Source organism: Balaenoptera musculus, chromosome 10, assembly GCF_009873245.2.
Source record: "Balaenoptera musculus isolate JJ_BM4_2016_0621 chromosome 10, mBalMus1.pri.v3, whole genome shotgun sequence".
Taxonomy (NCBI): domain Eukaryota; kingdom Metazoa; phylum Chordata; class Mammalia; order Artiodactyla; family Balaenopteridae; genus Balaenoptera; species Balaenoptera musculus.
This window is the reverse complement of record NC_045794.1, coordinates 94,556,453-94,625,554: the sequence shown is the minus strand read 5'-3', so window position 1 is coordinate 94,625,554 and position 69,102 is coordinate 94,556,453. Positions and strand designations below refer to the sequence as shown.

General features: G+C 55.1%; 2 protein-coding genes across 12 annotated transcripts in view; both read left to right on the top strand.

Moving 5' to 3' along the window:
* KCNJ4 (potassium inwardly rectifying channel subfamily J member 4) overlaps positions 1-11,612 on the top strand; it is a 23,891-nt gene extending 12,279 nt beyond the window's left edge. For 3 of the 5 annotated variants that reach the window (XM_036864686.1, XM_036864690.1, XM_036864689.1), the window contains exon 2: positions 9,863-11,612. In XM_036864686.1, the coding sequence (XP_036720581.1) occupies positions 9,902-11,239 (1,338 nt within the window). In that variant the 5' untranslated portion in view covers positions 9,863-9,901 and the 3' untranslated portion in view covers positions 11,240-11,612. Of the gene's footprint in view, positions 1-8,751; positions 8,773-9,332; positions 9,426-9,862 lie in introns of those variants that run through there. The other 2 variants (XM_036864688.1, XM_036864691.1) reach the window with 2 other exon arrangements.
* A 26,015-nt stretch (positions 11,613-37,627) lies between these two features.
* On the top strand, positions 37,628-68,302 carry LOC118901666 (casein kinase I). Of its 7 annotated transcripts, none has more exons than XM_036865041.1 (11): positions 44,294-44,565; positions 47,969-48,056; positions 56,404-56,514; positions 56,655-56,803; positions 58,119-58,347; positions 59,386-59,556; positions 60,856-61,004; positions 65,129-65,321; positions 65,421-65,560; positions 66,159-66,224; positions 67,282-68,302. In XM_036865041.1, the coding sequence occupies exons 2-10, from the start codon at positions 47,981-47,983 to the stop codon at positions 66,189-66,191; spliced, it is 1,251 nt and encodes a 416-aa protein (XP_036720936.1). In that variant the 5' UTR covers positions 44,294-44,565; positions 47,969-47,980; the 3' UTR covers positions 66,192-66,224; positions 67,282-68,302. The 7 variants fall into 7 exon arrangements, with proteins under 7 accessions (XP_036720938.1, XP_036720939.1, XP_036720937.1 ...); XM_036865040.1 differs by having other exon boundaries at positions 67,118-68,302; XM_036865043.1 differs by lacking the exons at positions 44,294-44,565; positions 56,404-56,514 and adding an exon at positions 37,628-37,646 and having other exon boundaries at positions 67,118-68,302.
* The last annotated feature ends 800 nt before the right edge of the window (positions 68,303-69,102 follow it).

The window sequence follows — 69,102 nt, the reverse complement described above, 5'->3', positions numbered from 1 at the left end:
ATACTGTGCTCAGTGTTCGTCACGGTTACCTTCTTTCACTTAAAAAACACATCTTGAAGACCTACACCGCTTCTTACCGGGCTCCCCCTCCTTTTTTCCTGGCTTCATGGTGTGCCATCGTGTTTGGGCTGCTTCCAGTCTGGGCTGGGCAAACCAGGCGCCTGGCTCCTCGAGTGCGTGAGTGTCTGCAGACCCAGGAGCCCACACAAGTGTCACGGGCAGTCCCATGGCTCTCCGAAGCTGCCCGGGGTGGCCTTGGCTGAATTAGCCCTGGCACTTGGCTCTGACCCCCCTGACCCACTCCCCCTCCTCCCCACACCTCTTCTTAGGTTCGGCCTGTGAGCCCAGCAGAGAATGCAGGGAATCCTGTGTGAGTGAGGGGGCATCAGCCCCCACTCCCCAGACTCTGGGAGACCCTCTTCCCAGGCCAGCAGCTCCAGCTCCTGGAGTCTTGTTTGCTGAGAAGCCAAGGATGAGGCAATGGGGGGAGGGGCTGGCAGTGATCACACCCACCCCTGGCTGGGGAGCTGGGATGGGGAGGGCAGCTGTGGGCTGTGCTGAAGTCGCCTCTGTTCCTGCCCCCTGCCCCCCCCAACCCCGCCCAGCACCTTGCCTTTTCCTCTGCCCATGAGGAGTCTTCACCCTTTTTGGCCAGGGAGAGAGAGCATCCTAATGGGGAAAAGGAGGTGGCGCCACTGGCCTAGGTGGTCTGGGCTGGTCAGGGCCAACTGGGCTACTCTGCTAAAACTCCCTCTTCTCCCGGCTTCAGGGGCCCCGCTGTCCTGCTGCTCCTCTCCCTCTGCCCCTTGGCCTCCATCTGCTGAGGGAGGTTCTCCTCCGCGTGCAGGAGATGCTCGGGGCTGGGTCTGAGGCCCTCTTCTCTTCTCATCCAGCATCCCTGCCTGGGCGATCTCATCCACTCTTACAACTTACAGCCTCATCCAGGTGTGCACGATCGAATGAGTCTAACTCTGTCCGGATCTCGGGGGCTGACATGCCGTGGACTTCCCGGTGTGGACATTCCAAGGCCACTGCACACTAGGAACTGGTCCTCTTTCAGCGTCCCACCATTACCTATTCCTGACACCCCTCTTCCCAACCCCCCACTCAGCCCATCGCCACACCTGGGGGCTCTTTGTCCAGAATGTGTCCCCAGCCTCTTCACTTCTCTTGAGCACCACTGCCACCACCCTGTCAGCTCCAAGCCACCGTCGTCAGCCGCCTGGGCAGCAGCGGTAGCCCTCTCACTGGCCTCCAGCTTCCACTGTGCCCCACAAAGCACCCTAACGTCTCATTCCAGTGTGTGCCCCATGATCAGACAGCAGAGGCCTCTGAGGCCAGACAAGGGCAGGGGTGCCACTGGGGCCATATTGAGGATGTTTTATTTCTGAAGCCTGGTGGTGAATACACAAGGGTTTATTATATTACAGCTTATTCCTATTTGTCTTAAAGATGTCACATGAAAGTTTAAAAGATCAAACCAGGCAAAACCTCACCACCTGCCCGTTTCCCATAGCAATGAGGATGAATTCTGAAACCCTGCCCACCCCTCACCTCTGGGGCCTCACCCTGGACGACTCTCCCTCTTGCTCACTTCAGTCCTGCTATCTGGCCTTGCTGCAGATTCTCTTTCTGGAATGTTCTACACCCCCCTTTCACACAGATACACAATTCTCCCGATTGTCTTGGCTCCCACCTACTACTCAGGTCTCAGTTTAAATGTCATTTTCTCAAAGAGGCCTTCGGAGACCCCCATCGAACTACGGCCCCATGTCTTCTCTCTCACATCACACCATAATTTTCCTTCAAGCAGCTCACCACAGCTTATGGCTGCCGCCTGTGCAAATGCTTGTTATGTGTATAGCATCTCTCCCCAACCGATGCATAAGTTGCGTGAGTCCACAGCCTGTGCCTGACCCGCAGCAAGTGTGCACTAGTAACTGAGTGAGTGCCTATAAGGAGTGAGCATGCAGCAGAGCAGGTCCCTAGAAGCCACAGCAAGGCAGTGGGGGATTGAATCGCACCACCAGCGAGGGAGCAGAGGTTGTTCTGGAAGAGAAGCCTTCGGGGATCCGCTCTTGCCTTCAAATTCCTGTAGGGAGAGGGCAAAGGTGTCTGGGGGGCCTCTTTGGTGGGACTGTCTGGCCAATAGAAGAGACTCCTTTCGGGGCAGGGAGCCCTCCATCTATCAGGGCAGGGGCCAGGCGTCAGCAATGCAGCACAGGGCATACCTGCAGGTTGGAGCAGTGGCCCTTCCGTCCTCCAGCCACCAGCTCCTGCCATTTGGCCATGACTGGAAGGTCCGTCTGGACATTGTGGGGAATTTGCTTTCTAAACCTGTTCACTGGCTGGCTGAGTGGTTGGGAGGTGCGGTGTAGAGCTGGAGGAACGAGCCAGTTCACCCCACACTGCTCAGAGCCCCTCTGGAGCCCAGAGTCACCTGTGTGTCTAGGCTCTGGCTGGACCTCAAATCAGGGACCCAGTTCCTGGCTCCAACTTGCCCTATGACCCAGTTTCTCCTTTCCCAGTAGGACCTGCTGGACAGAACCTGGCACAAAGGAGGGCAGGCGTGATAAATGTTTACTAAGTGGAAGAAACTTTTGATACGACAGTGTTTCTCTGAGGCAGGAGAGCAGAGTGTCTAATGAATGTGCTCTGGCAGCAAACTGCTTGGTTCCAAATCCTGGCTCTACTACTTACAAGCTGTGTGACCTTCGTCAAGTTGCCGAACCTCTCTGGGCCTTGGTTTTCTTACTTCTAAAGTAGGGATGGGGCATTCCCTGGCGGTCCAGTGGTTAGGACTCGCAATTCCACAGCAGGGGGCACAGGTTCAATCCCTGGTTAGGGAACTAAGATCCTGCAAGCCACATGGTGCAGCCAAAAAATTTTTTTAAATAAATAAAGTAGGGATGAAAACAGAAACTTCCTCTGAGGTCATGATGAGGATGGCAGGAAATGATCAGCGTAAAGCACTCAGAACAGTGCCCGCACAGGGCAAGTGCATACTGAATGCTCCGTGTGGATTTCGCAATGTCACACTGCTGGCCAGTGGGGGAGGGGCTACGCGTGCAGTGGGATTTCGGGGTACAAAAGAAGGTGAGGGGGAGGAAGAGAGTCTGTTGAGCCCCCACGGTTTGGCCTGCACTTTTATGATGGTTGACAATCTGCTTCTGGTCCTCACGACACCACCCTGCAAGGTAGGCGTTACTGTGTTCCTTTGTAAATGAAGGCACTGAAGCTTAGAGGTCAAGGATCCTGCTGGAGCCAGACGGGACTGAGCCCACTTCCGGCCCAGCTCTGTGAGAGTCTGAGGCCACTGCTCTTACTCACCTGCTCCCTAGTGCTGGTGTTGGAAGAAAAGTTGGACGGGGCCGCATGATGGGTGCAGGGTAGGCTCCCGGGCATGACATCTGAAATCCAGGGGAGGGGATCGAGGGAAGGACTGTTCAGCCTCTGAAGTGATTTGTACCACTGACCAACCACTTACTCTGTGCTGGGCACCTGTGCATTATCCCATTTACCTCTCAGAATAATCTTATGAGGTAAGGAATACTCTTAGCGCCACCTAAGGATGAGGCGTGCAGGGACCAGAGGGGTTAAGTAACTTGCCCAAGGTCACACAGTTGGAAAGTGGTACAGAGACTCCAGAGTCAGAGCCACTGCCCTGGGAGGGGGAAGATTTGGGCTCTGGAGATTCATCGAGAGAACGTAATCAGACCTCCCAGGGTCTGAGGAGCAGGACAGGGGCCTGCAGAGGACCGTGGGCAGGACGGGACACCCCCATGGCTAGATCCATCCTTAGCCGCCTCTTACTCTTTGAGGAGCACAGCTGCCTGCACTTAAGTCCTTTCCCTCCTCCAAATCCCCGTGTGTGTGAGATGAAAGGACGCTCCCCGCCAAAGCAGGTAGTCCAGGCCTGAGAGGCCTCAGTCAGAGCTGGGGTTGGGGGCAGGCCCTGTGCTCCTCACAAGGCTGGGAAATGGGGCAGTGGTGTTAACTCCTTCCACTTCCCCCAGGGAAATCTTCTCTTCCCCCCACCCCCCGGCCCTGCACCGCCCCCATTTCCCCGTGGGTGCGCCCTCTGGTAGAAGAGGCAGACTCCCCTCAGGCCCGAGAGGGACTCAGGGGTGAGTGGGGCTCATCAGACTCAAGAACACCCACCAGGGCTTCCCTGGTGGCGCAGTGGTTGAGAATCTGCCTGCCAATGCAGGGCACACGGGTTCGAGGCCTGGTCTGGGAAGATCCCACATGCCGTAGAGCAACTGGGCCCGTGAGCCACAATTACTGAGCCTGCGCGTCTGGAGCCTGTGCTCCGCAACAAGAGAGGCCGCGACAGTGAGAGGCCCGCGCACCGCGATGAAGAGTGGCCCCCGCTCGCCGCAACTAAAGAAAGCCCTCGAACAGAAACGAAGACCCAACACAGCCAAAAATAAATTAATTAATTAATAAAAAAAAACAAACCATGCAGCCAAAAATAAATAAATTAATTTAAAAAAAAAAGAACACCCACCAGATCACCCGCCTTATTTCAGACTCTGTCCTGGGCTCTTGCTTCATTACATCTTCCCAGCTCTCTGGCCAGAGAGCAATTACGGTCCCCCATTTTACAGATGGAAAGAAGGAGCCCCTGGCTGGAGCAGGTAGTGGTGGAGCCAGGACTTGAAGGCAGGTTTCCGGTCTCCCAGGCCAGTGTTCTTACATCGTCATCTTCATCATCATCATCACCTTCATCTCGTCTCATTCGTTGCGTCTTGCCTGCAATGCCCTGTTGAACCCTCCGCTGATGTTTCTGTTACGTAGGTGACGTAGGTACTGTTAGCGTCATCTCCATTTTGCAGGTGAGGAAACCGAGGTACACAGAGGACATGCTAGGAGGTTGACAGAGCTGAGCCTGAGAGCCTAATGTGTTGGTTAAAGCCACAAATGTGAGGCTTTAACCAGCACATTATTTTCATAAAGTTGAAAAGAAGCCGAGTGAGGGTCAAGGGGCTGCGAGGAAGCAGGGCTGGCGGCTGGCAGTGCAGCCACGGAAGGCTTCAGAGAAGAGAGGGGGCTCGGGCTGAGGCTGGAGAGCTGGGGAGAGGCATGAGGGGGTCCGGGTTGAACAGGGCATCGTGGGAGGTGAATGGAAGGCCAGAGGCAGGGGACCAGGGTGAGCCAGGACCTGGACCCACCCAGACCTGAGTCGGAATCCCAGTTTTGCCACATCTGCTGTGTGACCCCATCCCCGTCCCTACTCTCCCACCCCCACCCCCAGCCTGTGATTCTTCAGCTGGGAAGAGAAATAATAACCCTGCTTGTTGCTGTGGTAGGTGCTTAATAAATACTTGTTAAATTAACAAAGAGTTGTAGTGATGTTTCAGCAAGAGGGACCAGACAGCGCCTGGCATAGAGCTGGCACTTCCAGAGTGTTCCCTCTCTGAGGGCGGCCACGAGAGGGATGATGGGTTCAGCTGGGCCCCACTCTGAGCTGTGTGACCTCGGGCAAGTCCCTCCACCTCCCCTGCCGTCCCACCCAACATCAGTGGGGTGCTTGAAGGCCTGCAGGGGGCTAAGCACTCCCTACGTGTGGGCTTCTGCCCCCTCCCTCCCTCCCTCCCTCCAGGGGCTGAGTGCGGCCAGGCCAGCCCGCCTGGGCCTCAGGACACGCTGCTGCTGCTGTCTGGGGCCAGAGGGCCTGCGTGATGCACCTGCAGACGCCACCGTGACTCCCACCAGTGGCGGGGGGTGCTCGTGGGGAGATTCACCTGCACAGCCTTCCCAGGCTGCGGGAACCTCTGAGGCTGCCGCCACTTTATTGGCTTTTTTTCGGCAAAGGGAGCTGTGGGCAAGGAGGGGGCATTTGGTGTCATCATATCATAGGGAAAGCCTAAGAGGACACAGGTGTGGGTGGTCCTCCTGCCTCTCCGGACCCCTTGGCAGGCAGGGTCCAGCCCTCCCTAACTCCTCAGGAAGGAGCAGGATAGAGATGGTGCCAGCGAGCTGACAGCCCTGCTGGTCACCTTCACTCTCTCCCTGAGGCTCCGGTGTCCATCGCCAGCTGCTGACTCACATGCCACAGCCCTGCTCTCAGCCTCAGTTTCCCTAGTTGTCCAGGATCCAGATGTTCACAGCACAGCAAAATTAAAAACCAAAAAAAAAAGTTGGTGACTTGCACAGCATTGTCGATTCTTCACTTGGCTGAGAAAAGACATTACATTTCAAACAGCAGCCAGCATCTCCCATCCCCATTATTTCCCAAAAAGAAAGAACGTTCACCATGAAAGATGTTGCAGGCTGCACTCTTAGAATAAAGGAGGGAGAGCCTGGCTGGGAAGGGGAGGGACTTGTTCCAGGTCACCCAGCAAGGCAGCCAGAGCGCCCGGCCCCTCGGGCCCCCACCACAGAAACCCTGTTCCCCAGTGTGTGCTCACAGGGCACTTTCGGTGCAAGCGGGTTAGACCAGCTCCCTTTTTCCAGAAAAGTACGCTTAATTGTAGCCATGGTACAAGCACCTGAACAGCTAGGGCACCCTTGCTCTCTCTCTCTCTCTTTTAATAAAACATCTATATTCGGAGGAAGACGGTACCCAATTATCAATGCCTGTCGCCTCTCTCCCATGATCTGTGTCCCTTTCTCTTTCACGCTTTTCCCTTGGGTCCTTGTGCCTTCGCCAGGAAGCCCCGTGTGACAAACAAGGGACAGAAAAGCTGGCCGTCTCCTGGCGGTTGTGACCCGCGAGCGCGCGCCGAGCTCCGTACTCCTCACTTTGTGGTCATCCTCGTGTGGTGCCGGCAGCTGAGCCTCCCGCTCCTGCAGGGGCTGTGGTGATGGACGGAGTGGTGGTGTATCTGGGCAGGTCACTGAGGACGAGGGGCTGGGCCCTCACCAGCCCACGGTCTTCAGGGGGACGCCCCACACACGGGCTGCCCGTGCTGGAGGGTGTTGGACCTGGTGGCAGCACCTGTGCTGGCGGGCAGCTTTCCCAAAGGCCCAGGAGTGGATGTTTCTGAGCACCGCCCGAGCTAGCGGGCACAGAGGTGGTGGCCCCGGGCCTGGCCCAGGGCAGGGGCTCGGGGAACGGTTGCTGTGACCGGGAGAGGAGGCATGGGGCCAGGAGATGAGCTGTGCCCCCCCCCCCGGCCTACATGTGGGTGCTGGGGAGGGGGAACTGGGGTGACGGAAGGGCAGGGGCTGGGGGCAGTGTTGAAGTGGAAGGTGCGAGTGTAGGGGTTAGGGATGTACAGAGTCTCATCCTGGGGCTTGGCTGAGCCTCCTGTCACTTCCACTCAGGGATGGGAAACAGTGGGCAGTGCTGGTGAGGGGAGCCCCGTGAAGAACTCTCTCCTGCAGCACCAGATGAACCCCCAAGGTCAGGACCAGTTCCTTTGGGCAGAGATCGAGGGCCCTGCAGCACCCTGGGCTCCTGTTTGGCCTTGGACAGGGCCCTTACCCTCTCTGGGCCTCACCATCCTCATCCACCAAAGGCCCAGGTTGCTACACTCTGTCCCCTCTGCCTCTATCCTGCAAGCCTGAGGCTGGTGGGTCCAGGGCCTGCCAGGGCTGGGCTGGTGCCCTCTCTTCCCTAACCCGAAGTCCTACCCCAACCCCCTCCGGAGAGGAAGCTCCTTTTCCCAGGAGCACCTCCTTGACCTTCCAGGCGTGGAAGTGAGGTGATTGCTCAGGGCTGGCACACCTGCTCTGGGACCCTTAGCAAGTTCATTTCAGCTCTGAGCTTCGTTGGCCTCAGATGTAAAATGAGGGTCTTGAAATCAGTGATCCTGAAACCCTTCCTACGGGCTCTGGTTCTTTCTGTGGTGCTAATGGATGCATTCGAGATGGTGAGACAAAGCAGAGAGGGATGTATTTAGCGAAGGAAGACCTCCCTGAAAGCCATTTATAGCCTAGAAGGTGCCCCTGGCCCCCGGTGCCCTCAGGGCTACCCACCTGGAGCCCTGGCTGTTGGGACTCTAGGGGAGGTAGCAGAGAGGGTCTGGGATGCCCAGTTAAAATCATGACCTCTTAAGGGCCAGCCCTGCACACCCACATTACCTGTTAGGTCTTTAGACTGATGGGTCTCACTGGTCCCATTTTCCAGATGAGGAAACTGAGGTGCAGAGCAGTCACGTAACTTGCCCAAGTTACATGGTGGATCTGCGACTTGAATCCAGGACTGTGGGATCCAGGGAGCTCCTTTTAAGGGGGGAAGGGAGGAGAACCCAGAGTCAGGGTGGGGTGACCGCAGGGGAGGAGATGGGGGCAGGGCTCTCTCTCCCTGGGCTGAGAGAGGGGGTTTCTCCCGGGAAGAGGCAGGCTCTGAAGCTGTTGATCTCTAAATTACAGCGTTGGCGCGCACCGGTTGCTGCGGCAACCAAGTTGTCCTGAACCGGGGAAGTGTATAAACATTGCCACAGATGCACAATTAGATCAGGAAGAAGAATAGAACAGAAAATAGAAACTTCCAGCCTTATATAATTCTGGGCCAAAACGTTACTAGGAACCCGGGCCCGGGGCCCAGCCCCGGCCCTACCATCCGCCGGGGCCCTGGGCGGCACCATCTCTCTCCTGGGGCCCCAGTGGAGGGGAGGGTGAGGGGAAGGTCTGCCCTCCTTGGGCCCAACTGGCACGCCCGCCCCCCGGGAGGGTGAGAGGCCGCCTCCACCAAAACAGCTGGGGATGCTGACAGGCAAATCCTGCCTCTCACCAGCTTCCTCCTGCTCTAGGAAGCGGGAAAGAAGGCAAGAGGGCAACTGGCTTTAACTGAGCACCTACTGTCTCCTCGGGTCCTGTGAGGTAGGGTTTTGATCCCCGTTTTACAACTGAGGAAACTGAGGCTCAGAGAGGTGAAATGAGTTGCCTGAATTTACATAGCTAGGTAGTGGTGTGTCTGCCTCCGCCACCCCAGGTCTTCACACCGCGAACTCAGCAGTACTGACAGCACCTGGGGACTGAAGAGTTAGACACGCCTGGACTTGGACCCACTTACCAGCTGTGTGGCCTTAGACAGGCCGGTTTCCCTCTCTGAGCCCCCGTTTCCTCACCTATGATATGAAAATAGGGATGCCTACACGGGAGCCAAAAATCAGGGCTCCCCTTACCTCCGTCCTAATCACCACATTGGAGTCTTCACCCACCACTGCTCCCAACAAGTTTGGGGACAGGACAGGAACTGACGTTGGGCTGTGGGTCCCAGCGCTGCCCAGTAGAACTTTCTGCAATGATGGAAATGTCCTGTATCTGCTCTGTCCAGTATGGTGGCCATTAGCCACATGTGGCTACGGAGCCCTTGAAATGTGGCGAGTGCAGCCGGGGAACTGAAGCTAACGTTTTATTTAATTTTAATTAAATGTAAGAGCCACAGGTGGCCAGTGGCTGCCTAACTGGACCGCGCAGGAGAATGTCCGGCCCCCGAGAGACCCAGAAGGGCAGAGGCTGAACCCAGGGAGGTGAGCGGGGCCCAGAGCATTCACAACTCCCTCTGCTCAGGGCACGTGGGACAAACGGTGGGAGGGTGGTGCCGAGATGGGCATCAGGAAGCCCCCGGAAGAGCAGGCACAGGAGGTTTTGGTGGGGGAGGAGGGGCAGCGTGAGGGGCTGGGACTCGGACCTGGATCCCGGCAGCCTCAGCTTCTGGTCTGGCAGACCCCGATCCCGGAGCTGGGCCAGCCACGGAGGCACTCCCCCCCTGTCGTCAGAACCACCTTAACATTTTGCCCACGTGGTGGAGGAAGCCTTGGGTCCCAGTCCAGGCTCTGCCCTTTCTGAGCATCATTGGGTGGGTTCCCTGCAGCCCTGGAACCTGGGCTCCCGGGGCCCTTGGAGAGCCGCTCCCACGGCAGCCACTCGCTCCCCAGCGTCTCACGTGTCTGCTTCTCCCCCGCAGGCCCTGCGTCTTCCCAGGTGACCACGCCGGCTTCAGGACATGCACGGGCACAGCCGCAACGGGCAGGCCCACGTGCCCCGGCGGAAACGCCGCAACCGCTTCGTCAAGAAGAACGGCCAATGCAACGTCTACTTCGCCAACCTGAGCAACAAGTCGCAGCGCTACATGGCGGACATCTTCACCACCTGCGTGGACACACGCTGGCGCTACATGCTGATGATCTTTTCCGCGGCCTTCCTTGTCTCCTGGCTCTTTTTTGGCCTCCTCTTCTGGTGCATCGCCTTCTTCCACGGTGACCTGGAGGCCGGCCCGGCGGGGGCCGCGGCGGGGGCCCCGGTGGTGGGAGGCGGCGGGGCGGCCCCGGCGGCCCCCAAGCCCTGCATCATGCACGTGAACGGCTTCCTGGGTGCCTTCCTGTTCTCAGTGGAGACGCAGACGACCATCGGCTACGGGTTCCGCTGCGTGACGGAGGAGTGCCCGCTGGCGGTCATTGCCGTGGTGGTCCAGTCCATCGTGGGCTGCGTCATCGACTCCTTCATGATCGGCACCATCATGGCCAAGATGGCGCGGCCCAAGAAGCGGGCACAGACGCTGCTGTTCAGCCACCACGCGGTCATCTCGGTGCGCGATGGCAAGCTCTGCCTGATGTGGCGCGTGGGCAACCTGCGCAAGAGCCACATCGTGGAGGCCCACGTGCGGGCCCAGCTCATCAAGCCCTACATGACCCAGGAGGGCGAGTACCTGCCGCTGGACCAGCGGGACCTCAACGTGGGCTACGACATCGGCCTGGACCGCATCTTCCTGGTGTCGCCCATCATCATCGTCCACGAGATCGACGAGGACAGCCCGCTCTACGGCATGGGCAAGGAGGAGCTGGAGTCAGAGGACTTTGAGATCGTGGTCATCCTGGAGGGCATGGTGGAGGCCACTGCCATGACCACCCAGGCCCGCAGCTCCTACCTGGCCAGCGAGATCCTATGGGGCCACCGCTTCGAGCCCGTGGTCTTTGAGGAGAAGAGCCACTACAAGGTGGACTACTCGCGCTTCCACAAGACCTACGAGGTGGCCGGCACGCCCTGCTGCTCCGCCCGGGAGCTGCAGGAGAGCAAGATCACCGTGCTGCCCGCTCCGCCGCCCCCGCCCAGTGCCTTCTGCTACGAGAACGAGCTGGCCCTCATGAGCCAGGAGGAAGAGGAGATGGAGGAGGAGGCCGCGGCCGCTGCCGCCGTGGCCGCGGGCCTGGGCCTGGAGGCAGGCTCCAAGGAGGAGGCGGGCATCATCCGGATGCTGGAGTTTGGCAGCCACTTGGATCTGGAGCGCATGCAAGCCACCCTCCCGCTGGACAACATCTCCTACCGCAGGGAGTCCGCCATCTGACCTCCAGGCCCGCCCTCTCGCTTCCCACCAGAGCCTCTTCCGGGGGTGCGCTGCCAGGACACCTCCACATCACTCAGGACAGAGTGGCTCACCCTGGCTCCACGGACCTTCTGGAGAGAGCTGGGGGCTTCAGAGACTGGGAGACCCCTTCCTACTGACTCCAGAACCCAGGCCTGGGAAAGGGCCAGGATACCCTCAGTCTGGTCAGCCTGGGTTCTCCAGCACCTACCCACTGGCGGCTCAGGAACCCCAGACCCACCACCCTTTCCCCACCGACCCTTCAAGGACATTCCCCCTTTGCTCTCAGAACCTTGGGAAAGGCGGCTGGACTGTCGGGGGGTGGGCATCTTGGGGTTCCGGGGTGGGCCGGTGGTTAGTTTGAGGGGGTGGGAGGGGTGTGCGTTTCTTTTGCATGACTGTGGTCTGTTGCTCATGACTTTCTTTTGTAAATATCTATAAATGGAGAGATGGAGGCACCACATCCACCTTCTGCCATTTGTACCTGCAGGACGAGGAGGTGCAGCCCCTCTCTGTGCACCCCTCCCACTCCGCACCCATCAAGCCCAACCTTCCCCTGCCCAGCTGGCTGGTCCCTTGAGACCCTCGGAGCCAGCTCTCTTGGCCCCTGGATAGTGCTGGGTTTGGGTGCAGAAGTGGGACCTCAAGGAGCAGGATAAGGGCCATCCCTCCCTGTGGTCCCTCTGGGCCTGCAGGCCCAGCCCAGGTTGACAATGGAGTTTGTAACTATATATTTTTAATAAAGTATATGGTCCATTAGGGGTAGGCTGGTTGAAGATGGAGGGTTGGGAAGAAGAGACAGAGGGAAACGGAGAGAGAGAGAGAGAGACCAACATGATGCGTGTCTGTGTGTGGTACATATGTGTGTATGGTATGTGTTTGTGTGTGTGTGTGGTAGGTTTGTGTGTATTGTGTATGTGTCTGTGCTCCTGTCTGAGAGACTGACCCTTGGAGGGAACTTTATCACCTGCTGGTCTCCTTCCTGGGAGCCAGTGGGAAGGATCCTAAGTGGCCCTAAGAGGTTTGAGTGGGTTTGAGTCAGAGCTTTGCTGTTAACAAGCTGTGTGGCTGTCAGCAAGTTGCCCATCAGCTCTTGGTCTCAGTTTCACTGTCTTTAGAATGGGATGAACCATACCTTCTTCCTAAGTGATGCTGGGCAGGGGAAGCCTGTGTGGACGTCAGCCAACCCTTTATGACTCAGGGAGAAGTGGGAAGAGCCTGCTTGGTTTACACCCCACATACCCACCCCCACCAGGCTGGGCTGATTAACTTGGCTGCAGGACACCGCGGTGGGAAGGGCTCTAGGGGGCAGCCGGGAAACCTGGTCATAGTCGGACCTGGTCTCTGCCTCACTGTGGGACCGTGGGTGAGTCCCTTCCCTGCCCTGGGCTTCAGTTAGCCTGTGCTGTGTGACAGGCCACCCTCAACTTAGACAACAATGGTTTATTCTTTCTGCGGTGCTGTAGGAGGGCTGGGTGGCTCTTCATCTGGTTTCTCTGGGCTCACTCCAGCAGCCCTGCTCAGCAGGGAGATCAGCCAGGCTGTAAGATCCATGAGGGCCTCACTCACGTGTTGGGCAGTAGGTCTCACTGTTGGCCCGGGGGTGGGGGTGGGGGGCACGGGGGGCCCCGGTTCTCCTCCAGTGGCCTCTCTTCCTCCAGTTGGCTATACCAGATCCCTTCCTGGCGCCTAAGAGGGTGAAGGCAGAAGCTGCAAAGTCTCTGGAGCCTAGCCTTGAACTTGTATAACGTCACTTCCATTGCATTTTATTGGCTAATCCCGGTCACGATTCAAGGGGCGGGAAATCGACTCCACCCCTTGGGAGCATGGTCAAGTCCCATTGCAAAGGATGTACACACCAGGTGGAATTGTGGCCATAATTGCTCATCTATCACAGAAACTTCGAGTTTGAGGGTTCCTTCCATCTCTAAGTCTATTTTACAGGTCAACTGTGTACCCAACATTCAGAGTATGAGGAAGCAGAGGGCACCCTCCCTGCTCCCAGGAATCTTCTACGCAAAGGTGCCAGCTCTCTCAGGAAACACAGGGAACCAGGAGGCAGGCTCACCTGCTGTGAAGTGCTGTTGGCTGCTTGTGAATGACCACATTTCATCAGGCAACGTTTGGCCATTTGGGTAAATCATGGTGCATTCCACATGCCTTAACAGTTTAATAGGAGAACCTGAGGCCTCTTTCCTGGAGAAAGGGGTCCAAGTCCCCAACAACTCATTACAATGTCTCTTATTTGCATAACACCTTTCAAGGTAGGTGGGACAAGGGTTTGGTCTCAGAGAGGAAACTGAGGCCCAGAGAACAAAGGGGTTGGCCTGAACCAAGGTGTCAGAAGCCCAGGGGCTGGGTGCCCCTTCACTCCCGTGCTCCCTGAGGCAGGGGCTAAGAGAGGGGGGAGGGGCTGCCTCTTTTCCTCCTTTGCCCCCACCCAGATTTCCCAGAGTGCACCTGTGACCTTTGGGGGCCTCGAAGGGCCTACAGGGGCCACTCAGCAAGACAAAAGTGCAGCCGCTCACCTGCCCACGCTCTCAGAAGAGCCCCAGGTGGGAGCACCCCAGGGTCTCACCCCCCACCCCATCCAGCCCTGCAGACCCCTGGGAGGACCTCGTCTATCTCATCCTCTCCTGCCTGCTTCATCTCAGTGATGCCCTGGTGCCCTGGGCTGCCAGCGGTAGCTAAAGAAGATCTCAGACTCAGGCACCCTTGGATACAGCACCTTCGACCTGGAGCACATCTTAGAGGCTGCCCAGCCCTCCATCCATAAGGACAAGAGAGGAAGCGGGGTGGGCCCACCCTAAGAGGGCCTCCCGTCCAGAGTGATGTGGAGGCACTTCAAGGTCCCTCCCGGACACCTTCCTTGTCACCAATTTGCCCCTTTGCTCAGACACTTGTGACAGTGGCTCCTTAAGGAGGGCCCATCTCTCTGTTTACATGCGAGTAGGACACAGGATCGGCAAGTTTTGACAAGCACCCGAAGCAAGGACTTTCTGGGGTGTCAAAGCGGAGGGCACTGGGGGTGGGCACAGGGGGCGGGGGCCACAGGGGTGCGAGCCCAGAGCCCAGAGGCGAGCACGCAGCTGCAGGGAGGCTCCAAGGCTGCAAAGCTCTGCTGTTCCGCTCCGCGCTGACTCACCTTCCTTCTCCCACCTGCTCCCCTTCACAGCCCTCCCACCTGCCTTCCCCTCCCCTGCTCCCTGGCAGGCAGCTCCTCTGATCTCTCACTTCACTCCCCGCTCCTGGCGGCACTGAGATGGGGGGATCGCTGAATCTGGGGGTGTAAGAACCTTAGATATATATCACTAGCTTGGAGTCACGGAAGGGGCCTTGGAGGAGTCGCCGAGCCCTTCCTGGCTCCACCCCATCTCCCCTGAGGGGCCAGGAAGCGGAGGCCCTGCCCTGTCCCCTCTCTACCCTCCTTCAGTCACAGCCCCGGGACATCTGGTGAGAGAAAGGGAGAGAGCGGTGAGGGCTCACCCAGCTGACAGCCTGCCCTCATCCCGTCTAAAACCCCACCACTCGGGTCTAATTCTTCTAGGTTCATCTTTGCTTCCTCCTCCCCAGCTTCTGAAAAAACGCATTTTCCTTATGAAGGCAAATTGCGTAAGGAAAAATAGAAAAGAACCTAGAAGGCATTCAACTCAGCTGTTTCACCTCGTCGAATTCTCGCCTTATCTTTGTTAGGCTAATTTAGTTAGATCCCGTGGCTATGATCCCAGCCCCTTCTTCCTGGATCTGGTTTTTCTCACTGTAGCTTTTTCTGAGTACTGATTTTCTTTTGGTATTGACGGGTTCTACACATTTTCCATTTTTTATTTTTATTCTTATAGAGGGTCCTGTGGCCCAGCACTGCTGAGCAAACCCCTGGTGGGGGGGAGGGGGGTAGCTGAGGATATTGGCTGTTTTATTTATTTATTTGTTTGTTTGGGCCGTGCTGCGTGCTTGCAGGGTCTTAGTTCCTTGACCAGGGATTGAACCCACGCCCTCAGCAGTGAAAGTGCGGAGGCCTAACCTCATTTTCCATTTTTAATGACAATATAATGTTCATAATGTTCAATATAATGTTCATAAAATCATAGAGGTCAGCGGGCCAACCCCTCATTTACAGGTGGGGAAACTGAGGCCCAGAGGGGAATAACCTTGAACTCCACTCTCCTGGACCCCAGCCCCGTGCCCTTTTCACCGCACCAACGACACACTTTGTGGGGTCCACTGCAAAATGAACATGTGTGTCCCTTGTTCACAAGTCGGGAACACTGTGCCATTAAAGGCACTAAAAATAAAACTTCTTCCTTTCTTCAGATTACCTCCTCTGCTCATGTGCATGCCACTTCATCCCACTGGACTTCACTCATAAAACTTACAAGTTCAAAGAAAAAATTAAGAACTTCAAGACAGAGACCACGGAGCACTGAACCGAGCTTGGGTCCCGCCCATGAAGCCAGCGCTCTGATGAGCTCTGTTGGCTTAATCCTTCCCCTCCTGTATCCAGATGAATCTCAGCATTTCTCCAAGATACACAGTGCTGTGATCAACGTCTTCGTGCCTTTTTTTTTTTTTAACTTTTTTTCTTCTTGTGGCTATCTGCTCAGGCTAAGTACTAACAGAATTCTGGACTGTGTTTGTCAGACTCTCTAAAAATGCAACCCCCAGCATCTGAACCTTTGCACAAGGACGGTGTAGAGCTGGGTTCCCAGGATTAGAAAGGGGAGAAGTTTCAAAACCAAGCTCCCCCTCCACAGCTCCTCCAGGGGTCCCCTGTGGAGAGGGTGAGCGCAGACAAGGAAGACCGGCCGGCAATGGGCACAGCGCTGGTACCAGGGCACGGAGCCAAGAGCAATGGCATTTATGTCAATATTTGTAGAGGAAAGATCATGAGTATGAGAGCCAGGGGGTCCTAGGTGTGAATTCTGCCACTACCAGTTACTAGCTTAGTGACTTTGGGCAAGTTGATTTATGTCTAGGAACCTGTTTCCTCATCTGTTAGGAAGGGCCATTCATATCTGTGTCACATGCTTGTTGTTTGGGTTAAATGAGATCTCATACGTGACTGGTCACAGCATGGTCTTGGGCATATTACTGGATCCAAATAAATGTGAGGACTTCTCTGGTGGCGCAGTGGTTAAGAATCTGCCTGCCAATGCAGGGGACACGGGTTCGAGCCCTGGTCTGGGAAGATCCCACATGCCGCGGAGCAACTAAGCCCATGTGCCACAACTACTGAGCCTGCGCTCTAGAGCCTGCGAGCCACAACTACTGAGCCTGCGTGCCACAACTACTGAAGCCCGTGCACCTAGAGCCCGTGCTCCACAACAAGAGAAGCCACCACAATGAGAAGCCCGCGCACCACAACGAAGAGTAGCTCCCGCTCTCTGCAGCTAGAGAAAGCCCGCGTGCAGCAACAAAGACCCAACACAGCCAAAAATAAATACATAAATAAACTAATTTAAATAAATAAATAATTAATTTAAAAATAATAATAATAAATGTGAGTTGTCTTCCAGTCAGGATTTTGATGGGTTTACCATATGAGACACAGTTTGAAAACTGACCCCTGAGCTTCCTGGCAGCCATGCAAAAAGGGAAAACTGACAGGTCACTCAGATCACAGTATATGAGGACTGGAAGGCTAGAGAAGGAGTTTGGGTTCTGAGTTACTATGTGATTCTGGATAATCTCTTCAGTTTTCTGAAACTCATTTCCTTCATCTTCAAAGTTAGACACTGGACTTAATGACCTCCAGGGACCTGGCACATATGTTCCTGTGTCTTTCAGAACATCTGAAGGTCTCAGGGAGGCTGTGGGGAAGGACAGAATTGGCACTTGGCAAAATTGGGTCGACGCCCAAGCCTATCTTTGTCCCCTCCCGCAATCACTGGCAACCTCCAGGGCCCCCCACTTACTCTGTTCACTGCCTCAAACCTGATACAGTATCCCTACACAAGCCCTTTGGGATCCCAACCAGAGGCATTTGCCCAGGTCCTGGCCATCAGCTCACACATCAGCCCCACCCATTAGAGATTTCAAAGGCCTTCTGTGTCATTCATTCATTCCTTCATGGAACAAATATTTGTTGAGCACCTACTACGCACAAGGAGGAGCCTGGTCTAGCAGAGGGGATTCAGCACTGAACCAAACAGGCAAAGATGTAGCTGGGGCCTGGGCCCACAGCCGTTCAACCTTGGGCTGTGGTGCTGGGAGAGAGCTGGGAGTCCTGAGCCCTCTGGCCTTGGCCCTGCTGCCAATGCCAAATGGGACCGTGGGCAATTCCCAACACTCCATGCTCAAGCTTGGGACAGCAGCCAGGGCTCCTTGGTTACAGTCGCCATAGCTGTCCACTGCGCTGCAGGTGCCATGGCAACAGGGCAGGTAGGCCAGAGCCCCTACTGGCTGGTGTCAGCTCTCACAGTGCCCACAGTGGGAAGGAGGCCAAGAGGGGACTCCTGGTACCCATGGATGGGGGAAAACAGGCCCAGGGAGGGGGTTTGAGACATCATACAAAGAGGCAGGTGCAGAGCTCAATCCAGAATCAGGCTCCTGACCCCCGACCTGTCACTAGGATTGCCTCCTTCTGGGATGTGGCCCCTTGGAATGAGGGTCTGGAGGACAGCACCTGTGCCTCGTGCTTCTGGGACCTTCCCTGCCAGGCAGAGCCAAGGCTCAGCTTGCTGTCCTCTCCTTCTCAGCTCCTTCCAGGCCTGTCTAAGCCCTTCCTTCCTCTCCTCCTCCTGGGCCTCCCTGCCAACACCTGGACCGGGGGGCTGAGGGCGGGTCCGTGGAGGTAGGAGAGGGTTCAGGGCGTGGGGACGGAATGGAGGGTTCTATTATTATCCCCATTTTACAGATGAGGAGGCTCAGCGAGGCCACGTGAATTACCCAAGGTCATAGAGCAGCTCAGGGCTCTGCCAGGGCTTTCTGGCCTTACAGTTGTTGGTGTTTTAGACCCTGAGCCGCAGCGGAGGTTGGCTGATAGGAGAGCGAGGTGGGGGAGGCGGGCGCGTGTTGGGGGGAGGACAGCTACTCTTGGGGGGCTGGGCCAGGTGAGGAGGTGAGTCCAGCAGGCTGAGGAGCCTTTTCCTGCAGGCAGTGGGGAGACCTGGGGGGTCTTGCAGCAGAGGAGCGAGTGACGGGAGAGGCCTTCGGGAAGCTGCATATGGCGGCCAGTGGGCTGGAGTGGCCGGCAGGTCGGCAGCCCTGATGGGGTCCGGCCTCCATGAAGCCTTTAAGCTGCTTCTGGGGCCTCTGAAAGAAGCTGGATGGGGCAGCAGGAACAGATGGGGCAGTTTTCTGGGCTCAGCGACGAGACAGGCAGAAGCGGGGGTGCTGCCAGAGGAGCCTCAGCAGGGGGGCGTGGCGGGACAGATGACTGACGGGAAGTGGGAGGGGCAGCTTGGCTCCTGTCTGCTCGCTGACAGGTGCGAGGAGGGAGGACACGCACAGGTGAGCATGGCGAGCGGGCAAGGTGGGAACCATGGCGAGGATGGACAGGGCTATTTCTAGTCCAGTCTCTGCAGGGAAGGCGTGGGTGACGAGGGGGCCCACAAATGGCCTTGCAGTCCCCTGGCGGCCCAGAACCCAGGCTGGGGGCTGGGAGCACGGCCTGTGGCTGAGGAAGGCCCTGGCTCTTGGTGGCATCAGGAAGGACACAGCAGAGAAGGAAGGGCTAGGAGCCCACAGCCTTGGCGAGGGGCCAGTGGCGCCCCTTCCTCTCTGGGTTGTCCTGAGCGATTTGCTTCCCCTCTCTGGGCTTCAGCTGTAAGAACCACCCAATAACAACTGTCCAACTTCCACAGGGGCCACAGCGTGTGGACTAGATGGCATCGTGCACGTGGATCCCGCCACACAGCGTCAGGCCTGGTCTGCGCTCAGGAAATGCAAATTCCTTCTCTTCCCTTGGAGACAGGTGGGCCTGACTTGAAGATCTGGAAAATGAGTTTGCAGGAAGCAGCGGGCAGGGGAAGGTAGGCTTGAAAAACTCCTTCTGTCATCCTGGCCACCTCCCCGCCCCCAGCTCTCTGTCAGCCTCCCTGGGAGACACGTCACAGACCTGAGCCCACCTCCTCGAATTACAGATGGGGAGACTGAGGCCAGCAAAGGAGAAGGGATCTGCCCGTGGTCGTGCAGTAACTCAGATGCCCAGCTAAGGCCAGGGCATCCCAAGCCTGACCCTTCTCCTCAGTCCTGTCTGTGAAATGGGGGTGATGATGGCTTCCTGCCAGGGCGCGGCTTGGGCTCACTGAGCTAGTGTGTGAGAGGGGCCGGCACACAGTAGGTGCTCAGGAAACGGCTTCGCCTTCTGCTTGTTGAGGTCACGCTCAGGTACGCCGCTGTGGTTAGCGCACAGGCTAGGGCGTCATCCAGGCCCCAGCTGAATCCTGGCTTTGCCACTTGCTGCTGAGTGATCTTGCACAAGCGACTTGGCCTCTCTGAACCTGTCTGTTCTTCTGTGAAATGGGGAAAGCCCCAGCTACCCTTCCCAGGGCAGCTGGGAGGACAGAGGGAGATGACGAATGCACTATCAAGGCCCACACCTTGCCACTCCTGCAGGGCGGAGAGCCTGGCCTCGAAGAGACTGAGGCAACCTCTCCCATCTGGCAGGGAAGTGACTCCAGCTCGCCTCAGGCCCCCAAAATAGAGTCCTATTTCAGCTTCCAGCTCCTCCGTGGAGAGGCCCAGAGCTCCATGCGAGGGTGTTTGGCTGCTGAGGGCCTGCAGCAAACCCCCTCCCCCCTCCCCCATCCTGCCAGGCATTGCCAAGCTGTGACCTTGGGCCTCTCCTGCCTCTGGGACACTATTTCTCCCAGAGGGCCATCATGCGAATCGGGACCCCCCAGTTCTCCACTGTATTATTCAAATGAGGTCCCAGGAACCTTCAAGCCAGTCCCTGTTTCCGAAGCCCTATCCCAGGGAGAGCAGAAATTCTCAAGGGGGCAGAGGAGGGAGACAGGGTGCTAGATCAGCAGTGCAGCCATACAGCTTACTCATTCAGCCCCACAGAACCCTCTCCCCGGTGCTACACAGTTTCTTACCTCAGTGCCTTTACACCTGTGGTTCCCTTTCCCTTCTCATCTGCAGATGGGATTGGAAGCCAGACTGCCTGGGCCCAGAGTCCATGCTTTTAACCACTCTATGGTCACTCTGGAAGGAATCTAAGTAGAGGGATGGCATGAGCAAAGCATGGTCCCATGAAAGAAGGGACTGCTACAATGGGCAGAATGTTTGGGGTTTCTGGAGACACAAGGGGACTTCACTGTTTCCCTTGTTTTACAGATAAGAGACAGGCATAGAGAAGTGCAATAATTTGCCCAAGATCACTATTGAGTAAGATTTGAGCCCAGGGTTGGGTGGGGGTGGGTCTGTCTCCAGAGCCACACCCCACACCCTCATAGCTGGCCTCTGGGCAGGGGTTCAAGAGGTTTGCTAGATGTGGAATGGAATGAATGCCTTGATGGGATTCTAGCCGGTGGGCCCACTGCTCACCAGCTGTGCATCTTCGGACAAACCTCCTTGCTTGGCACACCTGCCTCACCTGTCAACGTGGCGCTGAGAACTTTCCCGGTGGAAGTAGGGGGTTGGGGGACCCACATCTTGGGGCCCTTCGACTCTCAGATCCTAGGTCTGGTGAGTCGGTGGTGGGAGAGGGGTGGAGATGGGTGGGAGGTGGGGGCAGGGTGGGGCAGGCGGAAGACTGGAGATGCTTCAGCTGCATCCCAGTGCATGAGCCCACAGGTCAGTCAGCTCCTCTGGGGTAAAAGTGAAGTCACATTTCCAGAAGCCCAGGCTCACAACTGCTCAGCTTCTAGGCAGGCAAAAGGAGACAGGCCCTCTTCCAACAGTTCCAACCCTCCCAGAATCCACTGGACAGGCTTGAGGCACATGCCCTGAGCCCACCACTGAGGCCAGGGGCATGGACCACTCTGATTGGCAGGCATGAGTCATGGGCATGGAGAGGCTCCTTGTTTTAATGGGGAGACTGGCAACCTGGGGGGAGATGGAGGGGGAGGCCAGAGAGGCTGAGAAGGAAGGAAGGAGAAGGGAGGAAGGAAACCAGGAACCAGAGATGAAAGACAACGGCTGGGCAAGAAGAGGTCCACCCTCTCCAGCCTCAGCTAACGTCTGGTCAGACGCGAGCACAGAACCCGGGAGTCGGGGACAGGCTCTGCTGGGCTATGTGACCTCAGGCAAACCGCACCATGTCTCTGAGACTCAGTTTTCTCATCTGGAACATGGGTGCAATAGTACCACCAACCTCATGGGCTGTTATGAGAGTGTAAAGGAGATTAATCACTTAGCTCATGGCAGTTGTTATTTTTATCCCCATCCTTCAAAGTGCACCTTTCAATCCTTGTGCAGGTGTTGACCCTGGCTCCGCACCAGACAGTTGGCAAAGCCCCTTTCTAGCCATCATCAGCTGTGGTCCTGCTCCTGCCCTGGGAGGTACTGGTATCCCCATTTTACAGGTGTGAAAACCAGCCTGGGAGCTTGAATTGCCTACGAGTCAAGGTTCCTCAGCTGGTCAGAGCCGCGACCTCACCGGGACTCTGAAGCCTGAGTTCCTTCCATCACATCAGCTGTTGGTTGAATTTTTAAAAGTGAGGGGGGGAAACCGTTCCTCGCCTCAGTTTCCCCTCCTGCCGCAGAGGGAACCAGAATGATCCCATCCTCCCCTCCCGGGGGAAATCCACGCCAGGCAAGTGGTTACTAAAAATTCTCGGGCCGCATGCCAGCCCCGGGGGTCCCGGCGCGATCCCCGGGGTCCCTGTCCCACAGCGCCGCCCCGTGGTGGCCTCGGGGGCTGCAGGCTGAGTGCACCCGGCGGACGTGTCCCCTCATTCCGGTCCCTGCGGTGTTGGGAAGCCCCCGCCCACCGCTCACAGGGTCTCTGAGGCTTGAGCCCTGCTCCGCCCTCTCTCGGTATCCAAACCTCTCCGCATCCTTCACGCCTCCTTGCCACCGACACCCAGAGGGCGCCTCACACCGTCTCATTAGATGCTCCTCCACTACCTCGAGGCAGGACAATTCGCCCGTTCTAGGCGCGGAGATTCAAGCTCTGGAGGTGAAGCCACTTCCAAGGAAAGGGCAGAAGGTTGGAGGCGGGATTTGGGCCCAGGTGTCTTTGTCCCCATATTTTGTTTGGGACACCAGAATCTGCTAAGTGCTCTTCACAGACATTATCCAGTCCAGCGTTGCTCCTGCTGTGGCCCCCGGGCATCCAGACCAGGTCACCGGCTGCGCTGTCAGGTATAGTAGCCACGACCCACAGCGAGCACTTGACTCGTGGCTGGTCGGAGTTGAGAAGTGCTGTAAATGTAAAACACACAACCGATTTCGAGGGCTTAGTACTTAAAAAAAGAATACAAAATATCTCACTTATAATTTTTTATGATTGATTACATGTTAAAAATTATACTTCAGATAAATTGGGTTAAATAAAATATGTAATTAAAATATTTTATTTATATATTAAATAAATTTTATTTTATGTATTAAAATATATAATTAAAATTTTCTGTAAGGGACTTTTCACCTGTTTCTTTTCACCTTGTTATGTAATTAGTACTAGAAAATCGAAATTGACAAATGTGGCTTGTATTTGTGGCTCAGATTTCCACAGGACAGCACTTGACCAAAGGTGCCCATTCCTGGGCCCCACCCAAGACCCCTGACAGCCTGTCTGGGATGGGACCCTGGGACCTGCATTTTAACAGGGTCTCTTCAGGGATTCTGCAGACCACCAAAGTTTGAGTTGAAGCTCCAGAAATGTTTTTGGCTTGTTCACTATTATTTTTCTCAGGATCTGGCATAGGGCCTGACACATAGTAGGTGCTCATTAAATGTTTGTTGAGTGAATTCGCACATCCAATGCTCATAGTAGGTAAGTAGAGGAGATAAGACATTTTTTAAAAAAATATTAACTATGGGACTTCCCTGGTGGTACAGTGGTTAAGAATCCACCTGCCAATGCAGGGGACACGGGTCCGAGCCCTGGTCCAGGAAGATCCCACATGCCGCGGAGCAACTAAGCCTGTGCGCCACAACTACTGAGCCCGCATGCTGCAACTACTGAAGGCTGCGTGCCTAGAGCCTGTGCTCCACAACAAGAGAGGCCACCGCAATGAGAAGCCTGTGCACCGCAACGAAGAGTAGCCCCCGCTCGCCACAACTAGAGAAAGCCCGTGCACAGCAACGAAGACCTAATGCAGCCATAAATAAATAAATTTATTTATTTTTTAAAAACTTGCTGCTAAAATACGTCTAATTAAGAAAAAAAAATAGTAACTATGGCGTTCTGAATACCAGCTAAAAACCCAAAATTGACTTATATGTTCTGAGAGGAAATATGGCCAATATATATTGCTAAAGAACATTATCTACATAATCTCATCAAACAAAATATTTTTATATAAAGGACAAATGGTCTGGTTTCTTCAACAAACAAATTGCAAGGAAAATAAAAGAGTTAGGGTAGGAACCTATAGATTGAATGAGACGTAGGAGACATTGACCAACTACACGCTCTCACAGGCCTTATTTAGATCCTGACTGAAACAAACAAATAAACAAACTGATATTTGATGATGTTAGGAAATTATTGTTACAGGATGATAATGGGACTTGGGTTTTTTCTTAAGTCCTTTCCTCTTAGAGATACATATTCAAATATTTAAGGAATAATTTATATGACATACGGGATTTGCTTTAAAATAATATGGGATGGGGGAGCTGGTGGGGATAAATATGTTGATTTGGTATATGTCTAAGCTGGTTGATGGTTACATGGGAGGTCATTTTATACAATTCTGTACTTTTGTATATGTTGAAAGGTTTCCATAATACAAATATTTTCAAAATAAGAAGTCAAGTCACTTCTCACTAAGGCCAACTGGTAGTTCAGAAGTGATTTGACCCAGATAAGAAGAATAGTCCTTCTTTACCTTGGAAAAGATCAAAATCAAAAGATTTATCATTATTTAAACAGACAAACTAAGCTTCAAGACAAAAGCATTATTAGAAACAAGGAATATGTAACTCCAGGAAGATATAACAATTCTAAACTCTTATGCATCTGATAACACAACTTCAAAACATACAAAGCAAAACAAGGAGACATAAACAAATCCATGATCATAATCAGAGATTTTATCACAACTCTTTCAATTGCCCATATATCAAGAAGATAAAAGAATTGCTAAGGATATGGAAGACATAAACAAGAAGATATTAAATATCATTAGTAAACAGGAAAAGTAAATTAAAGCCACAGTGAGTTGGAATTTTACTCCCACTAGCTTGGTAAAAATCACAAAGTTGAACAGTTCCACATTTGGCAAGGATATGGCTCAGTGGGGACTCTCCTTCCCTCTGGGTGGGAGTAAAAATTGGTTCAATCTCCTTGGAAAATAGTTTAGCCTTGCCTAATAGAGTTGAACATGTTGCACACACAATAATTTAACAGTTCTCCTCCTAAATTTGTTATTTAAGAGTACATATATGTGACCAACCTATAAGGAAAGTCAGAAGAGGAAGGAGGGTGCAGCTGCGGAGGGGCACAAAGGTGTGCTTCTAAGATGCTGGCAATCTTTATGGATGGTGAGTACATGGATGTCTGCATTGTTTTCCTTTGAATTGTATATTTTTTGCATGTACATGTTAACAATAAAAATGCTATGCCTATATATTTGCCTATATTACATCTGTATGTAAATGCATAAGAGGTCAGAAGGAGACCCCAGACTGTTCACAGCAGCTCTTCCTAGAGAGTGTCATGCCTGGGGGGGGGGGGTTCATATTTTATTCAAATATTTCTTGATTGTTTGCATGACTTTACAGTAAGTGTGTATGACCCAGGTAATTTTAAAGACCCAATTAGAGCAACCAAGCAAGACAAAACCCAAATGCAATTAGCATGAGAAGAGTGAATATGCCAAAAGGGCATTTTAGGAGGCAGGTCTGTGGAATGGAAAGAGCTGTCACTTTCTGGTAAGTCATGTGATTTCCCTAAGGCTCAGTTTTCTCATCTGTAAAATGGGCCTAATGGGGTCTGCTCTCACAGGGGTCTCTGGAGGACTGGGTGGGATGAGATGAGTGAAGGGCCTGGCTCAGCCCTGGGCCCACCGTGTGTGCTCAGTGCACAGAGATGCACGTGAGAGAGGTTCAAGTATTTTGGAGTTCAGAGGAAGGGGTAGAGAGTGTGGGATGGGGAGCAGACTCAGCTGACTCAGCTGGGGGAGGTGACATGTGTGTGCCAGCCTTGGGGAACTGGGAGAATGTGGAGATGGGGTAAAAGAATGACACATTTAGCTGGTGGATAGGGGATGAGGAGGAAGGGGCTTGTCCAGGCTGTCCAGGTCTGGGGATGGGGGCAATGATGGGGGATGTGGTGGGGCAGGAAGAGGCTTCCCTCAGGATAAAGGCTGACACAGGCTTCATTTGGAACCAGAGACGTCATGCAAATATATGCAAAAGACCATGCAAATTAACCCAGCTGGTGGCCAGTGGGAAGAGGACCCAGCTGGTGATTTTGTTTCTGTAGTGTGGCTCAGGGCCACCTGTAACAGAATCACCTGGGGAACTTATCCTAGTCCCCCACCACCCCCAAACCCACTGCTTCCACCCTCTGGAGCTGCAGCCCAGGAGTCCACATGTTTAAGGAGCTCCCCAGGTGATTATTTACTTCTGAACTCATTTATTAAACATGCACATAATGTATTATGATTATAACACATTATGATATATGCACGTTATGATATATAAGATAAACATTCAAACAGAAAAGTAAATCTCCTTCTCTCCTCATTCTCCACCCCCATGCCCAGAGGCAACCACCAGTACCAGTTCCTTTGTGTCCTTTTGGAAGCGACTCTGCACATTCCCAGCTGATTCTCTCTGACATTTCAGATCCACAGTGTCTTGGAGTCTTAAGGTGATGTCTCTGGATCATTCACAGACCAAACTGTCATTCATTCATGCCTTTGTTCACTCACTCAAAATTCACTAAGAGCCTGCTGGACTCAGGCCAGGCATAGCCCTGTCCCCAGGAGCTCACACAAGAGGGGGAGCCATTCGCAAAGGCAGCACTGCCCAGTGGCTAGCTCCCAGCTCTGCAGTCAAGTGGCCTTTTCAGCAAGACCCTCACACCCTGAGCCTCCATATCCCCAGCTGTATCAGGTAGTAATGGTACCTGGCTCTCAGGGCAGTGATGCTGTGGGTCAAGAGAAATGATGAGAGCAGAGCAGGCTCTTCAATAAATGCTTGTTTCCTTCCAGAGGACAAGCCTTGCCTGGAGCAGAGACAATGAGAACAGGGAGATTTTTCCAACATAGGCTGGCTGGGCTCGGGGCCAATAGGAATGAATTGAGGGTGGGAAGGGGGCTTTGTTATCTCTCCCCTCTCTCAGGAGGAGATCTCTCCAAGCTGGACTTTTGGGTGCTCTGGGGCCTGGGAGAGCAGCTGTGACTACAGCATCCCTTGGTCTCGTGCACAGGGACCCCAGGTGATAGAGGAGCCAAGCAGCTCACTCTGGATCTCTCTGAATCAGCCCTTACCTTCAAGGCCTGCCTCCTTCAGGTAGCCTTCCTGACTGTTCCAGCCAGAAAGGGAAAGGGAAGGAGTGTTTATTACCTGCCAGGCTTACTAGGTGCTTGTCACTGGGCCTGGCACCCCTCCAAGGCAGAGCGATCACCAACACTCAGGGCCACCTGTTCAAGTGACATAGCCTCCCAGAATCATCCCTAGTTTCTCAATTGTAAGTGAACGCATTCAGGGCACTTCTAGGGGTCGCAGTCTCAGTCCTGAGAGTTTTGGGTAGTCAGGGCCCGTCTTCTCTCTGCCCGTGCCCCTCGCGTCGGCCCCGGGCTTGGCACCAAGGAGCACCCCCGCCCCGCGTGACCCGGGCCCGGCCTGCAGCGCCCGCGGCGGCCACATGGGGGCAGCAGGCGCGCGCCCTCCGCGCCGCCCGCCGTCCGAGTTCTACCCCTGGGAGGCAGCCCAGGACGCTGCGGGAGGAAAAGCATCCGGGAAACGGGGGGACCTGGGCCTGGGGCTGGCCTGGCGTTGACTCCCCGCTAGGGCCCCAGGCAGGTCGCCTCATCCCCGCAGCCTCACTTTCCCCATCTATCAAGTGGACACGGCAGTCTGCAAGGGCCTTTTTGACCCTGGCAATCCCGGAGCAAGACTTAGTAACAAATGGAGAGTGACTTTTGTGCCAGGTGTCCCTGCTCACAAAGCAAAGTCCTGCCTTGGTCTGACCGAAACCTCTCATACCCAGGTGGGGAAAAGGAGCCAGGAGAAGGAGGTGAGTCCCCTGAGGTCACACCTGACTCCAAGCCCAGCTCCCTGCCTGTGGAGGAACGGGGGAACCCGAGTCCCCAAAGGGGAGGGGATTTGCCGGTGCTCTCACAGGAGGACAGGGCAACGCTGAGCCTCTGTCTCTGCCCAGTGCGCCCTCCACTGCCTCCCTGGAGGTTTAAGGACTTAGCAATCCCACCCCCACCCCTTACCTTGACTTGGAAACTTAAACGGAACAGGAATTGGCAGCTCACTCTGTGCACACAGCAGGAGAAGGGAGAGGCTCCACAGGCCCCATGAGAGGTCCTGGACTCAGGGAATAGCCCCCTTCACAACCGCTGGAGTGTCTGCCACGTGGGCCCTGGCAGACCCTGAGGGCCAGGACCTGCTTCCCACTTGGCCCTCTTCCCACGTTGCCTCAGGGTCAGCCTAACACAGCCCCTTCCATCTCCCTCAAGGAGAACAAAGCTGGGGGTGGCCTTCGCAGCCCCTGTGCGTGGCCCATCACACGTGCACAACACAGCATCTAGGAGAGGCAGATGAAGATACTGACGTTCTGAGTGGGTCAGAGGTGGGGCCAGGACTTGAGCCTCCCTCTCTGCAGGCTGTCTATACCACTGAGCTGCCCACTACATACCTCAGAACAGGAAAGGAGGGCAGAGGGGATATTTGCTGAGACTCTGCCTCGAGCCTGGCCTGGACCTGGCATGCTTGCCTCACGGAGTGCCCCAGCTGCTCTGAGAAGCAGCCCATCATGCATTCCACTTACAGATGAGGATTGAGCCATGGCCACCAAAAGGAGTGAGCAGACTGGGATTTGAAGCCAGGTCCGGTGGCTCCCACACCTGGCACAGAGCCTAGGGTCTGACCTATCTCCTGCACAGGGGCCCTGCAGGCTGCTTCTCCGTGTGGTCCCAGAGCCCAGAGACCAGCAAGGGGAGTAGGTTTCTAGGGTGGCCTGGGCAAGTCAGGGCACCTCCCTGTGCCTTCGTTTCCCCAGCCCTACCCACTCATAACACAAAAAAGTACTAAGGATGGGAATTCCCTGGCAGTCCAGTGGTTAGGACTCCGTGCTTCCATTGCAGGGGGCACGGGTTTAATCCCTGGTCAGGGAACTAAGATACCACAAGCTGCGCGGTGTGGCCAAAAAAAAGAAGAAAGAAAAAAATGTACTAAGAAGAGCCTTCCAGCCGACTGGGCTAGCGTGTTCCAATCAGTGCCAGTGGTGGGGGAGAGCATCATGGGCCAGGCTTCCAGGACACCCCCGCCCAGGTTAAGGAGAGAGGGAAAGGCACAGCCAAGGACAACCAGGATCAGCATCACCAGGGTCAGCACCATGGGCCGTGGTGGGAGTGGCAGGGCCAGAGGATGAGGGGCTGATGTCACGAGGGTGACAGAGTTGCGGTCCTCCCCTGCCACCCAGTACTCAGGTCCAGGCAGTGCCCAGCCTTGGCACAGGATGGTAATAGACACACTCTTGGCCTCCAGGACTGCCCTGGTCAGAGAAGTATGTCAGCAGAAGGGCCAAAGATTGCCCGCCCTCTTCATCGTGGCTGTCACTGTCAACATCACCACCATCATCGTCATCAACATCACCACCATTACCGTCATCAACGACTCCAAAGAAGTTCAAAGAATTTCCTCCTGATCCGAGTGAAGCCCACTCCATGGAAGCAGGAGGCTGGGTGAGAAGCCCCTCTGGAGGCCTCCCCTGCTGGGGTGGGGAAGGCGGGCAGAGGCTTGAAGCCTATCACATGAATTCTCTGCCCGGGAGTCCGGGAGACTTCTCAGAGGAGGTGGCCTGTCCTCTGAGCTTTAAGAAACAGGTTTACGGCTCCACTCGTATGCGGTACCTGAAGGAGTCAGGTTCACAGAGACAGAAAGTAGACTGGTGGTTGCCCCCGATGGTGGTAATGGTTACGCAGCAATGTGAATGTACTTAATAGCACAGAACTGTACGCTTAAAAATGGCTAAAATGGTAACTTTAAGTCATATAGATTTTACCACAATTTAAAACACACACAATTTTCATTAAAAATTTTTTCTTTTTTTTGGCCACGCGTCTTGCAGGATCTTAGTTCCCTGACCAGGGATCGAACTGGTTCCCCTGCAATGGAAGCGTGGAGTCCTAACCACTGGACCACCAGGTAATTCCTTAAAATTTTTCACTGAAAAAAATTTTTTGATTGAAAAAAACTTCCAAGAAAAAAAAAGAAATTTACATTTTTATTTAAAAAACAAGAACTGAGCTGGAATTGGGCAAGCAGAGCAGGGGAAAGGGGAGTCCTGCAAAGCTGTAGAAGAGGAAGGAGAGTGTGTCCTCAAAAGGCAAAGGCACTGAAGTAGGAGCACAGAATGAAAAAGAGGAAGGAGGTGGGGCAGTGCTGGGGGCGGGGGGAAGGCAGGCAGGGCACAGTCCGCACACGCCTGACTCCCTTCTCGCAGTTGTGCATCACCCCCATACCTCCCGCCCCGGCCTGGGACCCCAACCTTCCCCACACAGACTCACACTGAACGAGACATTCCAGGCTCCCAAGACCTCTTGGTCTTCATAACTCAGGGAGTCTTAGTGTCCTGTGGTCCTCCCGCCCCTACCCCAGCTGTCACACACAACCCAGCCCTCTGAGAAGACCCTCGAGTCTGTCCTCTGCTGAAAACCTCCTGGGACCCCCACAGTCTACAGGATAGGATCCAGAGGCTTTGGCCTGGCACTCAAGGCTCCTGGCCCCAGGTGACCTCTGCCATCACTCCTCGGGGGTTGCACCAGACCCTGCACCCGCCCTGTGGGCACCAGCGCCCACCTCAAGGAGTGGCCCCATAGGAGCCTCTGCTCCTGGAGGTCCTGGCCCTGCCCGCTCCCTCCCTCAGCCCGTGCCTTCCCTCTCCCTTCCTCTGGGAATGCTCCTCCGGGGTTGACCTTGCTTCCTCTTCTGAGTGCCTCCTGTAGGTCCCGCCTCCACAAACTCCATGTCCTTCCCAGTGGCAGCGCACAGCAGGGACTCAGGCGGAATCTGTTGAAGGACTGGTTTAAAGCAACTTTCCCGTCCACCCTCTTAACTCAGCAAGTGGGGCTGGTAGAGAGTCAGGTGTCAGGAGCCCTGGGTTCCTGCCCTGTTGAGATTTGCTGTGTGACCTCAGGCAAGGGTCTCCCCTCTCTGGACTTTGGTTACAACCTTCTAGGAAACATGGCCTCCTGGGAAGTCAATGCCAAGGGACGTGCTCTGTCAGAGAGCAGTAAAGGTGGGGCAGAGGGAGTCATCAAGGGCCATGACCTGAGGGCAGGGCACCCTCATTGACAGGGCCAAGGCCATCAGCCCACAGTGGAGTTTCCCGGATGCTCACACTCACACACCACCAGAACTATGACCAGCACTTACCTGAACCGGCCCTGGCCTGCTGGAATGCCAGGGAGGGGCCAGAGTTCCATCACCACCGCCACTACCGCCATCAGGCTCTATATCACCGCCATCATTCTCATCTCCATCGTCATCAAGAAGTTCAAAGAATTTTCTTCTCTAGAGGGCCCACCTCTGGCCTGCTCTCTGTACACACAGTGGGCTGGACAAGAAGGTCTTTCTAGGCCCCTGGGAGGGTCTGGGGGGAAGTTCCTGTGATTCTGTCCCTGACCTTCTCAGGAGTGCAAGGGAGGGAAGGGACCCCACTTTACTGAGCACCTGGTGTGTGCCAGGCACAGGGCTCTATTCTCCATAAACTGCAAGGCAGGATTTTTTCCCCATCTGAAGCAGCGGCTCAGAGAAGTCAAGGTTGCACAGTTGTGGGTGCACGAGGGGGGATTAAACCCAAGTCATCTCACCTTCAGTTTGCTCATCCCCCTGCCCGGTGACCCCGTGCGCTGTGACGCTGTGCGGTGCAGTCAGGAGCCAGGCTTGGGAGCCTTCCTGCCGGGGTTCGAAGCCAGCTCTGCCTCTTACCTGCCACGTGACCTTGAGCAAGTCACTGCCCTGAACACCACAGGTCTCCAGCTGTTAACTGGGGATGCTAATAGCACCGGCTCCCAGGTTGGCCTGAGGGCCGGGTCAGCATGTGGAGAGCAGGTAGAACCGAGCCTGGCGCAACTTGGGCGTTGCTTAAGCCTCGGGCAGCATGATTAACATTTCCCTGCCGGGCAAACTCCTCCTCCTGACTACCTTCCTGACTACCCTCCCAGGCCCAGCTGCCCTCCCTCCTCGGGAGCTTTTCTCATCCTGTGAGGTGAGGGCCAGTGACCCCCCCTGCGCCTCCTCATGGCAGCCCGTGCCCCTCCTGAGAGCGGTGGGCCTGAGTGTCCTGCCAGCCCCTCGCTGCATCTGAGGCCCAGCCCAGGGCCAGCCTCGGCAGGTCTGCTGATGATTGAATGGGTGAATCCACATCCATTTCCTCCTCCCACTGCTGCCAGCCACCTCCTCACCCCCCAGGACTTTGTGGAACCTTCCCTGACCTTCTGCTGCCCCATCTCACAGCTCAGGCCACGGGCTCTGTGGTCCTCCCCAGCCCTCATCCCTCCACTCTTCAAGTACAGGAGGGGGCTGTCCCTACAATCTCTCCACTGCCCTGCACAACTCCTGGCCTCAGTCCTGCCTTCCAGGAGCCTGGAGTCCTGACATTCCCCTACCCACTGGCTGTGTGATATTAAGCAAGGCCCTGCCCCTCTCTGAGCCCCAGGGATGTCAGCTGTAAAGGGAGGAGAAGAACCCACTTCTCAGTGCATTGCTCTGAGATTAAAGAGAGGAGGTGGGGAACTCTTTGTAAACTGTAAAGGGTGGTGCACTTTAGAGATCTGTATTAGTGGGTGCTAGATGCAGGCTGGAATGGGAGTGGAGTGGTGGGAGCTTTATTATTCATATAATCCCAACACGGGTTGGTTAGAAACCCCCTCCCTTCTCTCAGAAGAACTAAGTGGGAGGAGGCTTGTTTCCCGTGGCCTTGGAGTCAGAAGACTTGGGATCAGTTCAGTTGAATTCATTCCTGCCTGGCCTGAGCTCCTGCTTTGGGCCAAGACCTGTGCCAAGAACCGGGACCAGGTGAATCCACGGTCTCTGTCCCCAAAGAGCTGAGAGCCTGATGGGGAAACAGTTCTGGAAACCCTTTACCATCAACAGCGTGAATCAGGGAGCCAAACAAGGAAGCGTGACTGCTGTGAAGTGGGGGGAGCTGGGGGGTCCTAGAGGGGTTCCCAGAGGAGGCAGCTGCTGCATAGAGTGAACTGGAAGTGGTCAGAGTCTCCATCTCCCCCAGAACTCCCTGGTAAGGTCTCGAAAAGCCTCAGAGAGGAGGCAAATTAAGTCTTGAAAGAAACTGCCGTAATTCAATCATAAAAATAATCCCATTAATTTAGTCAAAGAACCACTTAATTGAATTTCTTTCCAAACCCAGGCCTGTTCAAAAAGCCAATGAATCCAAATGCTGCTAAATTTAAAGTAAACTCCCAAATAATTTAATGAACGGGCCAGTCCAGTCAAGTCCCTGATAAATCTAGCCTGAGCCATTCCAGTCCTATGACTGCTCATTCTCATTCAATCAGCTTATCCTTTTTTTTTTTTTTAATAAAGTGTAATTCAGGCAAACAATAGTCCACTTTGGTCAAATAACCAGAAAGTTCAGGATGAAGAGTTAACTGAGAAATCCATCACGCCTGCTGGCCAGCTGGGGTGGCATCATGTGGTGATGGCCAATGGGAGGGCCAGGAGCCATGGATGTGAACTGGATGTTGGCTGCCCCCTGCACCCCAGCCTTGTGCCCTCAGGGAGTCATTCTACAGCTCTGAGCCTCAGTATCAACATCTGAAAAATGGGGAGGTGGCTGCGAGAATTAAAACAGGAAAGCAAGGAGAGGACACCCTCCTTCCCTCGTGCCCTCCTTTACCCGGGGTGTTGTAGGAGAGGAACCTGCAAACTCTGTTGACCCACGAGTTTCCCTTTCTGTAAGATGGACTCTTAAACTTTTAATTTAATGTAGTTTTTGGAATGGAAAATATTTTCACGTGGATCAAAATTCAAAAGTTACCAAAGATGGTACAGTAAAAGTCTCCCTCCCATGACTTTCCCTCAGCCACCCATTTCCTCTCCTGGAGAAGCCCCCCAAATCATCAGCCTCTTATATTGCCGGTCAGAGATACTCATAATATAGATAGAGGGACTTCCCTGGTGGTCCAGTGGTTAAGACTCCACGCTCCCAATGCAGGGCGCACAGGTTCGATCCCTGGTCGGGAAACTAAGATCCTGCATGCCGCGTGACTTGACGTGGTCAAAAAAGATAGGTAGATAGATAGATAGATAGATAGATGATGGATAGATAGAAAAGACGGATGCATGTTCTTTCTCCTCCCTTTTTACATAAATAGTCACAAACTATATACTCTTCTCTGAAACTTGTTTTTTTTTTCACTGAGCAATACTTCATGTAGATCTTTCCCCATTTGTACATAAAGTGCTTCCTCATTCATTTATACGACTTCATTAAGGCCCATTGGGTGAATGTTCTATTTTATCAGCTCCTTATTGATGGACATGTTTCCAACACATACACACACACTGCTATGAACAACCCTTTTCATAAGCCAGTTCCCTCCTGTGCATTGATACCTGTAAGATAAATACCTGGATTTGGACTGAGGTCAAAGGAAACGTGCAGTTGTCATTTTGATGGGTATCGTCATTGCTCTCCTCCGGGGCTGTACACATTTACTCTCCCTGGGATGAAAGGGCCTGTTTCCCCAGAGCCTTGCCATCAGTGTGTTACCCAAATTTTGTATCTTTCCCAAGCTGATGGGTGAGAGTGGAATCTTGGTGTAGCTGTAATTTGCATTTTTCTTAGTTTGAATGAGGCTGCCATCTTTTTTTCTTTTTAATATTTATTTATTTATTTATTTATTTATATTTGGCTGCGTTGGGTCTTCATTGCTGCATGCGGGCTTTTCTCTAGTTGTGTCGAGCGGGGGCTACTCTTCGTTGCGGTGCACGGGCTTCTCATTGCGGTGGCTTCTCCTGTTGTGGAGCACGGGCTCTAGGCATGTGGGCTTCAGTAGTTGTGGCACGTGGGCTCAGTAGTTGTGGCTCACAGGCTCCAGAGTGCAGGCTCAGTAGCTGTGGCCCACGGGCTTAGTTGCTCCGCGGCATGTGGGATCTTCCCGGACCAGGGCTCGACCCGTGTCCCCTGCACTGGCAGGCGGATTCTTAACTACTGTGCCACCAGGGAAGTCCTGAAGCTGCCATCTTTACTGAGTTTCAGAAATCTTTGTATTTCCTTTTCAGTGAACAGTCTCTTCATATTCTTAGTCATTTTTACGTTATATTGTTGGTCTTTTTCTTACTGATTTCTAGGTGTTCTTTGTATAGTAAAGAAAGCATGATCTGTAAACTTTTTTCTTCTGGAAGCTTCCAGAGATATTCTATGCACATAGAAGCAAATACATATATATTACAAGGGACACTTCGAACTAGAATTTGCTGGAAGTTCTTTTCACTGAATGGTCCAGGTATCTGAGGGGGGATCCCTCCAGTCAGAACCTTGCAGCTGGAGGTGAGGACAAGGCTGGCCTTTCTTCTTTCTGGGGTAGGAGCTAATGACCCCCAGGTCTGTCTCCATCAGCTTTTCTTAGGCCTTTGAGGGCAGGGCACCATGCCTGGGAACAGCATCCGGGCCTCATAGCCCAGTGAACACTCACTGCCAGATTCCTAGTCCAGTGCTTTTTGTGCTCCTCACTCTGTAATAATGTCTGCATATTCTCAGTATGTGATGGGCCAAGCCATACCCTCTCTCTCTTCCTTCTTGCTGAGGGCAGACATTTGTGAGCATATGTCCATGGTGAGGAATGGAGTCTTTGGCCACAGCCCAAATCACACCTCAGGCCTTATTCATATGGTGGACTCATTCCTCTACCTTTATTCCCCACAGCAAACTCCTACACATGCTTAAAGGCCCATGTCCAGTGATGCTTCCTCTGGGGAGACTTCCATGACTCTATGGTTCTTTTTTTTTGGCTGCAGCTGCATGGCTTGAGGGATCTTAGTTCCCCAACCAGGGATTGAACCTGGGCCCAAAGCAGTGAAAGTGCTGAGTTTTAACCACTGAACCACCAAGGAATTCACCTTTTTTCTTCTCTCTCTCTCTCTTTTTTTTTTTTCCCTCCGTGGTTCTGATCACTTTGTTTATGTCTATATTTACCAGAGCAAGAAAAAACACAGTTTTTTTTTTCCCCCCATTTCTCTGTCCTCTAGTATCTCCTGAGATGAAGTACCAAATGATTCATCAAAGGCAAGTCCCTTCACCATTTGGGGCCTTAGTTTCCTGATTTGAAAACAAGATGAGAATATAAAGCCAATGACAGGGATTTCCCTGGTGGTCCAGTGGTTAAGAATCTGCCTTCCAATGAAGGGGACGTGGGTTCGATCCCTAGTTGGGGAACTAAGATCCCACATGCTGTGGGGCAACTAAGTCTACAACGCTCTGGAGCCCACGTGCCACAACTAGAGAGAAGCCCGCGCACTGCAGTGCCGCAACAAAGAGCCTGTAGGCCGCAACGGAAGATCCCGCGACTAAGACCTGATGCAGCCAAATAAATAAATAAATATTAAAAATACATAAATAAATAAAGCCAATGACAGAGGATTGTTGAGAGGATTAAATGAGTCAGTTCATGTAAAATGCTTACCACAGTGCCAGGCACACAGTGAAGGTCCAGTATGTGGTAGATATTGGTTATCACTAACCCTGTGATTTGGGCCAACCACTTCTCTTCTCCTAGCCTCAGTTTCCTTATCTGTAAACTGTAGGATAAAATAGCAGACCTAGTCCATGATCATCAATGGATGCTAAAATCCCTGGGTAAAAGTTTGATGGGGAATTTTATAACAGAAGGATGAGGTTAACAACACCTAAAGCCACTGATCAATCTCAGCATCGCTAAATGGTGGAACAACCCAATACTCTATGGCTCCTGCTCTGATGCACTGGGAGGGGCACAACATCATCCGTGAAACATTCTTGAGAAAATCGTTGAATCCAAATCAAATCAAGCCGCCAGCCTTTAGAATCTACATCTAATTACCAGTTTATAGGAAATACGGGGGATAGTGGAGCATGTTAAGAGACACCACAGGGATGCAGTCAACCAATTCTAGACTGTGGGAAACTCGATCTGGAATACTATTCAGCCAGAAAAAGTACTGCATCCCGGAAGTACTGATACATGTGACCACGTGGTGGAACCTTGACAGAAAGATGCCAAGTGAAGCCAGATGCAAAAGGTTGCACATCATGTGATCCATTTATATGAAATAACAAGAATAGGCAAAAGACAAAAGTAAATTACTGGTCACCAGGGGCTGGAGGAGGGCAGAAATGGGGAGTGACTGCTGGTGGGTATGGGGTTTCTTCTTCTGGGTGATAAAACTGTTAGGGAGTTAGAGGTAATGGTTGCAAAACCCTGTGAATCTACTAAAAGCCACCAAGTTGTATACTTTTTTAAACGGTGAATTTTATGTTACGTGAATTATATCTCAATGCAAGACAGAGAGAGAGATTTAAAAGATATATCAACCCTATATAGGGTTGGAGGGAAGTTCAGAGAGTGGGGTATGAATTGAAGAAAACACTCGAGGAATCAGAGGCTCCCCCTGTCCCTCCGGAGATCATTCCTTACTCCAGGTGATTTGAACCTGGAATCCGAGGACCCAACTGTTCTGTGTAAGCGGGGGAGGGGGGTGGATGTGGGGTGGTGGGAATCCCAGCTCTTTCTTGGTTTCTCAAGGGGTCCCTCACTCTGGAAGAGTGGAACCTCCCCTCTCAGTCCGCCCACTCCCGAGGGTCTCACTTGGAGGCACAGCTGACGGCTGGGGGCCCGGTCCGAATGAGGCGTGCGTGTCGGGGGAAGTGTCCCCATCACCTCACCCCGGAAGCATGAGAACCACGAATCCCCGCGGGCCGGGAAGCCGGAGCACGGCCGGGAAGCCGGGGGCGGGGCGGAAACGGTGACGTCACAGCCCCGCCCCAGGCCGGCTCCCTCCTTCCTGCGCGGTGCGCCCTAGCTGAATCCTCACCTGGAGAGACAGGTGTGCGCATCTCCCATCTCGGAGGCCAACACGCGAGTGTCAGGTAAGCGTCAGCAGGAGCTCCGACTGGGGGCGGGGAGGAGGGTCCGGGGTGGGAGTCCTCACTGGACGCAGAGGAGAGCCTGGTCAAAGAACGGAGCGAGTCCTGGGTCTGTGGAGGTACTGGTTGCTCCCCAAACTCCTACCATATCTCTTGGTTATAGTCACGTTGTACTGAAAACATAGGCTTTGGAGGGATCTGAAGGAGAGGAAGCTGAAGAGGAAACAGCAGGTTTCACATGAAGTGAAGAAAACCCAGGTCGTGTATCTCACAGAATGCCCCAGTGGAGGGTGAGGGGGCAGCTCACCACACTTTGGTGCCTCCGCTGATCCCAGGCCCCGTGGATCTGTCCTCCTGCACTCACTGCTGGCATGTTCTCTCCAGCATTGTTTTTATTTCCCCACGCAGCATGCAGGATCTTAGTTCCCCGACCAGGGATCGAACACGTGCCCCCTGCAATGGAAGCTCAGAGTCTTAACCACTAGACTGCCAGGGAAGTCCCTCTCCAGCATTGTTAGTCTGTCTTTTTCTTGGGTATACCCAGCCTCCCCGGGCAGATTGTCAACTCCTGGTGAACAGGGTCCAGTGTGGATCTCTCAGGCCCTGCAAGGAGTTGGCATCAGGAAATGTTTGTGGACAGACATGTGACATGCTGAGGAGACGATGAGTCGCAGCAACTAGGCTGAGTTGAGAAGTGTTGTTGTGGGAATTGGGATTATTAGCCGTGGCAATCATCGTAATTCCCGCGGCCCGGCTAATGAGTGGTTGTGTGTCCCGGGAATGGGCTTCCTTGGATTCCCAGAGGATGGAAGGAGCAAGTTTTGGAGAGGATCGACAGCAGTGCGAACGAGGGAGATTGTGTGGAGCAGAGAGGTCAGGTGAGCCCAGAGGGGCAGCCAGGTGACAGGCTGAGTTGAAGGAAGGAAGTGGATGGAGGCATTGGGGGTGGGGGGGGTGGGCTGGAGGCTGGGTGATGTGGTCCTTTGGTGATGCTGGGTTATTGTTAGTGCTCACTGTGCCTTTGGACACGTGGCAGGCATTCCTAACTCCACTGGGAGTTGATTTCCCTTAAGAAGACAGCAGCCCAGGGATTGCTGAGAGAGGCTGTGTACAGCTGAGGGGGCGGGCCGACAGCCCACCACAAGAAGGCCAAGAAGGCTGGGAGGGGGTGGGGAGAAACCACAGGCCTGTCCCTGAGGGAAGGCTGTCAGGCAACATCTGACCCAGGGGTGGGAAGTGCCAGGCCCTGCCTCCACCCCAGGGACCACATACCCGTGGCAGAGTTCGTGGCAGAGTTCGCTCATTGCACAAGTATTTATGGGGCACCCATTACCAACTGAGCACCCACGGAGCAGCTACAGGAGGGTTTCTTTCTCTTGGAGCTTATGTTCACGGGCATTAAAAATAAACAAGCTAATGTTTTCAGCCTCTAGTAAGTTCCATAAAGACAATAAGTCAGGGTGATCCAGCAAAGAGGGACGGAGGGCAAGGGGGCCCACTTCAGATTGTGTGGTCAAGGAAGACCTCTGTGAGGAGGTAACTTTTGAGTTGCGATTTGAATCATGAGATGGAGGCAGCCATTGAAGACCTGGGGGGAGATCATTCTAGGCAGAAGGAACGGCCAGTGCAAAGGCCCTGAGATGTGACAAAACAAAAGACCAGGGGGAGAAAGGTTCAAGGTGAGATCTGAAAGGCAGATTGGGACCAGATCATAGCAGACCTGGGAGAGAGCATGGATTTCACGCCGACAGAAGGAGCCATTAGTGTATTTTCAGTAGCAGAGGTACATGATCTCACCATTAACAGACCAGTGTGGTATCCAAGTAATCCAAGCTGGGTTCAGCATGTAGTTGGGAGACAGAGCTGACAGGAAGTGCATGTGTTTTGAATATGGGGGTGATGGTGGGAAGAGAACCCTTTCCCACTGAGCCCAGATGTGTGGGACCTCAGGATCTCTCTCAACAGAGTGCCAGATGTGGAGCGTGTAGGCCATTCCCCATCTGGTCCAGCCTTAAGTTTACAGACAGGGAGACTGAAGAAAGAGCCTTAGAGGTCTCCTTGTCCAGCCGCCTCGAGAGGGGCTGTGAATTCTCCAAGGTCCCCCTGAAATTCAGTGGCTGAGCTGGCACTCGAACCCAGGCTTCCTGGGCCCTGGTCCAGGCCTGTTGCTAGCCCGCCCTGCTGCCTCTCAGCTGAAGAGGGCAGAGGAGGGAGGAACCACTGCCGGGAATGACCTGACTAATCATGATGATGTGGTGAGGTCACCCAGGAGAAGCATTGAAAAGCAGTGGAGACAGGAGAGGGCAGGCCGAGGCGTCAGGACACTGCCGTGGGAGAAGCCAAAGGTTGGGGGAGGGCACCCTGGAAGGCTCTGGGGGCAAGGAGCCGAGGTGAATGGAGTAAGGCAGCATTTTCAGGCTGGCATATCCTGAGGAGGACCTCTTAGAGCAGAGCCTGTGTGGGCCACTGACCCTTGAGGGTCTTGGGAGAGACCCAAGTAGGAAGACCCCAGAGAAACTTCTTGCAGGGGCTTCCTAGAACCAAGACCACAGGTATAGACAGAGAGTGGGCAAGGCCAGTGGCTCACCGGGCCCAGCTAGGACTGCATACCTCCAACCCACGCCCACCTCGAAGGGGCTGGTGGCGGACCCTCCAGGGGGAGGTAAGGTAAGGAAAGAAGCTGGAGATGTAGCCTGCACTGCTAGGGAGAATCCAAGACAGGCAGCCTGCATTCACTCCGTGTCCACTCCTTACAACAGTAATAGGGTCAACATCTTCCTCTTACTCAGGGCTTCTTCTGGACCAGGGTGTTTCTGTGCATGATCATCTGCATTATCCCCATTTTACAAATGAGACTCAGAGAGTTTAAGGAACTTTCCTAGGGTCACACAGTTAAAAAGTGGCAGAGTCAGCATTTGAAGGCAGCTTCTTAACCACCGTGGGCTACTGTCTCGGATTCCCTGTGTGACCTTGAGCAAGACTCCCTGAGTCTCTGCCTGTGAAATGATGGAGTTGGCATAAATGAGCCCCACTAGGCCCTGTGGCTCTCAACTGGGGCCCAGAGTTGCTTCTCTAGTAAAGGAGCTCAGGGGTCTGATGGAGGGAGCCAGGGCCCTGCCCCAGAGCTGTGTTCTCCACCAGCCTGGGCGAGGTGGTTAAGAGAGTGGGCTCTGCCAGGCCACTATCTCTGCTGAGGATAGATGTGAGGATCGAATGCAGGTATCGGGTCTCAGAGAGGGCCTGGCACACAGTAGGTGCTCAATAAGTGATAGCTCTTCATGTGTTCTCAGAGAGAGTGGAGGCTGTCCCTTCACAATCCAACCATTCACTCATTCAGCAAATATTTGTTAAATCCCTCCAGTGTGCCAGACACCAGTCTTGATACTGGTGACGCGTGATGCCCCCAAAGATCTGCCTTCATGCAACTGATATTCCAGTGGGGGAAGCAGACCAAGAAAAAAAACAGTCAAATAAGTACCATATAGAATAAGTTAGGTAGTGGTAAGTGCCAGGAAACAAAATGAAGCAGAGAAGGAGAGGCAGATCTTAAATCAGGATTGGAAGGCCTCCCTGTGGAAAGGGACTTGAGAGTCCTGACCTGAGGGAGGTGAGGTACACAGCTGAGGGAAAAGTGCCCCAGGCAGCGGGAGAGCCAGGCCTGAGGTCCTGAGGCTGCAGAACAGCCTCAGGGGACAGATTGTGTCATTTTAAGGACCCTCCCCTGCTGCCTGGTAAATCCATGGTGACCTCCTCCTCCCCACACCCCACCCCCAAGACTCAGGTTGCAGGTCCCTTGGGGGGGTGCTGAAATCTTTCTCCCCATCACTGGGCACCACAAGATCCCCAGCCCAGTGCTCTGGGGTGCCAGGGAAATGGGAACAAACTGTCAGGAGCGGCTCCCCCTGACCAGTGCAGAGCAGCTAAAACCCAGTGTGGGGCCCAGTGATCAGCTCTTCACTGACACCTATTGTCCCAGGCCCAGTTGCGTCTTCTGGGTGGGTGGGTGGGTGGGTAGGTGGTATGTAGGGAGCGGGGCTAGGGGAAATCCAGCCAGACACACCCTTGGGCTTTAGAGTTGGGAGTTAAGTCCCAGGAGGAGTCATTGAGAATCCAGTCTGGAGAGAGAAGTCAGGCCCAGAGGCTGCTAGAACTCTGTTGTAAGTTTTCTTTCCCGTTGGAATCGCCTCCCCTCCTTGGCTGGGTTTTGTGTCCCCTCAGTTTCTCCTGAGAGTTGAGCTGCAAAGTTCTTCAGAAGGACCCATGGGTGGTCTCAGAGGGGAGTAGGGAGGAGGAGAACTTGGGTCCACAGAACAGCTAATCAGGGAGGGGGTGTGGGGAGCATTCTTCCAAGGCAGAGACTGGGGGGGGATGGGGTGGGGGTGTGTGTGTGTGGAGAGGCTGGGCGCAGGCCTTGAGGGGAAGAGTGGGTCTCAAGACTGGCTGACCAGGATCTTCAATAGTGGTGCAGAGGGGGGTCAGTTACAAGTTCTGGGATGGGAGGGGACACGTGACAAGATTGGGAGGGGAAGCTGGGACATCTGACTGTTAATGTGTACCCCGAGGCAGAGGTGAGGAGCCTCAGATTCCTCTCTCAACCTGGAAAAGGACAAGAGTAGGATTTCATCTTTGTTGAGAGGATTACATGAGATAACACCTTTCCCAGTGCCAGGTACTTAGTAGATGCTGGAGGAGTATCAGTCCCTTCCTGGAGAGAGAGGGCCGGGAAGCAGGGCCAGGTTGGAAGGTTGGGATGGTGAAGACAGAGGACACAGTGGTGTATCCACCCTGCTCAGTAGTGCTGGGGGGCCCTCTGCCTGGGGCCCCAGGCCTGGCACCTTGTCTCACATAGGAGAACCTGCAGCCGCAGGGAGGGCCGGCTGCCCTGGACAGTGGAAGCAGGATTCAGGGTCGGTGAGACTGGGATGGAAACAGATGATGAAGGGAAGGGCATTGGTAGCCAAGCCTGGTGGTTGGCCTCTAGGACAGGTCACATTTGGGGACCTCCAGGAGATGAGGGAGTCATAAAAATGGGTAAAACAAGCTGACGTGAGGAAACAAGTGGGGGCCCTTGGGCTTTGATAAATGTGGGTGGCTGCTGCCCAGGCCTGCTGAGTATGGCCAGGGCCCAGGGTGCGTTTGGGCCCAGAGTGGCAGTTCTCCCAGTGTTTGGAGAGAAGTAGGGAAAACAGACCTGTCATATGAAATCTTCCCATTTTAAAACACTGGGAATCAGTTAACAGAACAAAAGAAATAACAAAAAACACCACGCAAGCCAAGCAAAGCCCACCACTTTTGCTGGTGACCCTCTTCTCTGGCAAAAGTGGCTTTGAGGGCAGGTCCCCAGCTGACTGCCCCAGACCTCTCCTGGGAGGCTTGTCCTCACTCTCCTCCTCTTGGAAGTGAGATCATGATAGACTCATTTTCCCAAGGACCGCTGAGAGAACAGAGCTATCTTGTGCTGTGTGGTCCCAGGCCAACCCCTTCCCATCTCTGGGCTGCAGTTTCCTGGGCTCTGAAAGAAGAACCCAGTCTGTGGGGCTCCTGACAGTTTGGAGAGTGTGTGACTAAGTCCCTCAGGCTCGAAGGAAGGTGTGATTGTTCTTGAAGTGACTCTTCCCAGGAACCATGCTTCTGGGAAGGGATGCAGTGCACTCCAGCATTTTGTGTGTCCACAGCCACAGTTGTGTGCGTGAATGGATGTGTGTCATAATTTGGAGCTTTGCATGGTACAGTGTAAATATCATTTTAATAACTGCCCTGGAATCTTTCATCGCCTGCTCTGGAAGCCAGTAGGAAGCCTTAATTAATTCTCAGTGACCTGGGGAGGGACGGGTGCTCCTTCCCGATTTGCAGATAAGGAAACCCCAGCCCAGAGCTAGGAGGGGACTTGGCTAAATGTGCACCACTTGGGGGACCGTCGCTCAAGTGTTGGCTCCATGGCAGTGTGTGGGGTCCCTCATTAAACGAGTGAGGACAGGATTGGGTTTGAGGTCAGCTCTGTGCCCATCAGTTTGAGCTGCCGGAAGAGGAAGAAGGGAGAAGAAAAAGGTCTTTGCATTTGATTTTTCCATGGGGGGAGAGCGCAGCATAGCCCCAGCTACCTCTCTGGGCCGTTTGTCAACATCCCTCCGTCTCTTGCTGTCCGGTCAAATCGCTGGCCTCTGAGTCAACCTGGCCTGTGTGCTCTGCAGCACTCAGAGCCCGGAGGCGGAGTGAGACCCCCAAATCTGTAAACATTCTCCTTTTGCAAACACCGGCCTTCAGAGGGGCCCACTACTAGGGTGTGAGAGGAGAGAGAACCGGGCAGAGGGGAGAGGAGTGTTTGGGTCTAGAAGAACCCAGCTTTTTGTGCCCTCCTCCTCCCCACCCCCTCCCAGGTTTTTCCACCTGTGCCCCCACTGGATCAGGGTGTCAGTGTCTGTGTGCGCTCCTCGGCCCCAAACGTAAGGCCCCGTTCCTGCAAGGTGCTCCTCGCGAGCCTGGGGGGCCGTGTTTCCCGGCTCCGGGGCGCCCCAGCGTCCCCGGGAGCGGAGGGCGCGGGCACTTTAAATCCTCCAGGGCGGTGGCGGCTGGCCGGGGATGACATCAGCGGGCGGGCCCGGGGCTCAATGGGAGCCGGCGGGCGCGCGCCGGGCGGGAGCGCGCGAGCCGGCGGCGGGGGCGGTCGGGCAGGAGGGCCGGGAGGAGGGAGGTGGCGGCGGCTGCGCTGAGATCCCAGAACCTGAGCCCGGCCGGGACGAGCGGAGCGGAGCGCGGCGGCGGCGGCGGCGGCGGCGGCGGCGGCGGCGGTGGCGGCGGCTGGGCCGGGAGAGGCTGGCGCGCCGGGCGGCTCTGCGAATCCTCCGGCATCCGCCCAGGCGGGCCGCCCCCGCCCGCGGCAGCTCCCCGAGCAGCGGCCCGGCACCGGCGCCTTCCCGGCGGGGTAAATATTGGGGGGCCGCGGGCCCGCGGAGGGGCGCAAACCTGGGGGGAAACGGGGCTCCCTCCGCCTCTTTGTTTTTGCGCGAGAGGGAGGGGAGGAGAGGGCGGACACACGCGCGTTCGCACTCGGATATGGGGGGGCTGCCCGGGCGCCGCCCGCTCGGCCCGGCGAGGACAAAGGCGCGACTGGGGACGAGGAGGAGGAGGGTGACTATTATTTTGCAGGCTTGCCCGGGGGAGGCCACCCCAGTCCGGCCCGCTTCCCCCTCCCCCAGCTGGACCGTTCAAGGCCCCAGCCGGCCGGGGCGGCCACCCCGGGCTGCGATTTGGGGACGCTGAGGGAGGGGGTCCGGGACTGGGGTGCTGGGGGGCACCCGATACTGTTGATTCGAAATTCTCTCCCAAACCCTGGGCTTCGGTAGGGTTCACCAGAGCATTAGCAGAGCCCCCAACCCCTTCGCTCCTGGCCTGGGTGCTCCAGATCTGGGGGTCAGTCTGCTCCCGCAGGTTGGCTGGGGACGCTTGGGGGCCCTGGGGTGATGGGGTGTGTGGTCACCCAGCCACCGATTCTGTTTTCCTTTGTGGAGAGAAAGAAAGGGGTGGGGGTTATTTATCAGATCGGATTCTCCCGTTTCTGCCTGTGAGAAATCCATGTTTTGCAAGTCTCTGTGGAACATAAAACTATGTTTGTGCCCGGGTGTCCTTAGAGAGAGGATTCCCAAGCTCTTCACGCCCAAACTCAAAGTGGGGTGAGCCCCCTCCCCAACTTTTTCCCTTAGTTTTCTTGCATATTTTCTTTTTGCATCAGCCTTCCTCAGGGAGAAAGATTTGGGAACAGGGGAAGGGGATCCTGAGTGTCTAAGTTGCACCCAATAAATGCCTGTTTGGGGCTCCTTTGCCTGGGTATCTGGGATGTCCCTCCACTTTTTATTTTAATGGTCCAGGGACAAGGGCCCTGGCAGGGGAGGGGGCTGGGCAGGGAGTAAGAAAACTGCCCATGTGCCATTCTGCTTGATAGTTTGTCTAATTTTTTTTAACCAGTTGAAACTCCGGAATCTTCATGTCCGCTTTTTTTTTTTTTTTTCTTCGTTTATTCCAACGCCAACCCCCCACCCCGCCCCCCAAAGGAGAGAAGCAGCAAAGAACTGGAAGGCCTCTTCCATTCCTGACTCGAGCCTCTCTCCTCTCCTCTGGGAGGCTTTTGGGGAGACGGTGCTGGGACAGTCTAGGCTCTCTTTGGGGCCCTGGCCCCCCGGGTGTAGGAGGAACGCTGGCGGGTCTGGGTGGTAGCCCAGGAAAGTGGTGGTTGCCTGCAGGGCTGATTGTTTGCACCCTCTCTTCTCTGCCCTTCTCTGCCGACAGCCCGGTGAGTGGGGAGGGGCTGGGGGGTCATGTGCAGTGTATTTATGTAAGACACCCAGACGGAGGGCACGGTATTTATATAACGGCTTTCCCGGCTACCGTGTGTGGTCTCTGAATCGGCATTGGCGGAAGATGGACTCGGTGGGGGGGGGGGTTGTTGTGTGTGTACACACACGCCCGCCCCCCACCCCCTTCCCCAAGCAGGGCTCACAGTGTATGTCTGCATTTCTTTCTTCCTTTGGAGTGTACACACAGGACGGTGTGTATGTGAGGTGTGTGGCATGTGAGTTTCCCGCATCTGTGGAGCGTGTTCTGCTGGCAGCCCTGGCACCTCCGCTGGGACTGGCCGGGCGTGTGGGCAGAGGCCCTTGGTGGAGAGCCCAGAGTTTGGCTGGCGCGGGGTGGAGCTCCTTCCTTGTGACCATTGGTGAAGGGCTAGTGGCGGCTCCCTGGGAACTAGTGCTGGGGCTGGATGTCTCTCCTGGGCAGGAGCTATTGGCTCCTTGCCTCCGCTGGGGTGGAGAGCTCCAGCCTGACCAACTGTGGAATAGAGCTCTCCCGTCTCCCCTCCCGGGTGGGTCTGGCTTTTGGGGTAGTACTTGGCATGGGGAAGGGGCTGAGCCTCTGTGCCGCACACAGCTGCTTTTCCATCTTCCTGTTTTGTTTGCCTCCTGGCCCTGGCATGAAATAGGTCCTGTTTGAGAGGGTGGAGGCTGCCAGGTAGGGCAGCAGGAACCCTGTCTGGGTCTTAGGGGAGGAAACTGTCACTAACTTGCTGCTGGGGTGGGGTGGGGAGCAGGTGGCGTGTCCTCCCTGGGCCTCAGTTCCCTGTCTGCAGGAGGCGGCACTTCTTTATAGTTTTCTGCACTTGCCCTCTCGTAGACCCTCTGAGATCTTAGGGATCCCCCATCCCTCTCCTTATTTCATTGGCCAAGCCTCCCCATCCCCCAGAGCAAAAACCACCTCCTCCTGGCCTTTGAATTTCCTCCTCTGCTGCCCAGACCTTTGCCCCAGGCCGGAGCAGAGGCATCCCTACCAGGGTGGCCCCTGATGTTCCGTGAGCTTGGACACCCAGGGTGGGGCACAGGAAGGAGGGAAGTGCTCAAATCAGCGCTTTCCCCCCAGACCTCCTCCCACACCACAGAAGCTGGTCCTTCAGCTCAAAACCTGGCTTTGGTCCCCTCAGTTGCTCTGCAGGGCCCTCTTAGGAGACCCTCCTAATCTTGAAGAAAACCAGCCCCAAACTGTTCATCCAAAGAGATCCTTGCAGAGAGTCCTTTGTGAGGTTTTTGGTGTTGAGAGGGAGAGGACCAGAAGGTGGGTGTTCTGGGGGCCCCTTTCTTGCCTTCCCCGTGAGTTGGGGAGGAGACCTCTGGCAGGGCACACTGCAGACTTGCAAGGTCTGCCTCTGGGAAGACCAGCCCAGGCTGTGGAGACCTGGCCTCCAATTCTTGGTGCTGGAAGCTGGAGGCCTGGGGTAAGGATGGGGGCGCGGGGATCCTGTCAGTCCTGATGGGGCTGAGGAACTCCTTTGGGGACAGTTCAAGCTGTCCTCCTATCCCTGGAGGTTGCAATTTGCTGGTGGTTGCCATGGCCGCACCCCCAGGGTGATCAGCTCCTGCATCCCACCTCCCCATCACCCCCTTTGTCCTTGATTTTCCTTTCAGAGTCTTTGCCCATTGTGACTGGCCTGCCCCTGAGAGGCTCCTAGCGGAGGGTCCCTGATTGAGTATCCCCCGAGGAGATGCTTGCTTTGCTCTTTCCTCCTGGGCCTTGTCTCTAGTCCCTCTTCCGCCTGGCTACACTGACACCTGTTCTAATAGCCTCACCACAGGTGGAGGCTGTTGGGCTACCTGACACCTGGTTGCTCTTAGGCAAAGCAAAGCCAAATCCCTTCCTGGCCGGTGGGAGGGAGGATGGTGGTGTCCCAAGTTTCTCGTGGCTTTGCCTGACCTTTGGTGGGGGAGGAGTGGGCTCGGGGGGCTAGGCCCCCTTCCCAGCTCCCCTCTTCTCTGACCCTGTGTTTCTGCTTACTTTTGCAGCAAGAGTGAACCATGGAGCTACGTGTGGGGAACAAGTACCGCCTGGGCCGGAAGATCGGGAGCGGGTCCTTTGGAGATATCTACCTAGGTGAGTGTTTCTGGCTCCAGCTCAGTGGCTCTGGAGTCCCTGGGACAGCCCTGGGGACTAGGAGGAAAGATGCCAACATTTCATGCTCTGAAGTCAGAACGTGGCTCTGGTGGCGTGTTTTGGTCATTTTGTCCCCAGAGCCATCCCAGGTGGGGAGGGAAGCAGCAGGCTGGGGGTGAGGCAGGCCGAGGGGCTCCTCAGTCAGGGCAGGATGGGGTTCCCACTTGCTGCAGTCCGGGCAAAGGAGGGTATTTTTAACTCTGGTTTCTAGCTGCAGATGAGCTGGGTCTCCAGCCGGGCGTGGGAAAACCCAGGCTGGGTTAGCACCCCTGTCTCTTGTCTCCTGGGGGAAGGATGCTGGTGGACAGAAGAGGCTTGAGCAAGCTGATTGCTCCCAGCTAGGCCCCCTCCCTGTGGTCTGGCCTCTTGGAATTCAGCCCAGGAAGGCTTCGGAATGACGCAGGCTCCCCTGTAACCTCAGGGCCAGGGCGGGGGACGGTCTTAGCTTTTAGGATCTCTCTCCCTGGATGTGCTTCCTGTTGAAAGTCTGAGTTTGCTCTCGTGTTGTTGATTAAACAAATCACTATCTCACCCCTGTCCTTGACCCAGGAGAATGCCCCTTTCTCAATTGCCCTGGGGGTGCTGGGCACAGTCAGGGGACGCGGCCCTTCCTTGGCAGCTGTTGGTCTGGAGGGGAGAGATTGTGTTGGTAATCGTGAATTGGAGTTGTTAGAGCAAGGTGGCAGCCCCTGGGGTTTCTCCCCGTTCCTGTCCCTGTGCCCTTGGAAGCATCTGTGCCTCTGTTTCCCTCCTGGGAAAAGAACAGTAAGTCAGTTCTGTCCTGGGCAGAGGAAACTGACAGGTCAGTGTGCTGTGCTTGTTGCTTCAGAACTCGGAGGGTTTCTCTTACTCAGTGATCTGGGTCCCTGCCCTCTTAGGGTATGAAATCTGCTTCTCAGTGAGCTGCCCCTTCCCCATCAGAGGGGAGGGGGACATGTATGCCCACATTCTCTGGACAGTACTTAGGCTGGGCTGGGCCCTGTTCGAATGCGGTCTTCCCTCACAACAGCCTCTAGAGATGGTGCCGAGCTGTGTCCCTGCTCCACACATTGAGACGGGCAGCACGATCAAGTTGACCACCGAGGCTTCTCTCCAAAACTAGAAAAGACAGGGAATTCCCTGGTGGTCCAGTTGTTAGGACTCCGCACTTTCACTGCCAAGGGTGTGGGTTTGATCCCTGGTCGGGGAACTAAGATCCCGCAAGCCGTGTGGCGTGGCCAAAAAAGAAAAGAAAACAAACAAACAAAAAAACTAGAAAAGGCAAACTTTCTACCCACAGCCCTCCACAGGAGTGAGAGTGTAGAGGACAAAACGTGGGAGAGAGCCATCAGACCTGGCTCTGTGCGGTTGGTGAAGTTTGTGTGATACTGATGCGTGGCCGACTAAGGACTTTCATGAGGCACAAGTGAAATGGGCGCGTGGGAAAGCATCTTGTAAACTGTAAAGTACCAGCCAGGTGTGCAGGTCATTGTCAGACACCTAGTAGATCACCCTCCTGTAAGCACTGCAGAGCTCAGAACAGAGGGAAGGAACAGTGCAGGCTGGAGCTGTTTGAAAGGTTTGCTCTGTGACTCTTGAGCTCCTTTGGGGGGGAGGCGGGGAGGCGTTGGGTTGTGTCCACCTTCTCGCCCCAGCACCCAGCACGTGGGGGCTCAGTGAAGGCCTTTCAAATGGACGAATGAGGAAATGGGGGCTGTGACGTGCAGAGGCCTGTGAAGCGGCCTCACTTATGGCAGGAGAGAAGAAGGTGGGGATATGGGGGCAAGTTCAGGTCCCCAGTCTATTTCTCATGTGCTGTGTGACCTGGGATAAGTCACTTTCTCTCTCTGAGCCTCAGCATTCTCATCTGTGAAAGGGGTGCCCATCTCCTTACTGTTTGTGAAATTGGGGTGGGTATAAAAGACCCTCTTATCATGGAGGCTTTGGGCTCAGGACTGAAGCCTGGAGCCACTGGCTTGAGGGCAAAGGGCAGGGAGAGGCAGCTTTTGGCTGATGCATACCTGCTCCTAGACAACCCCCAGCCCCAGGCCTTCTCTTTGCAGAAGGGAAACTGAGGCCCATAGATGGAGGGGCAACCCAAGGTCATTCAGAAAGTCATTGTCCCTGGACCATGTGGTGGGACCTTGCTGGGGGTAGTACTTCCTGTTTATCCAGTAATCATCTAGTTCATTTTTTAAAAAAATATATTTATTTATTTATTTTTGGCTGCGTTGGGTCTTCATTGCTGCGCGCGTGCTTTCACTAGTTGCGGTGAGCGGGGGCTGCTCTTCGTTGAGGTGCGCGGGCTTCTCATTGTGGTGGCTTCTCTTGTTGCAGAGCACAGGCTCTAGGCGCGCAGGCTTCAGTAGTTGTGGCACGCGGGCTCTAGAGCGCAGCCTCAGTAGCTGTGGCGCACGGGCTTAGTTGCTCTGTGGCGTGTGGGGTCTTCCCGGACCAGGGCTCGAACCCGTGTCCCCTACATTGGCAGGCGGATTCTTAACCACTGCGCCACCAGGGAAGCCCCCATCTAGTTCATTTTAAAAACTAAGTCCGGGTTTACTCCTCTTTGTACAGGCTTTGGAGTAAATTCTACCAGGGTTTAGGTACTGGCGTTTCTTTTCCTCACTGTATGCCCTTGAGCAAGTGATGACCTCTGCCAGCCTTGGCTTCCCCATCTGTAAAATGGAGTTGTGAGGCCTCCAGGGTGGTGAGAAGTAGTGAGATCACAGCATGCAAAAACTCTGCACATGCTCGGCCCTGCAGTGGTGCTTTTATGTTGTGTCCCCCAACCCTCAGTCTTGGTTAGGATTTGCTACTGTCAGGAGCTGGGTCCTTTTGGGCCTGAGTGGGGGATAGGGAGCTGGTTCTCTGCTGACTGTCCAGCCTTCGCTGGCTGCACAGGCCTCGGGGACCCTGGCCTGACGCAGTGTCCTGCCAGCTCCTCCTGGGCCCCTCTCGCTGGTGTGGGGATGGTAGTGATTGTAGGGCCTCCCCGGCTGGCCTCACTGGCTCCCTTTGTTCGAAGCTCTGGCCACATTCTTGTCACTGGTGCCAGTGCCAGGGCCTGGCTCCAGATGGCCTCTGCAGGTGGGGCTGGGCGCGGCCTCCAGGCCCTGCTTTCCAGGGTCGACTGAAGGCGAGCACATTTGTGGATGTGGCCGCAAGGCCTGTACTCCTCTTCCAGCCCCTCCTCCCTCTCCCCTCGGCATCATGCGGGGCCAGCTCTGGTAGGGCCTCACCTTGGCTGCATGGGGTCCGGAAGTGGCCGAGCCTGTGCCACCCACTCTACGAACCTCTGGCCATGTGCCTCAGGAGCTCTCTAGACCTCTTAGTCTCTGGTCCTCAGTTCCAGATGGGGGAGGGAACGGTGTACCCCAGCGGGTGATGGTGTGGGTACTTCCCACCTTCAGTCCGGCCCAGTCCCTGACTGCACCTGTCTGTGAGTGTCTGAGTGAGCCCCCACTTGAGCTTGATCGTCCCCCTCCCCACCTAGAACTTGCCAAGGTCCCAGACTCTCTAGGACTGGCCAGGTCCGAGCCCTTCTCTACATCCAAGATTGTTTTCCACACTGGCTCGTCCCCCCACAGGGCTGCTCGTTCTCCTAGGGGCCACCTCTGCCACCTTGCCTGGCACTTTTCACTTAATCAGAGTTATCCTTTGTTGTTCCCACGGAAGGTGAGCTGAGCTCCTCCAGGGCAGGGCTGCCTCAGGTGGCCCAGGGCTCAGTATGTGTCTGGTGATTGAATGAATGAGATGCTAGGGAATTGGAGTAGAGAAAAAAGCAGGGGCTCTAGAGACTAAGTTTCAGATCCTGGCTCTGCCCCAGCCAGTTCTGTGTGACCTCAGGCCAGTTACGTATCCTCTCTGAGCCTCAGGTCAGTGGTTGTGAGAAGTGAGGGAGGTCAGAGAGAAGATTGGCAGCTTCCTGGTAGAGTTCAGAGGCAGTGCAGGGGTCTGGTGGTGGTGGGACCCGTAGGCAGCTGTGACAGCTTTCCAGCAGTCGGTTGGGGTCAGAAGCCTTTGCCTAACAGCTTAGGTCCCTGTTCAGGGAGGTTGTGTGGCATTTGGTCATTGACCTTTGGTGTCTCCGTTTCCTCATATGATACAAACAGTAGTACTGGCAGGATGGTGTAAGAGCTCAAGGGGACAAAGGACTCTTTCCCTCCACCTCCCCATTTCGGGGAGGGGCGTTCTCCCGGCACCTCTGCTCCCTGCGCAATCTGCTGAGTCATAAGTGCTGAAGGCCCTGCGTCATCCAGTGTCGCTTGGTCTCTTCCCCCTTCCTGGACGGGGCCGCCATCGTCTGGACAATTGCAGCAGCCTCCTTCCAGGTCCCCCCCGCCCCCAACCTCAAGTCCTCTCCGGTCCTTTCTAATACACCAGTGGGTCTCAACAAGGGGAGGGAGGCCAGATTTTGTCTCACAGGGGACGTTTGGCAAGGTCTGGAGACATTGTTGGTTGTTTCACCTCAGCGTGGGGGTGTGCTGCTGGCAGCTAGTGGGTAGAGTCAGGGATGCTGGTAAACACCCTGCGGTGCACAGGGCTGCCCCAGAGCGGAGAGTCGGCAGTGCCCTGTAATAAGGCGTCGATGCCTGGCCCCCGGAGTCGCAGGCTGATGGCCAGGATCGTAGCTTGGCATTTGAGCCCCTTCCCATCTCCCCCTGACTCACCTCCTCCACTGTCTTCTTCAGCCACCTCGAGCTCCAGCTGCACCAGACCACCCAGCGTTCACTGTGCCCACTCCTGTCGGGCCTTTGCACGTGCTGTGACCACAGTCTGGGATGGTCCTGCTCACACAGCAGGAGACCTTGCAGCCTTTCCGCCCACTGCATGGCCAGTGGACTGCAGTGAGCCCCAGCTCCCCCCCCCCCCACCCCCATCCTCACTGTCGCCTGGAAACGTGTGAGGCTCTCCCCAGTGATGAGTGTTGACGTGTCAAAAGCACTTTACAGTTTGCAAAGCACTTTCTCCCCATTGCTCACTGGATTTGGGAATCCACTTTTTTTTTTCTTTTAAGTTTTAAGTGGTTCAGAAATGAAAACACAAAACCAAAACACAACAACATGCTAAGTGAAAGAAGCCAGTCACAAAAGATCACATATCTATGATTCTATTTATATGAAATATCAGGAGTAGGCACGTCCATGGAGACAGAAAGTGGATTAGTGGTTGCCTAGAGCTGGGGCGTTGGGGGAGATGAGGAGCGACCACTAAGAGATGCAGGTATTTTGGGGATGGTGAAAGTGTTCTAAAATTGATTGTGGTGTTGGTTACATGACCTTGTGAATATACTGAAAACCACTGAATTGTACACTTTAAAGAAGTAATTGTGTAGAATGTGAATTATATCTCAACAAAGGTGTTGAAAAAAATGACAAGACGTAACATGGTATCAGAGAAATGCCCTTTTCCCCTCCTGCCCTAATCCAGCCCTGATCCAACCCTGCCTAGTCTTGACTGGTTTCTCATGTTCCTTTTGAGTGTTTCTTTATGTTGATACAAACAAACACAGATACATAGTTTCCCCACTTTTTTTTTTTTTTCTTTAACCACTGAAAGGAGAGCATATAATACGTACTGTTCTGTACTTTGCTTTTTCACTTCCTGTATCTTTGAGATCTTTCCACTTCTGCACCGAGAGAGCTTCCTCATTCTTTCTCCATTGTTTTCCATTTTATGGATGGGCCTTTCTGTATTTAACCAGTCCCCGCTGCTGGACATTTGGGTTGTTTCCAAGCTTTTACTGTTGCAAACAGCCTAAGTGGACAGCCTCATCCAGGCCTTATTTTGCACCGTGCGAGGGTATCGAGTAAAGTCCCCGGAGTGGGAGCTGGAGGGAGCCAAGTGGCCTTGCAGCCAGGCTTCCCCAGTTCACACGGGGACCGCTGGGGAGGAGTGACCCCTCCCACCAAGAGCGCAGGCTAGCTTGGGTGGACATGGTCTTTTAACATTTATTTATTCATTTATTGTGGCTGCTCTGGGTCTTGGTTGCGGTACTCAGGATCCTTAGTTGCAGCATGCCTGCAGGACCTGGTTCCCCGACCAGGATCGAAACCGGGCTGCCTGCATTGGGAACTCGGAGTCTTAACCACTAGACAACCAGGGAAGTCCCTGAGTAAGCCATTTTTATACTAATGATTTCTTTCTTTCTCTGTGAAGTGTGTGTTTGAATCCTTTACCCTACTTCCTATGGAGTCATTGGTCCTTTTCCTACTGCTTTGTAGGCGCTCGTTATATGTTAGTGTGATGTTAGCTCTTTGCTATTGATAAGAGCGTGCGCTATTTCTTAGGACTTTGTTTCCGGTGTTTTTGCCGTGGAGAGGGATTCCTTTTTTGGAGGAGGGAAGGGAACCTTTTTTTTTTCTTTAATGGCTTCTGGATTTTAAGTCAGGATAAAAAGCCTTGCCTACCCCCAAGTTAAAAGGCAGTGCTCCTTTCTTCTAACATCTCATTGTTTTACTTTCTTATTAAATTTATAAAACGTGTGCATGGTATAAGGCATCCTTCCCAACACCCAGTTGGAGGGGGACATGCCTGTCACCTTGAAGGCCCCTGGTACCCCACCCCGTCCCGCCCTCTGCTTCTCCCACACAGAGGTAACCACTGTCTTGACATTTTAAGTTATTCTCTTCTGTTAGTTTTATCGCATGTTTATATCCCTAAACTATATATATTTCAGTGTTGTGTGTTTTGAAATTGAGACAATTAGAACTGTGCTTGCATCCTTCTGTCTCTTCCTTCCTCTTTTTTTTATCTCCTTAAACTGAGGTGAAATTCACACAACATAAAATTAACCATTTTAAAAGTACACAAGTTAGTGGTATTTAGTACAGCCCCAGTGTTGTGCGACCACCATCCCTATCTAGTTCCAAGACATTTTCATCACCCAGAAGAAAACCCTGCACCTCTTAAGCAGGCCCATCCTATTTCCCCCTGCCCCCAGCCTGTGGCAACCACCAGTCTACTCTTTGTCTCCATGGATTCATCTGTTCTGGACATTTCATATAATGGAATCAGACAGTATTTATTTGCCCTTTGGTGTGTGGCTTATTCACTGAGCATAGTGTTTTTAAGGTTCACTGATGTCACAGCGTGTGTCAGAGCCCCGTTCCTTCTCAGGGACAGGCAGAGTGGCAATCCACACGTCTTCTGATGGACATTCAGGTGTCTCCACCTTCCGGCTCTTGTGAACGGTGCTGCTCCTTGCTCCCCGCACTCAGGGTTCAGATGCCGAGAGCCAGCCGCTTAGCTGTCGTGTATGCCTTCCACTGCCTGTGGCATCCCCGGGGCGCTTGCACCACCCTGTAGCCATCCTTCTGGTGCTGGACTTTGTGGTCTTTGTTGCTGTGCAGGTCCTTTCGTGTCCTCCCAGTGCTCATGGTTCTGAAGGGCATACACTTGGGAGTGGACTGGCTTGGCCAAGGGTTTGTGTGTGTTCAGCTTTACCAGGTAGAGGCCAACCTGGTTTCCAAAGTGGTTGAGCCAACTTACACTCCAATTTTTTCCCCCGTACTATATTTTGCTCCACTTCGGACTTCCGGTGCGTGCTGTGAGCTGTGCTGTCTTTTCTCAGATGCCAGTTATTCCAAGGACGTTTGTTGCATAGCCCCATCTCGTCCCCTGATTTGAGGTGCCGGCTTTATCCTGCCTGTCCTCAGTTCTTCCAGTCGTGTGCCCTCCTCCGGACTTTCTCTGTTGTCTGTGTGCGAAGACCACACCGTTTAGTTGTGGCAGCCACAGTCCCGCTCGGCCCCAAGGAGGAGCCGGCCTCTCAGCCTAGCCCCCAGCCCTCCAAGTCAGCCCACCCATTACTGTAGCTGGGGAAACTGAGGCCAGGTGCAGCGGGGATTTGGGTCTTTCTTGAGACAGCCTTGCCCCCCTCCCTTCTCTCCTCCTGAGCCCCACACCCCACTGACCTCACCTCTCTTCGGCTCGGGAGTCCTCAGTAGCTCCCACGCTCCAGGATGAAGTTCCCCTTACTGGTCTGTGAGCGTTTTTCGGCTGTGCCCTGACCCCCCCTCGCATCCAGCCTTCCTGCTGCCCCAGCCTCCGGTTCTCTGAATGGTCCCCAGCCCTCACCTCCTTCCCCTGGCACGAGCTGCAGCTCTGGCTCTCCCCTCCCACCCAGGCTGGGTCGGCTGCCTGCTCTGTGTCCCACAGTCCCTCCGCTTCCCTTGGATACAGTGCCGGGCCCTCTGCACAGCCTCCCCCAAGGGGTGCTGAGCTGCTCGGGGGCAGACACTTAGTTGCTCCTGGACTGGTGCTGCCTGCCCAGCTGAGTGTGACCCCGATCCCTTGCCCCTGGCAGGTGCCAACATCGCCTCTGGTGAAGAAGTTGCCATCAAGCTTGAGTGTGTGAAAACCAAGCACCCCCAGCTGCACATCGAGAGCAAGTTCTACAAGATGATGCAGGGGGGAGGTGAGGGCTAGAGGGGGCTGGAGGGGGGCGGGAGCCTGAGGAGCTCTGCGCATGTGCCATGTGCTTGTGCACGTGGGAGGGGCCCTGGGGCTGAGCGGGGTGGGGAGTGACTGCCCCTGACAGCCCTGCGTCCCCCACAGTGGGAATCCCGTCCATCAAGTGGTGCGGAGCCGAGGGTGACTACAACGTGATGGTCATGGAGCTGCTGGGGCCCAGCCTCGAGGACCTCTTCAACTTCTGCTCCCGCAAGTTCAGCCTCAAGACGGTGCTGCTCCTGGCCGACCAGATGGTGAGCCCCCCACCTACCCACTCGGGCTGGGGACTGGGCTCCCAGCTTTCCTTCCAACCTCCTCTGCCCCGTCGTGCCAGTGGGCACTGGGTACCCAGCTGGAGGATGCTGGAGCAGGAGGCGGTGACAGCGACGTAGGACAGGCCTGGTTCCTGGACCAGGACCAGGGGACCTTGACCATCAGTCATGGTTGGGGGGTAGGTAAGGAAGGGGTATTAAAATGCAGGCTCCCAGTTTCCACTCCAGCCCTGCTCGGTTGGGCTTCCGGGGAAGGCCTGGGACTCTGCCCTCAGGTGAGTGTAAAGCCTGTGGTCACACAGACCTGGGTCCTGTCCCTGTGGGGTGACTGTAGGTGAGCTGGGGGGCTTCAGTCTCCTCAGGAGCGTCTTCCCTTTGCTGGGTTGTTGTGCGGTCACCTGGGATGCCACACGGTGCCTGGACCAGAGCAGGAGCCCACGGACAAGCAATGCTTAGGTCCTCAATCCCTTTATAAGTTCAAGGGAGGAAAATTTTAGAAAAAGAAAATGAAAACATAGAATTCTAGCCCTGGAGTGACACATGGAGATCTTGTTACATAGCGGTCTGTAGCTGTGGCTGCCCTCCAGAACGTCTGCAAACATCCTCCAGTTTTAGGCTAGATGTGTGTGTGCAGAGGAGGGTGGTCAGATTCTCATAGGACGGGAGACTCAAAAAGGGTTTAGGAAATACTCAGAAGCCTGAGGCCCAGGGAGGGGACCAACCTGCCAGAGGACCTATTGTGTGCATATATGTTAATTTAAGTTTCTAACATATTGTTTAAAGGAAGACAAGGGCCTGTGTGTCCACCTTACTTTGGTGTCCTCTGGAAGCCAGGGGACAGATCCTGTCTGTGTGCTCCATCTCTGTCACCCCTGCCAAGTTTAGGGTTCACTGGTGCTCCTGTTCCCCCCAGTCTGGTTGCCGGAACAGCCTTCGAAATGCCTCTTTGGTCCCTTGAGGGCCTCTCATGTCCTCTGTGGGTGTAGAGCCAGGCAGGTGAGGCCTGAATGCCTTTCTGGGCTTCATTTCTAGATCTTGCCATTCGCTTTCCTGCCTTGCTCTCTTTCCTTTGTCACAGCGAACTTGATGAACTCTTCCTTCAGAGTTCCTCTCTACTGTCACTTCCTCCAGGAAGCCTTCCGTGACCTGACCCTTGAAATCATCATACATGGTGATTGCAGACTGATCTGGCCCCCCCCCCACCCGTGGCAGGGACCACGGATGTGTTTTTTGCATCTGTACGGCCCCAGCCCCTCTGTGGAACATGTGCTGAACGACTTGCTCTCCCCTCCCCCAGATCAGCCGCATCGAGTATATCCACTCCAAGAACTTCATACACCGGGATGTCAAGCCCGACAACTTCCTCATGGGACTGGGGAAGAAGGGCAACCTGGTGTACATCATTGACTTCGGCCTGGCCAAGAAGTACCGGGACGCCCGCACCCACCAGCACATCCCCTACCGGGAAAACAAGAACCTGACTGGCACTGCCCGCTATGCCTCCATTAACACCCACCTGGGCATCGGTGAGTGAGCGAGGCCCGGGAGCAGGGTACACCCATGGGCTGCTGGCCAGGACTCTGGCTTTCCTTCTGCAGCCTGGGTTTACTTCCCTGGCTGGCCGCACAGGCAGGTCTTCTCTTTCACAAGAAGAGCTGTGGGGTGCGGAGCACCCGCCCTCTTGTGCCTTACTCATCCCCGCAGCAGCCTTGGTGCGCGAGGCTGTTTCCCCATTTTTTTTTTTTTTATAAATTTATTTATTTTATGTATTTACTTTTGGCTGCCTTGGGTCTTTGTTGCTGCACACAGCCCTTCTCTAGTTGCAGCGAGCGGGGGCTACTCTTCGTTGCGGTGCGCAGGCTTCTCATTGCGGTGGCTTCTCTTGTTGCAGAGCACGGGCTCTAGGCGCGCGGGCTTCAGTAGTTGTGGCATGAGGGCTCAGTAGTTGTGGCTCGCAGGCTCTAGAGCGCAGGCTCAGTAGTTGTGGCACAAGGGCTTAGTTGCTCCGCGGCATGTGGGATCTTCCCGGACCAGGGCTCAAACCCGTGTCCCCTGCATTGGCAGGCAGATTCTTAACCACTGCGCCTCCAGGGAAGCCCTGTTTCCCCATTTTTACGGATGGGAAATGCTGGCTCACCGTGTGACACAGGTTGCTTAAGGTCATACAGCTTAGCAAGTGCCAAAGTCAGATCTGACCCCAGCCCTGTCTGATGCCACTGCTTGAGCCTTATCCGCAGGATGGGCCAGGCAAGGAGGCCCCGGGGTGCCTACTGCATAGTTGCTGAATGAATAAGAGCCTGAGCTGGAAAAACTAGGCCTAGGTTGTGTTGGAAAAGCTCAGCCTCAGGCCCCTTCTCTGTAGAAGGGGGTGATAACCTGTTTAACCTGCCTGTTTGTAGTGGGGCTACAGCAAGCCAGCATGTGACAAGGGGGGGCTCGTGCTGGGTGCACAGGGGGCGTTGTTCCCCTCAATCGAGGAGCATGCCCTGGAGAAAGGGGTCCTGGCTCCCATCAGCCGGGAGCCCAAGTGGACCCTGCCCCTCACCTCGTCCTTGACTCTGCAGAGCAAAGCCGTCGAGATGACCTGGAGAGTCTGGGCTATGTGCTCATGTACTTCAACCTGGGCTCCCTGCCCTGGCAGGGCCTCAAAGCGGCCACCAAGCGCCAGAAGTATGAGCGGATCAGCGAGAAGAAGATGTCGACGCCCATTGAGGTCCTCTGCAAAGGTTACCCCTGTGAGTAGCCCAGTGGGGCAGGTGGTTAGCCTGGGACCCCTGAGGCCCCTTCTGAGGGGCAGACGAGACCACACAGAGCCTGTCCTGGGCTACCACTGCCTGGCACCAGAACATCAATCACAGGCTCTGCCACTGTTCAGGCACAGCTAGGAGGCCTGGCTGGTAAATACCGAGTGTCCCCAACCCACACTCCGGCCTCACCTCGTAAGGGCTGAATGTCAGGAAAAACTCCAGACCTTCCTCTTCCCGGGAGTCTCCTTCACTACTCTCACGGAACACTTCACTTCTGACACTTCTGGTCACCAAAGGTCTGGGGTTTTTTTCCCCTCACCAAGCAATGCTCTTACACCAGCCGGGGGTCCTAGAGTTTAACTCAGTTCCGGCACTATCTCCCTGGAGGTAGTGTCAGATCCCACAGGGTAAGGGCTCAGTCCCACAAGGTTGTTCTCACCACACTTCAGATGCCAGTCACGAGTCCAGGTTGCCACCTGTGCGTCTGACTGATTGACTATAAATAAATCTGAGGTTCCCGTGACTCCCTCCTTGGGTTTGATTAATTTGGCTCACAAAAGTCAGGGAAGTACTTCCTTATGTTTACCAGTTTATTAAAGGATGTGGTAAAGGATACAGATGAACAGCCAGTTGAAGAGATACATAGGGTGAGGTTTGGGAGGCTCCCGAAAGCAGGAGCTTGTATCTGCGTGGAGTTGGGGTGTGTCACCCTCCTGATGTGGATGAGTTCGCCAGCTGGGAAGCTCTCCTAACCCCATGCTATTGGAGGCTTCATCGTGTCGGCACGGGGGATCATTAACTCCATTTCCAGCCCCTCTCCCTTCTCTGGAGAAGTGGGTAGGGCCGGGGGCTGGAAATTCCAAGCTTCTAGTCATGGATTGGTCTTTCTGCTGACCTGCCCGCATCCAGGAGCCCACCCAGAGTCTCCTCCGTAGAGCAAAAGATGCTCCTCGTGCTCTGACCACCCAGGCAGGTACAAGGGCTTTAGGAGCCCGGGGGCCGGAACCAATATATATATTTCCTATTGTCTCACCAGGGCCCTCTCTTGCCTCTGATTTTCAGAGGAGGAAATGGAAGTTTTCCTCCTGTGGCTTAGAGTTGCCGTCGGGCTCTTTGACAGGCTGAAGTTCACGGATTGTTGTAGGGGGGACGGCCTCTTGGACCTCATCTTGACCCCTCTTAGATCAGAAGTATCTGTAGGGACGGTGGCTGGGTGGGACAGCGCCGGCTGTTGGGGGCCCTGGGGGCATGGGCCTCATGGTGGCGCCTTCTGTCCCCCTCCACCAGCTGAGTTCTCAACATACCTCAACTTCTGCCGTTCGCTGCGGTTTGACGACAAGCCCGACTACTCCTACCTGCGCCAGCTCTTCCGCAACCTCTTCCACCGCCAGGGCTTCTCCTATGACTATGTCTTCGACTGGAACATGCTCAAATTCGTGAGTCACCTGGAGGCTGAGGCGGGCTTGGGGGACTGAACTGGGAAAGCCAACGTGACCCCGTAGCGGGCGGGGCTCCCGGAAGATGGGAGCTATGAGCTGGACAGTGCAAGTGACCTCACCGGGGTCCCGGAGCCCCGTGCTCCTCCCTTCTCACGTGCTGCTGACGGCACGTGCTGCTGTGGTCAGCGGGGCCCAGGCGGGGCACCACCTCCCACCAGACCCAAGAGGGCCTGTTTGGGCCTCGAGTCCGTGCTAGGCGCCTGGATGGGTGGGGCCCGGATGGCGCTGGGGGGCCGCCCTGCTGTCTGGATCGTGGCCTCCACCATCCTGCTCTTGTCGCTCTGCACATCCCAGGTGGCGGCCTTCACTGAGGCCCCCTTGGCCACCCTGGACCCCTTCATTGTGGTTTCCTTCTTCCTGGTCGTGGGACCCTGGGTCTTGCTAGGCACCTCCTCTCTCTCTCTCTCTCTCTCTCTCTCTGTCAAGAGTCTTGGGGGTGGGGTGGGGAGAAGTGTTGGTCAGCTAGGCCTAGAGCTCCGGAATCTGTGAAATCCTATGTCTTGTTTCCCATCTCTTCTGGAAAAGGGGGCTTCCTCGAGCCAGGCTCAGCCCCGTGACAGCGACGCTATTGCACTGCCCAGGCCCCACCCCTGTGCCTGTGCCGGGCCCATGTACCCACCCACGTACTGGTAAGGACCCTCCAAGACCTGGCCTCTCCAAGACTTAGCACTTGGCGGGGTGAGCACAAGAGGCTGAGCCCCTGCTGTGCTCTCTCTGTCCCTTCCAGGTGCCCGGCACCCCTGGGCACCCACGACCCTCCAGGTAGGCCCATGGAGGATATGGAGGAGCTGCCCGCCGCAAACTACTGGCCTGTGGTCTGGACCTCAGGGCCCCAGTTCTGACATCCCCAGGTGTGCCTGAGCCCATTGGGGCCAGGCCCAAGGAGATATCCCTTGGCATGGTGGGAGTACAGTGGAGAGGCATGACAGAGAAGGCCCTGCTCCGAGATTCTTGGGGACAAATCGGCTGCCTGACGAACAGAGCCTGAAGGAGGGACGATGTTCACTACCCTGGAGGAGCCAGGTGGCAATGGGCACCAGGAGCAGCCTCAACCAGACCCTGTCGGTGGCCTCTGTATTGAACCTGAACTCATTAAACGCCCCTACCTGTACTGCGTTTCATCGTGGCGTGCCTCTTGGTGGGTGCCCTCGGCCTGCTCCACCAGATGCTCAGGCCCGAGGCCTTGTTCTCCAGGACGCTGGGATCGGCACTTGGTCTTGTGCCCCTCCTCTCTCTGGCTCTCAAACAGTGGCCTGGTACTGTTCCCTAAGGAGTGGGGCAGAGGATGGGGGTCCCACAGGCCGAAGGGCCCCAGGGGTGAGAGATGGGCAGTGGGGCACCTTTCACCCCAGACCTCCCGGCTGGGAGCGCAGCTGAGGGCCCGGGGCCAGCTCTTCTTGCCCCAGGGCACTGCTCAGGGCACTGGGCACCCGCTCATCCATGTAGAAAGTCATTCCTGAGTCTGGTTCTGGGCTGAGTTTGGCCCTTTTTTCTCTGTATAGCTCCAGGAATGGATTTTGCATTGTCTAGGCCTGTGCCCTCCAATGTGGTAGCCACTGGCTACGTGTGGCTAATTTTTAATTAAAATTAATTAAAGCTGAAAACGTACTTCCTCAGTTGCATTTGGCACATTTAAAGTTCTCAGGAGCCACAAGCGGCTGGCTAGTGGCTGCCCTACTCAGCAAGGCGGATGTGAACATATCCATCATCACAGAAAGTTCTGTGGGACCTGCTACTCCAGATGGCTCCTCACAGAGCTTCTCATGGGACCATCCAGCCGACAAGATCTCGCCTCAAGCCAGGCGGGGAGCACGCTCTCCACCCATTGCTGGCACCCTGACCCCTTCTTGGGATTCCCTTAGAGACAGACCCTGGACTCAGAAGCTGAGCAAAGGTGCCAACAGCCTTATCCTGCCCCGATCTCTGACTTGAGGGCCATCATACTGGATAATTGGGCACCTTTGACCACATCACCACTGTAAGTGAGCTCAACCGCCTCCCGCTGCCCCTGGCAGAAGTATCTGCAGACACACGATGGAGACCTTCCACACTTTCACCTCGAGACCAAGCCCCTCCCACATCACCCCTTCCCCCCTGCAAGAAACCTTCATCAGCACCTACCAGCAGACTGGACACCATGCTGGACGCCGTGGGCCGCAGACTCTTCCATGGGAAGGATCCTGCCCTTGACTGAGAACTTCCCTCCTTGGAGTGGCCACCTCGTATCGTTCGACATCAGGGCCCTGGAATCCCCGGATACCTGGAGCCTGGGATGTTGCTCTCAGCACACAGAGCCACTGTGTTCCGAGGTCCAACTAGCTGGCCAGGTGGAAACTTGACACAGCCAAGGACAGGGGTCCATACAACACTGATGAATGCTTGTGTGACTTTGATGTTGACCTTTTTGTGTTTTCACATGGGCAAATAAAAGCCAAGAGACCTCCCTGGTGTGCGTTTCTTGAGGCATCACTTGGGTTGGTTGGAAACGGGGAGAGTAGCTCACCTCAGCCTGCCGCAGGCCTGAGCCTCCTGAGGTCACAAAGGGCAGGGGCTCCAGCCCTCCGCTCAGCCATGGCCCCTGGGCTGTGCACCTCTGAGTGAATCACTTGGCTTCACTGAGCCTCAGTTTCTCCAACCAGGGAGTGAGTTCATACCTGCCTTGTAGGGTTGATGTGCCCTCTGCCCATGGGATGTTTAATGAGTGGGTGCTGCAGCTCATATCATAGGTTTTGCTGTGCTTCTGGCTGAGTCATTCTCTTTGCCAATCTGTAATTGAGTGGATGGGAACCCGGGGTGAGGACTGGAGGTCGGGAGATGGTGCCCTGGTGCTTCCAGGCCTGCCTGGACAGGCTTGTGGGTGGGAGGACTGGGAATGTGCATCCCTAGAATGTTGTGCTAAGTCCTCTGGGGGTGCGGAGAGCAGAGCGGGACTGGGTGGCAGAAGCCTGGGTTCACACCCCAGCTCTGCTCTGAGCTGTGTGGCCCCAGGAGGGTCCTGAGGCCTCTCTGGGCCTTGGTTCTTCAGTAGGATTCAGGGATCATTCTGATCCCCAGCCGCTATCTCCCGGAATTGCTTAAAGTCAAGGGCCACCCCCCCACCCCGTCTCCCAAGGACAGCAGGGCCTTCTTCGCCAGTTCTCGGGGAGAGAGAGAGTTGCAGGACCCCGCACCCCGTGGCCCATTAGCAGGCCCCCAACTCAGCCTGCAGCTCTCTCCTTCACAGATGCGGCCCCCCTCATGCCAGCCCCCGCCCTTCCCTGTGGACGACCCCAGGACCAACTAGGTAACGCGGCCAGGCGCCGCTCCCATGCCGCACTCCTCTCTGGGCCTTCCTCCTTTCTTCCTGCACTGGGGGTGGCAGTGGCTGGAAGGCAGAGCCCCCAGGGGCTCACGCACCCCTTCTGCCACAGCCTGCCTGCTGGGCCTCTTTTTCTTCCGTGGGGCATCTAGCCCATTCCTTCTCCAGCTCCCTTCCCGAGGCAGGCAGCATCTGTGTGGGTCCCCCGGGCCTCTTGGTTGTGGTCCCCACAGCACCTGCCAGAAGCCATTGCCAGGTCCAGGGGCAGGGGAAGAACAGCCCTTTGAAAAGATTCCCTGGCTAGGCACTGGGAAGCCTGGTTTGAGTCCTGGCCCCGCCTTCAGCTAGCCTTGTAACTCTCTCTCTGGGCCTCTGAACACTTGCCCTGCTGTATTTGGAAACCTTGAGGAGCTGGGGGCCCTCTGTACACGGAGGGGACCCAGGTTGGCAGGGCCACAGAGTACCCTTGGTTGTCCTGGGGCATGCGACCTCCCTCTGCCCCTCGGGTCCAGCTTCCTCCTTCCGGGCAGTTGTGTGGCTTTGTTTCTCTGTGCGGTGTGATCATGGGTCATTTCCAGGTCTCTTGGGCTTCCTGCTTTGTGGGGAGGAGGTTGGACCAGAGGGTTTCTGAGATGCCACTTCCCCAAGACGCCCACCTGGCCTGCCTCCCCCTGCTGTGACCCCGAGGGAGTGCTGAGGGAGTGCCAGATCCCGGAGCACGCTGACCTCGCAGGGCTGACCAGGTCTCATCTCACACCCACAGGGTGCAGCCCGGAACCCCGAGGACGTGGACCGGGAGCGGCGAGAGCACGAGCGTGAGGAGAGGATGGGGCAGCTCCGGGGGTCCGCGACCCGGGCCCTGCCCCCTGGCCCGCCCACTGGGGCCACCGCCAGTCGGCTCCGCAGTGCGGCCGAGCCTGTAGCTTCCACCCCTGCCTCCCGCATCCAGCAAGCTGGTGAGCAGATAACTTGGGCAGCGCGCGGGGCCCGAGGGGGGCGCGGGGCGGCCAGGGCCCCAGGTGCTGAGGGCAGCTTGCCCCCGCTTCGCCCTCCAGGCAATACTTCCCCCAGAGCGATCTCCCGGGTCGACAGAGAGAGGAAGGTGAGCATGAGGCTACACAGGGGCGCGCCCGCCAACGTCTCGTCCTCCGACCTCACTGGGCGGCAAGAGGTCTCCCGGATTTCAGCCTCACAGGTGAGCTGCCCTCACTCCAGCCCTTCTGTGCCTCACAGCCGAGCCAGGAGAAGTAACCGCCCCAGCAGGCGACAGAGCTGGAACCCAGCCCTCTGCCAGGGGCCCAGCCTGCGTGGGCGGCGGGGCGCTCACAGAGGAGGGGCTCGTGGTCCCTGCCATCAGCGAGCCCCCACCGTCCCAGTCAGCACAGGGTGGAGGGATGGGTGGACCCTGTCGGCTGGCCCCACTTAGGGGCCATGTTTGGGCTAGGAAAGTTGGGAAGGGAGAATCCGGGGCTGCCCAGGGAAGGGGTCTGGCAGAGGTGGGCAGGAGACCTGCTCTGGGCCTCCTGCCTACGTTGGAGGAGTCTCAGCAGGACAGGCCACGAGCTGGGAGTCCAGCGGCTCCGTTCACGTGTGGCCTTGAGCAGCTGTTTTGCCGCTGGGGGCAGGGTTCTTGTCTTACAAAACAGAGACATGCTGGCTCCTTGAGGTCACGTACCCCTGCCCTTGGCTTGAGGGGCTTGGGTTGGGGGTGGGGCTCCACGGTGGGGAGAGACTTGCCGAAGTGCCGGGGCCAGCAGCTCACCCCTCCCACCTTTCTGCCTCCCTTCCCAAAGACAAGCGTGCCATTTGACCACCTCGGGAAGTGAGGAGGAACCACCATCGGACCAGTATTTGCTTAGGTGAGCCGATGTCTGCTGCAGACGTAGCCCCGTCAGGTCTGGAAACACCCACGGCCCCCTGGAGGAGCCCGGTGTGTGTGCTCTGAGCGGGCCCGGCCCACGCCAGCTAACTTCTGCTGGAAAATTCCCTCTTGCCTGGGGCAGTCCTCCGTCCACGCTTTGCCTTAACTATTCTGGAAGGTTGGTAGTAGGGACTGAGCCCGGGGCCCCACACCCCGATCTTCCCCAGGGCTTTAGCCTTGTCTCAGCCTCTGGGCTGTTAAATGCTTTGTTCATGCAGAGCACGTAAGACAGGGCCCTGTACTTAGGAGTTTATCTGCCGTCAAAGAAGGCCCTTGGTGGCCTCCACAAGCCCAGGAGAGGCCCTCTGGCTAGTGTGAGCCTCCATGGAACTTGTGGCTGCCTGAGGCCTAGAGGTGGGGTGTCGCAGCTCTGCACTCGGGTCCCGCTTGGGAACCCGCTTGGGGCTCCTTTGGCGGTATGCAGGGGGATGTCGGAGCTCCCTGGGGAATATGTACATGGCTGGCAGCAGCTTACATTTCACAGGCTTGACCTCACACCAGAACATCCTGAGTACGATCTGCTTTGTGGAAATGTATTCCACAGGTAGCTCTGGGGCATAAATCGGGGTTTACCTTCGTCAGACCTCAGGCCCAGGAAGCAGTCCATCCGTGGCAGGGTGAGACAGACGTGTGGCTGGGGGGTGGCTGCTCACCAAAAAGAGGGAGAGAGGTTCTGTGTCTTTTCTGTGAAAATGGAGCACCTACTGTGTGCCCCAGAGAGGGACCAGCTCAAAGCTTCAGGGGCAGGAAGACAGGAGCTGAAGGCTGCTGGCAGACGGGTAGCCAGAGGCAGATGTGCACCTGATCTGTCTTCTCTCTCCCCCTTTCTAGTGTCTTCACTGTATTTTCTTTTAAAAAAACAACAAAAAGATGGGGAAAAAAAAACCACTCGAACAAAAAGAGAAAAAAAACCCAGCACAAAACCAACGATGGATTCTATTTCGATTCTTTTTTTTTTCTTTTTTTTTTTTTTTTCTTTTTTTGCCAATGGCAAGAAGATGGGATGCCCTCGGCATAGAGGATCCTCGTCCCTTCACACTTCCCGCTGCCCACAGCCTTCAGGCTGCCAAACGCTCCCAGACATCAGGCTACACTTGGCGGACGCCACGGCCGCCGCCTGACATAGCTGGGAGGGGGACACTTCTGCACTGGAGTTGCAGCAGGTCCTCACGGGCCCTCAGGAGGTGGCCTGAGGAGCTGGGGGAATGGATTGGTTGGTCAGAGGCAGGTCCCACTGGGTGTCCATGAGCCTTGGGACCGCGGGAGACGTGTGCAGCCCCACCCCCCTGAGATGACGGCCGCCGACTTTCTGTGTTGGGCTTTTGCCAGTGCCCCCCCTCAGCGTTTGGGTCCCTTCTTTGCCTGTCCACAGAGACCTTGAGGAGGGGGTGGTGAGGCAGGGGGGCCAGGAGTCCTTGTGGACGTGTGTGTATGTATCTGACCTGTATCTCCCAGGACAGCAGGTGTCCCGCCCACCTGCCAGGCCGACTTTGTGTTCTCATCCCCCTGACAAGGACATGGGGGTGGGCAGTGACCTCCATGCCCCTCAAGAAGGGCACAGAGGGTCTTTGACACCACCGACCCCTGAGACTGTCATCAGCCTGTGGTCCCCCTTTTCTGGTCTTAGGGCAGAATCCGTGGAGACTACTTCCAGAAGGCATCTGGCTCCTGGGTTATAAATTAATTCCCTGGTCCTGACACTCACCTGGGGTCAGGCCTGGGCACTGGATTTATCCATCCTGCCTAGTTAACACTCGTTTTTACTTTATTTTTGTTTGTTTTTTTCCGTGTGTGTATTTCCTAATTTATTTACCTCTGTTTCCCCTTTTTTTTCTTTTTCTTTTTTTTTAATTAAAGAGCAAAGCTTTTTATTACTTTGTAATTTAAAAAACTGAAAAAAAATACTGAAGAACTTTGGGGGGAATTTTGTACTTTTTTCCTGTGTAAATATTGGACTTTTTTGAGCTTTATTGTGGTTGTTAATTTGAAGTAATAAAGTAGAAAAGGATAAAGTGACATGGGCAGCCCTTGGTCCACCCACCTCTTTGCTCTGGGGGCTTCTCTCCAGCAGACCTGGGAGCCAGGGATGGCTGAGGACACTCGGAGAGTACTTGGTACCTCCCTGCGACTGTTTTAACCCTGTGCTTCAAAGACCACACACAAACCACCTGGGGACCTCGTTAAAATGCAGCTTCTGACTCAGGAGGGCTGGAGTCGGGCCTGAGAGTCTGCATCCGAACGAGTTCCAGGTGATGCCCACAGCCCAGGACCACACTGAATAGGAAAGTTCAAAACGCTCTTCACGTTATCTTATCCACAATTCTGAGTTATCTTAGCCATTAATTCTGAGTTAGGTGTTAATCTCCCTGCCTTCAGATGAAGAAACAGTGTGAAGGTAAAATAACTTGCCCAAGACCACAGCTCTCCTGGGTCCAATGGCACCTATGCCACAGATGAGCCTGGGCAGTTCCTTCAGCCAAGCTTTGATAAAGGAACAGGCCTCAGCCTTGGCTGCCTTTGTCTGGCCAGCTTATACAAGAATTTGTCTAGCAGTCCATGTTTATCCAGCACACATTACTTTCATACTTCTCATTCGTTAACCCAAAAGCCGCTGTTGCCACGATCTCCACTCACAGGCAAGAGCTCAGCCTGGGGAGGGGGTGGAGGGCTCTGAGAGACCGCTTGTAAGTCCTGGGCATCGCTCAAAACCCTCATAATTCAGGTCCCTTCCAGTGCTGGCATTCGAAGACCCTATGACCCCACAGCCTGGCTCAGGCCTGGTAAAGGGTCTCCTTCTGGCCCTCCGTGTGAGGCTG

What these genes read in the sequence shown, in the direction of transcription:
- LOC118901666 (XM_036865041.1), top strand. Translation starts at nt 47,981, where the DNA reads ATGGAGCTACGTGTGGGGAACAAGTACCGCCTGGGCCGGAAGATCGGG. An exon ending in CAAGATGATGCAGGGGGGAG is followed by an intron (nt 56,515 to 56,654) that starts GTGAGGGCTAGA and finishes CGTCCCCCACAG; the next exon opens with TGGGAATCCCGTCCATCAAG. An exon ending in TAACACCCACCTGGGCATCG is followed by an intron (nt 58,348 to 59,385) that starts GTGAGTGAGCGA and finishes TTGACTCTGCAG; the next exon opens with AGCAAAGCCGTCGAGATGAC.